General features: G+C 34.6%; 4 protein-coding genes across 5 annotated transcripts in view; 3 read left to right on the top strand and 1 right to left on the bottom strand.

Moving 5' to 3' along the window:
- LOC145634719 (uncharacterized) overlaps positions 1-472 on the bottom strand; it is a 750-nt gene extending 278 nt beyond the window's left edge. The window contains exon 1 of the mRNA XM_081686114.1: positions 1-472. This exon is cut by the window's left edge and continues 278 nt beyond it. Coding sequence (XP_081542240.1) covers positions 1-472 — 472 coding nt within the window.
- Positions 473-9,096: 8,624 nt separating this feature from the next.
- On the top strand, positions 9,097-18,364 carry LOC145598577 (cysteine--tRNA ligase 2, cytoplasmic-like). Its single transcript, XM_081654982.1, has 9 exons — positions 9,097-9,347; positions 10,123-10,186; positions 12,697-12,882; positions 13,732-13,902; positions 13,990-14,271; positions 14,381-14,506; positions 17,148-17,369; positions 17,502-17,615; positions 17,717-18,364. Exons 1-9 carry the CDS (start codon positions 9,157-9,159, stop codon positions 17,933-17,935), a joined length of 1,575 nt encoding a protein of 524 aa, XP_081511108.1. The 5' UTR covers positions 9,097-9,156; the 3' UTR covers positions 17,936-18,364.
- A 26,129-nt stretch (positions 18,365-44,493) lies between these two features.
- Positions 44,494-45,006, top strand: LOC145634728 (uncharacterized). The gene has a single exon (XM_081686123.1). The coding sequence runs from the start codon at positions 44,494-44,496 to the stop codon at positions 45,004-45,006; it is 513 nt and encodes a 170-aa protein (XP_081542249.1).
- Positions 45,007-53,969: 8,963 nt separating this feature from the next.
- On the top strand, positions 53,970-57,397 carry LOC145598673 (zinc finger BED domain-containing protein DAYSLEEPER-like). 2 transcript variants are annotated; one of them, XM_081655088.1, is made up of 4 exons: positions 53,970-54,195; positions 54,820-54,965; positions 56,055-56,788; positions 57,114-57,397. In XM_081655088.1, the coding sequence occupies exons 2-4, from the start codon at positions 54,833-54,835 to the stop codon at positions 57,138-57,140; spliced, it is 894 nt and encodes a 297-aa protein (XP_081511214.1). In that variant the 5' UTR covers positions 53,970-54,195; positions 54,820-54,832; the 3' UTR covers positions 57,141-57,397. The 2 variants fall into 2 exon arrangements, 1 of the variants encoding a protein (XP_081511214.1); XR_014103613.1 differs by lacking the exon at positions 56,055-56,788.
- The last annotated feature ends 14,692 nt before the right edge of the window (positions 57,398-72,089 follow it).

Genomic DNA, 72,089 nt, shown 5'->3' on the forward strand with positions numbered 1-72,089 from the left:
GCAGCCCGTACCTAATTCCTAGTCCGAGAGCCATAACAATGCTCTTAGCTTCTGCAATCATGGGCTGCCACCATGCTCTGGAGCGTCTCACAACAGCGAAGATAACGTCACCATCCTCATTGCGTGCAACAACACCAAGACCCACCACACCTTCTGTATTCAAGCTAGCATCAGAGTTAATTTTAACGTAGCCTGGAGGAGGTGCTGCCCACACTTTCTGCTGCCGTGGAGCTTTAGTAAGCCCAGGTTTCGAGTAGATACATTTCGCATATTTGCCCTGTTCCTCATCTAATCTCTCTACTCTATCAATGATCACCGAGTTTGGAACTTCTTTGCTCTTAAACACCAATTTGTTCCTCTTATGGCACACACACCAAGCCAAAATAGCACCCTTTAGAAGAATTTTTGTGTCAATATTACACCAGTCAGCCACCAGATCACACATAGACTTGCTCCCACCATCCCTCATCATAATCGAGCACTGCACATCATCCCACTTTGGTTACACTCTGCTGCAAGCAAAAATAGCATGCCAGGGACTTTCATCTTCAATCCCACAGCGTGGGCATGTGGCACTATCGTGTAAATGTCGTCGCCTAAGTTCAGATTTTGTAGACAAAGTACCTGTACACAAACGCCAAAGGAAATGTCTAACTTTTGGAGAGACATCTAATTCCCAAATCTTCACCCAAGCATGGTGAAAATTATCAAGATTGCAGCCCTTACCCAACATGTATGCAGACTTCACAGTGTACTCGATCTCCTTCCTTTGAGAACGCCCACCCCAAATCATCCTTTGGAGCTCTCAAACTCAATGGGATTGCAAGAATACATTTCTGATCACGCTCAGAAAAATGCGCATCAATTAAATCCATCCTGCACTCCATTCTTTCATGGTCAATTAAATCACTGACATGTTGCAGCTCATCTGGAATGTCACTTTGAATAAATCGTCCCATCTCATCAGCAAGCCAAGGGTCCGATCGAATACTAACCTGGTTCCCATCTCCAATTCTCCATAACACACCTTCTTTAATGAGGGCTTTTGCACTCCAAATACTCCTCCAAGAGTAGCTACTAGAGTGCCCCAATGCAGCTTCTAGAATTGAGCAGTTCGGGAAATATTTGGCCTTCATGACTTTGCCAAAAAGCGTGTCTTCACCCTTCACTGATCTCCATACTTGTTTCCCTAACAAAGCATCATTAAATACCTTCAAATCTTTAAATCCCATCCCTCCTAAACATTTTGGCTCACACATACTCTTCCAATTCTTCCAGTGTATACCCCTTTTATCCCCACTGCCCCCCAAAAGAAGCGTGCCATAGCAGCCTCTATTGTTTGAATGACTGACATTGGCAATTTGTATACACTCATAAGATAAGTCGGAATGGCTTGAATCACATATTTAAGAAGAATCTCCTTTCCCCGCCCTTGACAACAATTTTTCTTTCCATCCTTGTAGCTTTTTTCAAATTCTATCCATCAAAGCCCCAAAAGTAGCTCGCTTTGAACGACAAAAAATTGATGGAATGCCCAAGTACTTCTCGTGCTTCTCTACTTCTTTCATGCTCAGAATCTCGATCAACTCCTTTCTCTCAGTACTCACCCCTTTACTATATATATATCAAGTCCATAAGCCCAAGTAAGTTAAAAAATAAATAAGCCCAAAAAATTGGACTCCCATTCTAAATGTGTATGTTACATTAACTACAAACAAGTAGTGACTCCTTATTTCTCCTAAATGTTCACATGTTTGGGGAATATAAAAAGCAATATTTAATTTTTTTTTAAATTTTTTTTAAAAAAGGTTCTTGTACAGTCACCCTTTTCACAAAACACTTACCTAATTTTCTCTCTCCAACTCAAATGCCTCAACACTTGCTCAAATGCCCAATTGCCCAGATCTACTGAATACTGACTAGTATTGTTGCCGCCCAACCCAACCCCACCGCAATTGCATTTGCCGACCTGATTTTGCTAATTTGCTACCGGAAAAGTTCGTCACCGCTTCTGAGATCCGACTTCGTTCAACTTCTCCAAGTCTACTGTCTACACTTGAAGAATTTTCCTTATTGTACAAATTTAGATATTTCTTGCCTTTACTTTAGCTGTGTGAATTTTACAACATTATAATTTAATTTATTGTGTGTTTAATCAAGATTCAAGATTTAATTTTTACTTTGTAGAATTAATTTGTGTATTTGATTGATTCAGATTGTAGATTTTAACTTTAGAGTACTAATTAGACTACTAAAGTAACTGTGCGAGTGATTAACTTAGGTAATTGATTGACTTTGGATTAGATTTACATAAAATTGAATGATTTTCTTATTCTAAATTCTAATACTATGCAATTGCCAATTGTGCAAATGTGAGTGATTTTTTTATTCATCAGTTTATTTCTGATACCGTGTAATTTTCGGTGATGTATCTTTGACATTTCTTTACTTTGTTGTTCGTACATTGGTATGATTAAGTTGAAAGTTTATTTTGGACCCCCGTTTATAAATTCCTGATCATCCAATGGTAGTATTAATCACCCAATGGTCCTACTCTTAATTCAGAATATGCATATACGTGTAATTACATTCTTATCCATTGTCTACATGTAACACCCCAATAATTCTCCCATTTCCAAACCACTTACTTTAAATAAAATAGAGGAGAACCATTGGCATGTTACCGCCACGTGTTAAAACGTTAAGCCTTTATCAAAGTATTGCAGCGGAAATCCAACTTAAATATTAAAATAATATAATTTAGAAAACCAATAAGTCAAAGCTTACAAATTGGAACCATAAAGGACCTTATTTAAAACCAAACCAATAATCAAAGTCCCAAAACATAATTAAAGTAGTAAAACATAAATAAGTTCAACACAAAGAACGAATACTCTCAATCACACCAATCCCTTGACAATGCGTATGTCAAATCACCGAACTTCACATCATCAAGCTAACATGTGCAATACTGCTCCCCAATAATACAAGTGTAATAATTGGATCATCACAGGGTCATTGAAAGGCGAAGGCCATGACCAAAAGAAAACACACAAAAGCACGCAATCAGCAAAGCTGAGTACATATATACAAGCTACAACACACAAAACCTAGCATGCTCAACTAATTAAAATAAATAAACATATAACACAAATTAATTAATCAAGACACCACACTTAAACAATTCAGTTGACTTAACATACTTCTGACCATCTGCAAACACTCGACTCTTTATATTTAATTTAATTAATTTAATTTGGAGTAAGCGATAGACGAGGTTGTCCAATCCACCAAATCATTTTGGTCCCAAATGACCATTTAAAATAAAAGTTTAGCGCGATGCAAGAATGGGTGCGACTCCATTCTCACAAAGTTAGTCTAGGATCCCATCTAACTTTCATTATAAAATAAAAATGTAAATACCAAAAGAAAAGAGGACATGTTGATCAAACAAGCCTCAGAAAGCCACGGGCTACCACCGTGTACCCCAACCCATAATTGTCAATACTCTAGAAGTGCACGCTTTCCAGAGTTTTATTGCTCATCCATGTTTCACTTTACGTGATTACAATTTTAATTAATAGCCGACTCATTCAAGAAGACCATACATAACAATCATACATCAATTCACTTTTAATCTTATTTAGGACAATGGTGATCACATCACAAGTTGACCTTTAAATCCATTAAACTTCCAAATTATCCAAATTGTTGAACATAGTCAACCCACCTAGCCATTTCGGCTTAATCCACTTTTACTCAACATACTAACAAGTCATGCTTGATTAATAAATAAAATAAATAACAACCTTGTGGAATAATTAATAAATTCATTCCACTTAAACCATTCAATTCCAATCCTTTAATAATCCAAATGTGGTTAACAAACCAATCCAATAAAATTATGCTTGTATCAACATTCCATACAAACAATTAATCCAATATAATTCAACATACTTGCATCCATAATTCCATACAAACATAATCAATTCACCAAAACATGTCTCATAAATATAAACACATGCATAAATCAAATGTATAACCAAACAATTTCCATCCAAGTGTTCTCTAATCATAAAACTAAGTTCTTTTCTTTGATACCTAAACATGATACTACTTACAACGAAGTAGACATTACGTACCTCGTATAAACAATCCTTTGTGCCACTTTTAATCACTTAAAAGTCTCCTAAGAAATAATCACTTCCTAGAAAACAAGCAACAACAATAAATTAATACTTAACCAAATTTCCAGCAATATAATTTAGATTAAAAGTCCTTAAAACTCCATTAAAAATATGTTTTTATGGTTAATTAATCATTATAAATACAATAGGAACAAAAGCCCCAAATTAATTGCTCATTAGAACCCTAAAATCCCAATTTGATTAAATTAAAACCCTAGGTTTATAAATTATAAAATCTGAAAAATTATACCAACATCAATAATCTGAAAATATCAATTTAAACACCCAAAATATAATTTTTCATACTAATAAAACTAATTTCAAACAATAAAATCAAAACCCAAAACAATTAAATCAATTCTAAGCAAAATTAAAAAAAATAAAACAAAGGAGGAGGAAAGGGGAGTGGGCCACGGTGGGCCGCTTGTTGGGTCGCCACCGGCGGGCGGCGGCAGCAGCCAGTAGGTGGCGGCAGCAGGGGGGAGTAGTGAGCATGGCTCACGTAGGAAGGAGGAATAATGAGCATGGCTCACGTAGGAAGGAGGAATAAGGGGAAAAAAGAAAGGAAAAAAAAAGGAAAAGGAAAGAAAAAGAAAAAAAATAAAAGAAAAGAAAAATAAAATAAAGGAGTAAGTACATAATACTAACCTTTTGTGTAGGAAAATTTTTGGGGATGTATGGGGTATTTATAGGAGAGAAAGTGGTGTAGGGCAAGTTGTAAGATTGAGCCTTATAAAATTAATGGGTCAATCAAGTATGTAAAGTGAGATTGGCTTTGATTGTTTGGACATAAATATAGAATGAAGGTATGTATAAAAATTTGTACCAAAATAATTTTCGACCCAAAATTAAAACTTGAAACTTTTGAAATTAAATTCCGGAAAAATACAAATAAATATTATAAATAAAATATAATTTCATTTATAATATATTTAAAAAAATATGGGGGATTACACTACATTTCTCTATGCATAACGAAGCTCCATTAGGACAAGCTCTAATTTTTATGTGTTCGTACAAAAATTAAAACCAAATTAATAAAACAGCTAATGGTATTAGAGGTTTAATTTTTTTTTTAACTAATCTTAAAGCTCTCACAATTCTTTATCAAAGTATTGCAAATTTTTAATTTTGAAACGGAGGAAGTCACGAGTTCGTGTATGAGTTAGTCGTTACTTAAAAAAAAAAGGCTAACAGGATCGTGTAATATTTAAGGCTCTACAATTTTTTGACCTCATTTCAAACAAAAAAAAAAATGCAACTTTCTATGACAAGGATGAGATAGAATACAATATTAGTAGCACGTTTTGTGTACGGATGACCACATCAGACAATCACTTGTAAAAGAACTAAGAAACCCCCTATAACACTGATTGATCAGTAAGCCAAACACTGATCGAGTAAACCTATAGCACGGACTGATTAGCCCGTATAACACTAACAAAGGTGAACCCCCATGATGTTGGTCACACGGTGTGGCCAACCACACATAAGAATTTATATATAGGTATATCTTTTTACATTTTACATAACCAATATATCAATAATCAATAATAATAACTATTAACTACATATATACTAAAAGACACACTAACAATGACACATATCATCTCCTGGTGTGTCCTTATTTTATTATTATTATTTTTTTGAATAAATTTCTTTTAAAATAACAAATCTTATACAAAATTAATTCTCTAACCTTATACCATACAATTACTTAAAATAAAAAGTTTGACTTATTTTAACGTAAATATTTATATAGCTATAAATAAACATTCTTAACATAATATTGATCATTTTCTATATTAGCTTTATTTAAAATATCTTTTGTAGTCCTTTATTATTTGATCAAAATTTGTTAACTATAGTTTGAGATTTTTTTTTCTCTAATAAAAAACTAATTATAATGTTAAACTCTATTCACTTCTCCTTAAAAAAAAAATATAAGTAAAGATAATTTTAATTCAGTAAAAATAAGTTCAGTCCAGTATAAATAAGTTCAATATAATAAAAATAATTTCAGTTTAATAAAATTAAGTTCAGTTTAGTAAAAATCAGTAATTTTGAAGAAGAAATATAATTAAAAAAAAATCAGTAAAATAATCCAATTCAGCAAATAAAATTCTATTTAAGTAAAATAATTTCAATTCAGCAAAAATAAGGTGAAGTGAACGGGGCCTTAGTTTAATAATGGTTATTATAAATTACCGTGGCATGGCACGAGAACTAACCTAGTTTAGTGTAATTGACTAGTAGAAAAAACGTAATGGGAAGCCCCAAATGGCAAGCGATTTTAAAAACCGCTTGCCATTTACCCAATTTTTTTAAAAAAACCTTTAATATTAAATGGCAAACGGTTTTGGCGCGAACCACTTGACAATATATATAATAACAAGCAGTTTAGGGTTGAACCGCTTGCTAATTATTGGAAAGCGGTTCAACCCCAAACCGCTTGCCATTTTTTTAAAAAAAAACCCTAAACTAATCGTACTTAGGTTGTAGCCACCCACCCCTCCCTTCATTTCCCGATTCTCTCTCCTCTTTCTTTCATTTTATTTGCTCTCTCTCTCTCTTTCTCCTCTTCCATATCCCCCGTTCTCCCTCTTTCTCATCTTCTCTTCCTTTTTCGTCTTCGATCTCCTTCTCTCTTCTCTGTTGTCCTTCGCTCCTCTCTTCTTTCTCTTTGTTCTTTCTCATCTCCACAAATTTGAACCAAAACCGGATACTTTCAAGCAAAATCGACCAAAACCCCAAGTAAAATTTCGAGCAGATTTCGAGGATAATTTCGAGTACAATTTCGAGCAAATTCGTGCATGCGTGTGGGTGTTCAAGTTTTTTAGGTCATATTCGACTATGAAAACTCTGGATCTAGAGTTTTCATGGTCGAATTTGACCTTTAAAACCATAATTTCAAGCCAAAATCGGTGGGTTAGATGGTCGTGGTGGGTTAGATGGTTTTGTTTTATTTTTTCTATTTTTTTTTATTTCGATTTTAGTTTTAATTTTGATTTTAATTTGATTTTTTTTTTGGGGGAGGGGGTCGTGGTGGGTGGGGGTCGTGGTTTGGGTGGGGGGTCTGGTTTTAGTGGGTGGGGATCTGGTTTTGGTGGGTGGGGGTCGTGGTTTCGGTAAGGGTTTTGGTGGGTGGGGGATCTGGTTTTGATGGGTGGGGGTCGTGGTTTGGGGGGGGGGGGTCGTGGTGGGTGAGTGGGTAGGGGTCTGTGGTGCTGGTTGTGTGGGGTGGTGGCTGGTGGTGTGGGATGGTGGCTGGCGGCTGGTGGTGATTAACAATTTTTTTTTTACTATCAATTTTTTTGTTAGTTTTTTTTGTTGAAAATCATAAATTGTAATATTACAACAATTAATTAATAAAAATATTAATGTTTTTACATATGTTTTGATTATGCATCAATTTAAGTGAAAAAACCATTTTTTTTTTTTTTAATTTTTAATACCCCTAATGGATAGCGATTTGGCGCTAAAACCGCTGCCCTTTCACTACAATTGGCAATCGGTTCAAAACCGCTTCCCATTAGGGGGTTTGAACTGCTTGCCATTACGTTTTTTCTACTAGTGATTTTAGACACATATTCTTAATTAATTAAGACGGAGTTTTATTAACTTAGGGCCTGTTCACATTTACTGAGCTGAACTGAACTGAACTGAATTGAACTGATTGGAGCTGAACTGAACTGAACTGAGCTGAAATGAATATTTTATGAGAGAGGGAAATTAGAAGCTGAACTGAACTGAACTGATTGAAGCTGAACTGAACTAAAGTGAAATTAAGTAAATATGAACAGACCCTTATTGTAAGACGTATTAAAGTTATCCTTAAGATATTTAAAGTAACCTTAATATCGTACAAAGTTATTATTTTCCTAATATACATTTCACCTCTAAAAAACACTTTATAATATTCTTAATTAATTAAGACGGAGTTTTATTAACTTATTGTAAGACGGATTAAAGTTATCCTTAAAATATTTAAAGTACCCTTAAAATCGTACAAAGTTATTATTTTCCTAATATACATTTCACCTTTAAAAAAACAGTTTATAATATATTAGATTAATTATAAGTTTTCATATCATGTATCCATTACAAATTACACATTAAATATAATCAAACTTAATATTAATTAACAGTAACCCTTAAAGGGATTAAAGTTACCATAAAAATTATTAAAGTTATCTTCAAATTAACCGTGTTATAATAATATTAATGTAAGCTTATCTTATACCAGATTTATTTAATTATCTATTTTTTTGAATAGAGATTTATTGAATTTTAGCTTAAATCAACAATCCAAAGGTGCGTCGTGTGTGAATGGTTAAAAAAAAAGAAAAAAATCTAAAGGTGTGAATTACTGATTGTCTGATTTAGTAGTTTAGGTCCCATACCACTAGTTTTTCCAATTCATATGAAAGATTTTATTAATAGCAAAATAGATATTTTAGAACATGTATGTACTTAACCTGTAAATCAAAAGATTATTCTAACATGTATTTAACCCGTATTATTCATTCTCACTCATGTAATATTTTTTTTTTTAAAATAATCAACGGGCTTAAAATATTTTTACATATCTTTCTTGACAAATTTTTCATACATAATCAAAGACACAAATTTTTACAAAAAAAATTCCTTGTTATTATTAGTGGTAAAGTACTCCGTAGTACATAACACTATATATGTTCCAAATTACATTAAGAATTTGATTTTTATTTATTTTTTATTTTATTTTATTTATTTTTTTATTTATGGTATTACTATATATTGTGGAAGGATATATTAAATCTTTTTTAATATTTTATTTATGTATAAGATTTTAATTGCGTTAATTTGTTTTAAATTATAAATTAAGTACTCCGTACTAAATTGTCGTTATTTTATTTACTTACAAAGAGAGATACCAACAGAAGTTAAGTAAGTTAAGTTAGGGTTTTGAGCTCTGAATACCGCAACAATGGCGGAAGAAGATGTGAAGTCAAGCAATCGTCCTACCTTCATGCTTTACAACTCCATGACTAAGCAAAAGGAAGTTTTCAAAACCAAGGTTCCCAACAAGGTTTCCATGTATGTTTGTGGTGTTACTGCGTATGATTTCAGCCACATTGGTCATGCTCGGGCTTATGTTGCTTTCGATGTCCTTTACCGGTATAATCTCATTCGAATTTCTCGATTTAATGTTCTTTTCGATTTTCTGCCTTTTCTGATTTGATGTCAATCGGAATTAGGGTTAATGAATTGGGGAATTTTGTTTGTCAGTGTACTATTTTATTGAGAATTTGGATTTATTCGAAAGTCAACCTTTTTCTTAGTTTATTGATTTCCTTATGGTAGTGTTTGGAATTTCAATTTTGGATTTGATAACCCCGAAATTCAATTCTAAATTCCATTTTTTTGAAGCAGTATTTTGAATTCTGGAATTTTTATTTGGTTATAATGTTTGGATCATAAGTGGAGTTTTTTGAGAGATGGAATTTGATGTACATTGTCATTCTAAAACTAAATTAACAGTATTTTTAAAAATTAACTGAGAAAAATGAAACTTGATCAACAATATAATTTAAAGCTTGAATGAACCAAATTGGAATTCTTTCCTTCAAAACTTAAACCAGTCAATCACCGCGTTAGATCTTGGTTATTAACCATTACTCCATTAGATGAAATGAATAGTTGTGTCGGTATTTTGGGTATCGTTCTCTTGGATTTTCATAATCTTACAATATACGATGCAGGAGTGGGATTTTAAATGAATGACCAAATTGGTGAATATGCTTTAATGCGATTGATTCTAGAAAATTGTAAATTCCTTTGTTTTTGGCTTCTTTCTACTTTTGTCGGTGGTGGGATATTTATTTTGTTACTATCTTGAAAACATGCTATTATGCTGAATTTTGATATGATAGGTTTCGATATGTTCATGCAGATACTTGAAGGAATTGGACTATGAGGTTACATATGTTCGAAATTTCACTGATGTTGATGACAAGGTCAGAAATTGCTAGATTTTTAATTTTTTGGAAAAATTTTGCTATAGCTTTGTCAACAAATATGGACTTTACATTGAGACTTTTACATTGGCACATACTTGGATGAATTTGATGTTATGTGGTCTAAAATGCACTAATGAATCATCTTAAGTCTCTTGTATTATTCTACGTAAGATAAAGTGTTGGAGGCAATTACAATTTTATGTTCTCGTTTCCATTATTCTTGGGTGTATAGAAAAGGGCCACAAGGCCTTAATTATAAAGGTTAACATAAGTGAGGTGCAACTGTGACTCTTATTATGCCTTAGAAAGAGCCACTGAGACATGCTAAATGGGTTCCTTGAATTGTTTTTGGGTCTATTGATGTCAGGTGGATTCACAGGTCAATTCAACTTATTACTTCTTTTTGTGAGTGTGTGTGTGTGTGTGTGTGGTGGGGGTGGGGGGGGGGGTGGGGGGTGGGGATGTGTGTGTGTATTTAAAAGAAAAACAATTTTAACCCGATCACCTCTAGGATAAGTTAGAAATTGGTGCACAAGGCTGTAAGATAAGATGTCCATATACTTCTTTTTGTGAGTGCGTTGTGTGTGGTGGGGTTGGGGGGGGGGGTTGGGGGATGTGTGTGTGTATTTAAAAGAAAAACAATTTGAACCCGATTACCTCTAGGATAAGTTAGAAATTGGTGCACAAGGCTGTAAGATAAGATGTCCATATACTTCTGATCTTGCATTAAAACTAAGGCTGTGATAGATGATAAAAATGTAAACATACCTCAAATAGAATCACACTAAGAATGATGCACAGTTTAATTATTTGATTTTTTCAACGTGAATTCCTGGTTCTGGTTTCATGCACTGTATTGATTCAATGTTTCTTGCTCTTGTTGTTACTTCTAAGATCACAGAACTCTTATGGAGTGGCAAAGTTGCTTTATTTTTGGAATTTTATAGTAGAAATGGATAGAGGAGGAGGTAAAGTTAATTATTTTCGAAGGGACTTATTGCACTTTTGAGTTTATCTTTTGGAGTTGGATTGCTCTTGATTGTGACGAAGAGAGTGCCTGGAGCTGTTAGTCTGCTCCATGTGTGAGTATTTACAACATTCTAGCTTTGCTTCATTCTTTGCCAATTGCCATGATCCTAGACCTTCATCACAAACTGGCTGAAATTTGCAAAAGACAACACTTGATGGTAGAAACTACTGAACCAGAGGATTAGCTGTTTAAATTTTGGGAAATACCTAACAGCTGTCTGTGAATATTTGGGGATCTGCTAAGATTGTGATGAAGGTCTTTGAATTGGTTAATTATGCTGAGTAAATTGGAATTGTGTGGGACAGACTTGGGGATTTCTGTACCATAAGCTTGAAAGCAGGCCATGAACTTGGCTAAAAGCTAAAGGCTAATATTTTGCAAAGATAAAAGCAAGTTCACTGTCACCTTTCTGGAGCATGTCTTGCATTGTCCTTTGCATGCCGCTCAGCCACTGGTATCCTGTTGCCATTGCCAGCAGAGCACTATTGCTTGTTCCCTGGCTGATGACCATTGTTTTTATAAGCAGGAATTGTTGGCTACTTCAATGATAGAGTACCTTGGCTTTGCGTTCTGTATGTCAAGTCGTCAGTGACGTTGGCTCTTCCATGGTTTGATTTGAATTTTGCGAGGGAAAGTTGAATTTATTAATAAAATATTTTAGTCATATTTTTTTTTAGGATGGATGTGGCATGTGGGTTGGGGGTGTTCAGGTGTGGACTTTGTTGTTTGAATTGAAATTTCTCTTTGCTTGCCTTATATGATTGGCTGTGCTGGATCCTCCATTTCTGTATTGCTCATATGGAATTGGTTGCTTGAAATAATGTTTTAATTTATATCTGACAGAACTGCTATCAATATGGGGATAGCAGTTCAAATGGTTTTGGCTACTATAAATTAAAATATTAAGTCCATGTGAGTTGTTTCTGTATGATTTGAAGGCTTTCCATATGTTGTTAGCAGCAAGGCAAAAATGGCAATCTGGCTTAGCAGGCATTTGGTATTGGCTTATTGTGAATATGTTTTTGAAATGGGTTAAGGTCGTAGGGATAGATACTCATTTCACGTGGTTGGTTTTTTATTTACACTAATATGGAATGATAACCAATGAGAATGGCCTCAACGAAGGATATTTAAAACTATAGATACATCATTGCAATATATTTTTTGAGGTTTTATGGCAAAGTTTATGATATGCACATGTCTCCAAGATAACAAAACTTGTCTTTTGTATTGGTGTGAAGGGCCTGCTTTGCTCTGGTAATTTAAACGCATATACTCTATGAACTGAGATGGCTTGTTAATTCATTATGAGCTGTGGCACATTGACCTCTTCTAAGATATATAATAAAGTTCATAAGTTGATGCTTTTCATTATTACCTTTATGTTTATCATTTGCTTTCAATATTCTTTCTTGATTCTTTTCAGTTCCAGGTTTTGACCAATGCGTTATTAATTCTCTTGTCTGAAACTTTTCAGATTATACGTAGAGCAAATGAGCGTAAGGAGAAAGATCCAGAAGATCCACTGAGTGACCCTTTAAAGTTAAGCAATCATTTTTGTGAAGAGTTCCTTAAGGATATGGATGATCTACAGTGCCTGCTTCCTACTCATCAGCCACGTGTTTCTGATCACATGGATCAGATTAGAGACATGATAGCTAAGGTGAGAATTATGGTTTTGTGTGTTTTATCTATTGTCTAGTAAATTCAATTATAAAGGCTTTGTCCTTAAAATGAAAGTTTATGGAGAAGTTTCACATTTGTGTTCAATAATGTGTATTGGATATCTGGTCAGACATGGATTGTAAGTCACTCATGTAAACAATCGTCTATGTTGTTCACTGGTGCCTTCCTCTTCATTTTATTTTTATATAATATGAATCTGTATCTGCACGCTCCTGTTATCCTAGCACCCTCTGAATTCAGTAGTTAAATTATTAGTGTGAGTCAAAAGAAGAATGGAGCTTGGAGGATTTTTGATCTGTTTGGTTTAACTTATGTTATCTGAAATTATTTTATTGAACTTGTGAGAAATTATCTGAACTTGTTTTGTTTGCCAAAAAAAAACCCCTTACTGCGTATATTGTCTAAAATTGTCTTTTTTTTTTTGAACTTCTTTTGTCTGAATAAGTCAAATAAGATGGAACAAACAAATCTATCTTTTGACAAGAGAGGATTTACATGGTAATAGCAAGACGAGATACAAAAGTTGGAGGACCAGTTGTCCTTAAACAGAAAAAACTACTCAAATAATAAACCACCAAGTAGCTTTATTTCAATCATGCACTCAAATTGTCCTAAACGTGTGTTAAGAATGGCTTGCATGGAAAGGTCCTCAATGAATCCTCATACCATGAAATTTTCCACTTTAGAAACCAGACATGGCTGAGCATTAGCATTTTCTTTTATTGTATGCCTATGACTTCTGCAAGATCATCATTGTTTGTTAATCTTCCTTTTTTTTTTTTTTTTTTTTTTTTTTTTTTTTTTTTGGGGTGGTTGTTCATTGCAGATAATTGAAAAAGGCTATGCGTATCCTCTTGATGGAGATGTTTATTTTGCTGCTGATAAGTTCCCAAATTATGGGAAATTATCTAGGCGGAAGCTTGAGGACAATAGAGCAGGGGAAAGGGTTGCTGTAGATTCTAGAAAGCGTCATCCTGCTGATTTTGCTTTATGGAAGGTACAGGAAACAAGAGGCATTTTTTACCAACACATTCATTAATGTTATGCTGTTGTTTCCTTGTTGTGACATCTATCAAATTTGCAGGCTGCTAAACCTGGTGAGCCAAGTTGGGACAGTCCTTGGGGTCCAGGAAGGCCAGGATGGCACATAGAATGCAGTGCAATGAGTGCTCATTACCTGACTTTCTCTTTTGATATTCACGGTGGTGGAATGGATTTGATATTTCCACATCATGAAAATGAGCTGGCCCAGAGTTGCGCTGCATGTGAAGAGACTGACATTGCTTACTGGTTGCATAATGGGTTTGTGACTATTAATGAAGAGAAGATGTCAAAGTCAACTGGAAACTTCTTTACTATTCGTGAGGTATGATGAGTGAATGAGTGATGCTACATTTTAAGCTGTTGATTGAGGTGTTTGCATGTTTGGTTGACATGTTATTACTCTTAAAATATTTCTTTTTTCTCAAATCTAGGTTACCAAACAATACCACCCCTTGGCTTTGAGGTACTTCTTGCTGAGCATGAACTACAATTCTCCTGTCAATTATTCATTGTCACAAATAGATATTGCATCCGATGCAGTCTTCTTTGTTTATCAGGCAAGTATTCTGTGTTTATAGTTCTTGATATTCTTAGTTTGCTCTTGCTGTACTCTGATTTTGCTTGCTATATCCTAGTGCATTAGGATTTTTTCTTTCTGTTTTTAGATTTACGAATTTATGCTATGTAGTCATGGTGTGAATTTTCTATGGTGTCTAAGTGTATGTTGTATTGCGGGAAAAAGTTTTTTTTTTTTTTAAAAATATATATATTTTTTAATATATATATATATATATATATATATATATATATATATATATATATATATATATATATCTTTTTTTACAAATTATTATTTATTTATTTTGTTTACCTTTTTTACTCTTCACATACATCATGCATGTAATTTCGATGCTATGAAAGCCAATATCTGGGATAGAGAATAATGAAAATCTTAGATGATGAAGTAGGAAGAAGTTTTCATACATTTTTAGTAAAACCTTATAATGTGAATAAAATCATAGTTTGAGCTTATGCCGGAAAAGAAAGATGGTATATTATTAGTTTTAGAACCACATGAGAATGAGTCATAAATCCTCTGGATGTTAAATAAAGGTAGGTGTCTTATTGAGTTATTGGACATGTATGGTTCTGCTATGCCCATCTGGTTTCCACTCATTTCTCAGTTAAGTTTAGTAAGTTTGGATAGTAATTTTAGGGTATAATAATGGCAACCTAAGTTGGTAAGCCTTGACGTAAGAGTTATTGTTTGATTTTGTATGATGGTTGTGCAAGGAGGGAAGGAACGAAAAAAAAAATATTTAGCTTTATTATCATATATGTCGTAACAAAATGAAATTGCGACTTTGCGAGGGGCTTTTCTTTGTACAGAAAGAGATTGTAAAGAAATTTCGAGCATTGGTACATTTGCGGTAGTAGCCTTTTCCCCTCTCTGATCCCTTCAAATTGCTGGTAACATTAATCTGCAAGAATCATCTTTCTAATTAATTTCTTTTTTTTTGTTTCTCCAAATCTTATCCATTGATTAAGACCAGCCATGGGAAACTGGTAAAGTGAATTTCTTACACCAAACCAACTTTCCCACCAATTGCTTTCAGCACCGTATAGTGGGATATACGGTGTAGCCAAGAAAGTTGAGCTCATAGTCAGACTCCCTGTTAGTTATCTATTGGGTTTCTTGATAAATTCATTACACACTCTTGCCCAACTAGAATGGAATTTTTCCAATTTGATTTATAAGTTCGAGGTTTTCTTTTGAGATTGCCTTATAGTATTTTTTAATAAGATTTTGTTTCCTGTAATTCCCTCATATTCATTTATCTTGTATTTCAGTTCTGATGCAAGTGTTTGTTTTATTTTATATTTTGCATAGATATGCAAGACAGTTTCGGCATACCAATTGACTGATATAGCTACTCTTTTCAAAATTATCATTTTTTAATAAGTTTAAATAATTTTTGATTCATTATGAGACATATATCACATTAAAAAACCAAAAAACAAAAAAACAGAAAACCGCAGCAATGCCAAACGAACCCTAAGTTATTGGAAGTTGTTTATTCTTTTAATATGGAGGAGAGAGAGATGTTGAGTAAGTGACTAAGGTGGGTGGGTGGAGGGATTTTGTTTTTAGTTGACTCGTACTAAATAAGGAAATGGGAAAAATTTTCAGCATCAATGGAAATGGAAAAATGGGAAGACTACTATGGGATGGATTAATGATTTTTTTATTACCTTGTGTAATGTGGAAATGTGCTTTCTCTCCTCTTCTTTTGGGATAGCAGTGGCATTTTGTTTGGGGGAGGTTTATTCAAGGGTGAGTAACATAGGGTGCCTTGTCAAAATTTCCGAAACTAAAACCAGAACGTGCTGCAACCGGCTATTCAAAAACAAAATGGGATTCGGTGCCTATTGCAATAGTTTTGGATATGCGAATGTGAGTTGGAAGTCCAAAACTATCAGGTACAAGTTTAGATTAACCGGGTACTCATAATTGAATGGATTCGGTGCCTGTTGCAATAGGTTTTGGAAATGAGAACTTAAACCAGAACCATCAGGTACAATTCTGGTTAACCAGTTCCTCAAAAACGAAATCAGATTTGCTGCCTATTGCAACAGGTTTTGGAAATGAGAACTGGATCCAGAACCATCGGGTACAACCGTACAAGTTCTGATGGAATTTTATATACTAGAATACATTGCTGCCAATTTATTAGAAAAATGCTATTGTATGACTTGGTCTTCGATTGTTTTATGATTTTTTTTTTTTTTTTTTTCTCTTGCAGTAATGGGCTTAGATTGATTTATGATAAGTAGCATGTTTATGTGGTTTTGGTTCCAGGTTTCGGGTACTTGGTTTTGGAAATTTTTGAGAACCTGAACCGTTTCAGGTTCCGGTTTCCAAATCTGGGTACCCAAATTTTATGCTCTCCATTCAATGCTGTTTCTCTTCTGTTGTAAATTTGCACATCTGAGTAATTCTGGCAAGAAGTTATGTTTTTTGTTTGCTAATATTTGCTTTTCTAAATAATGATGTTTCTTTCATACTAAATCTGTTTGGTCATTTTTAGTGGATTGCTCTGATTAGGTCAATTGATTGATTGATTGATTGTGTTTATGTTTTGTCTAGAATTCTTTGTTCTAATTTGTTGATTGTGATCTTATGCTCTTATTCTTCAGACGTTGCTAGATTGTAGGAATGCTATATTGTCTTTTGATAGTGGAAACTCAAATGACAAGCCTAAGTCAAATAGCAAACAACCTAGTAAACCTTCTGAGGCTAAGAATTTGAAGACAGATTTTGAATGCAAAATGTCTGATGATTTGCACACGGCAGAAATTTTGAAGGGCAGTCTTCAACATGCACTGACGGCTATTAACAATGAAATAAACGGGCTTAAGGTGAGTGAGGGTGATACCTGCATTTAATTCCCTTTCAAAAGGAAAACAAGTTTCAACTCATATTCATGCAAATTATGGTTCTTATAACTTCTTTGATTGATGGATGTGAACTTTTGATCTTCCTTATTCCAGAAGAAGCAGAAGCAACAAAAAATGTTGGCTGTCCAGTCTCTTAAAGAATTGGAGGAGGCAGTCACGAAGGTTTTGGATGTCCTGGGGTTGCTTTCTGCTCTGCCGTATTCCGAGGTAACTATGTTTTTTTATTTTTATTTTTATTTTTATTTTCTTTAGAGTCCTCCCTTTTAGCCTGCTACATACTGTCAATAATATTATTGCTTTTCAAATAGGTTTTGCTGCAGTTGAAGGAGAAGGCATTGATTAGAGCCGAGCTAACTGAAGATGAGGTATCACGTCTAATAGAAGAAAGGGCTGCTGCTAGAAAAATCAAAGATTTTACAAAAACTGACCAGTTGAGGAGTGAATTAACCGCCAAGGGTATCAGCTTGATGGATTTACCCACAGGCGGTACGATTTGGAGGCCATGTGTGCCAAAGTTAAGCAATTAACAAACTGATTAAACTGATTCTTTTTGTTTTAAACTCGAAGATAAACACATATAAACACTTGAGAAATTTTCTGCACAATTTTGTAGTGGGGTTTCATCTTGTTTCCCCATTTCAGTTGACTTCTGTTTGTGTCCACAACTATCATACAGTGAGACTACAATTAGTAAATTATGAACCCTTTTAAATTTTTTTTTTTTTTCCCTTTATTTGTCTGTTTTGTTCTTATCTATTCATGTATTTTCTTTCATTTAATTTTTAATGTGATGGAGGTAGGCTTTAAGTTGAATCGAGTCTATTGTGATTTGGTTTGGCAGCAAATGTATAGAGAAGTAGATTGTTAAGGACCAACTGCTGGTGTTTGTAACCAGATCAATGTAAATGCAGCCTTAGTGGATAATCCTATCTTCTGCATTGTGGATTTTATTTTCATCAATCTGTAGTTCCTTTGGATGCTTGGATTAGTATTTCCTAATAGATGATGATGTTTTTGGATTAATTTCAATAAGCAGTACACTTTTTAATTGAAAGGAGCATTGGATCAATTGCTCTGAAGGAGATGCTGAGTTGCAACTCCGAAAACTCTTGAGAAGCACTCCTTAAACAACAAAATATTAAACATTCGACAATTATTGATTGATTCAGTTACTCCCCTATCATGTGTACCAGGTTCTAATATACAAAAAATTCTCTTTATGGAAAACCCTCGTAGCAAACAACTCTCCCATGAAGAAAGGGATCTGATTTCTCGATCCAACAAAAAACCAAAAAGAAAGATTACACATTTCATATTCAATAATGAGGCTAATCAAGATGGTACACAGCCAATTGATGATCCAACTGCTGAGCAGGGAAAGGAGGCTGTGCAATTTCCACCATTGCCAAACCAGAGTCCTTCCTTTAGAGATATGGTAGCCACTGTTAACCATGGAGGTTTTCAAGGCTCTCATGTCCAAGTTTATGAAGATGACGATATCTCTGATGATGATGAGCCGCTGGAAAACATGGAGGATGATCCGAAATGCCCTATCATTCTGCTCTCTAAAGAGGAAAAACAGAGAATAAGGCAGCCTTGGAAGCACACACTCATTGTCAAGATTGGATATGAAAAACAGAGAATAAGGCAGCCTTGGAAGCACACACTCATTGTCAAGATTGGATATGTCTAACGAAACGCCTTAAACGGAAATGGGAACTTAAGGGAGGACTGGTCCTCACCGATATTGGCCATGAATATTTTATTGCTAGATTCTCTAGTTTTGATGATTATAATCATGTGCTTACACAACAAGGGCCATGGATGTTGGATGACAACTAGCTCACGATTCACAAATGGATCCCTAACTATATCCTTGATGATGCTCCTATGCGTTTCCTCACTGATTAGGAGTTTCTACAGAAGATAGGTGGAAAATTGGTAGTCATTCTCATTCATATTGATTATAATATCTCTATGGCTCAAAGAGGCCAATTCACCAGGCTGAGTATTGAATTGGATCTTTCTAAGCCATTACTGTCTAAATTCTGGCTTAAGGGCAGAATTTGGACCAGAATTTGGAAGATTCAATACGAATGGTTGTGCATGATCTGTTTTAAGTGAGAAAATATTGGCCGTCAAGGGGACAATTGCCCTATGGAAGAGGCTGAAGAGTTCATGAATCCAAATGCTCATACCCCTTCTATTGATATGATAACTCCTACTGTTGAGAAGTAAGACTATGGCTATTGGATGATGGTCAAAAACCCAAAGCTCTTGCAGGTCAAGGAAAGTCAACCCAAAGGGAGTAAAAGGGGCAATTAGTCCAAACAAGGATTCTGATGCTAATAAAGGAGGATTGAGATTTGCAATTTTGAGGAACCAAAATATTGAGACAGTTATGGAAACAGAGGATTTGGCAATTGATAAGTGTAGGGAATATTTCAAGCGTTACCCCAAACTTGAACCCCCACTGTGATCATACACTTAAGCATGGTGGCGTCTAAAGGGAAGGAAGCTAAAGCAAAAGAGTCGCCAACAAGTTTTAGGAACTTATAAACCGTTCATAGGGTGAAGGTTACACCCCTTAACGATCCAAGAGATCGTTAACTCCAATAGGTCTGGAACCATAACTGGAAGTTCGGGGATGAAGGTACAAATCCAATCTAAAAGAGAAAGAACCTGCCCTAATAATATGCCTTTACTTTATTCTACTCGTATTCATGTGCGTTTTCTGACTAACATGTAATCATTAGATTAACCCTAAACCTGTTTAATCTATGTTGGTTGAATATTAATGCACAAATAAAACTATTACTGGCGATCACTTGAACTATAATCATATTAACCTAAACAAGATTATTAATTATCTTATTAAGCGTGATTAACAGTACAAATTCCCTTTAAACATGCATAAAAGGCGTGATCAAGCAATAACAATAAATATATATCAAGCAACATAATAATCATCAATAATAATAACAATTGAAATAACAATCATAATTAAAATAATCATGTTAAAGCATAATAATATTAACAAGATCCTAGGCATGATACTAACAAGATTAATAACAAACCCTAGCATGTCACTAAGTGTGGGGAATAAATTTCAAGTGTTACCCCTAGCTTGAACCCCACTGTGATCATACACTAAAGTACGGTGACATCCAAAGGGAAAGAAGATAGAGTAAAAGAGTCGCCAACAAGTTTTAGGAACTTGTAAACCGTTCACAGGGTGAAGGTTACACCCCTTAACGATCCAAGAGATCGTCAACTCCATAAGGTCTAGAACCAAATAAGGGTTCGGGGATGAAGGTACAAATCCAACCTAAAAGAGATTGAACCTGCCCTAATAATAGGCCTCTACTTTATTCTGATCGTATTCATGTGCGCTTTCTGACTAACATGCAATCAATAGGATTACCCTAAACCTGTTTATCTATGTTGGTTGAACATAATGCACAAACAAATCTATTATTGACGATCACTTGAAATTATAATCACATTAACCCTAAACAAGATTATTAAATATCTTATATAAGCATGATTACAAGTACCAATTCCCTTTAAACATGCATAAAAGGTGTGATCAAGCAATAAAAATAAATATATAATGTATCAAGCAACATAATAAATAATCAAAATAATAATTATAATCATCAAAACAATAATCATCATAATAACGATCATATTAACCATAACAATAATAATTATAGCAATAATAAAATTATAATCATAAATCATGTTAAAACATAATAAAAATAGCGAGATCCTAGGCATGATACTAACAAGATTAATAACAAACCCTAGCATGTCACTAAGCAATAAAAATCAAATCTTTAACCCTAACATGATACTAACAATCATAAATATTAGGAAGAACCAAGGAAGCATCATACTTTTAATCATACTTAATATTAAAATTGCCCTAGACATGATACTAGGAATATCAAAATAATAATCTAGGCATGAACTCTATATCATAACATCAATAAAAACATTAAAGCACTTACTTTGATGCCTCGTACCTCTTTCTAATAACAAAATACACGCGGTAATAACTTCAAGGAAAATAGTAAACAAACAATTAAATCAAATAATTGAAAGAGAGATTTGGGACCAAACCCTCAGAAATTAAAACCTTTCACGTCTAGGGCGAAGGCAACTTCGAATATGGCTAGGTGTTTCTAGATCTAATGAATGCGGAATTTTGTATGTGAAAAGCTAGTTTAGAAAAAGAGAGAGAGAGATGATGAATGATTATAGAAGAGAATGAGAAAATTGATGAATGAAAACTGCTTGTAGGTGAATGTAGATGAGAATTGGTGAATGATTAAAGAGAATGAGAGAATTGATGAATGAAAACGGAGTTTTAGATGATTATAATTGAAAACTGGTTATCGAAAACGGAGTTTTAAGACGTTATTTATAGAAAAATCAGCCAAAAAGATAAAATATCAAAACAGAGCATCTGGCGCACCTAAAACAGAGCTGGCGCCAACGCTGGCTAATTGGCGCTAGGCGCCAACATTAGCGCCAGGCGCCAATGCCAGCGCCAGGCGCCAATACCTGGCGTTAGGCGCTAATCCTGTTTTTGACGCGTTTTCTAAAATTAGATAAATTTTGCCGTACAGGAGGATAAAATCGTATCTTTTCCTCAAAAATGTTCTTTGATTTTAATTAAAACTCTGAAAAGTCAACAAAAGTCAATTTATCAATGCTAATTGAATTAGGAATGAAAAGAACCTTCTAGAAGAATCTAGAAGACTAAAACCATTCCTAATTGAATTAGGAATGATAAATCATATTAGGCCCTCCCCTAGATCATTGGGCCGCATATAAGGCTCAAAACGGGCCCAGTTCAGTAAATTGGCCATAACTTCCTCAATATTTATCGGAATTTGGCTTATAATATATCGTTGGAAAGCTCTTGTCAAGCCCAATCCAACTACACTACTATTGGACCCATATCATGGATCAACTAAACTGGATTGGCTGTTTTCTTAAAATAAGTTTTCAAAAACAGAGAGAAGAGAAAAGAAATTAAAACTATCCGCAACACTAAACTTTCCACACTTTCACTTCATTCGATTATGATTCGACGTGAAAGGTACTCATCACCGGGTTTGGTTTTGGGGAGACACAAATGGGTGTCTACACTAAGCAATAAAGATCAAAGGTTTAACCCTAACATGATACTAACATGATATTAGGAAAGATATAGGAAGCATTCTTTTAATCATACTTAATATTAGACATTTTAGTCATTACCTTAAACATGATACAAGGAAGCAATAAAACATCCTAACATGATACTAGGAATCAAAATAACAATCTAAGCATGATTTCTATATCATAAGATCAATAAAAAAATTAAAGTACTTACTTGGATGCCTCGTATCTCTTTTTAATAACAAAATACACATGTTTGTAACTTCAAGGAAAATATAAAACAAAACAATTAAATTAAATAATTGAAAGAAAGATTTGAGACCAAACCCTCAGAAATATCAAAACTTTCATGTCTAGGGCGAAGGTAACTCCGAGCTTGGCTAGGTGTGTCTAGTGCTATTGAGTTTGTAAAAGGCTAGGCTAGAAAGAGAGAGAGAATAAGCTTTAGCTTAGAGAAAGAGAAATGAATTAGGGAATTCTGGTTATTGAAAAACGGAGGTCGAGGGACACTATTTATATGAAAATAGTTCGGAATCGATAGAAACAAATCAGAGTTCGAAAATCAATAAAATACCTCTCTGTCGCCAACGACAGGGCTCGTCGCCAGGCGATAGGACTCGTCGCCAGGCGACGAACCTGTCGTTTGGCGATGCAAGACAGTTTTTGCGGATTTTGTTTTATCATATATTTTAATCCAAAAGTCCAAATAAGTCATATAATATGTCGTTGTAAAGATCTTGAAGTCTAATTTCCAAAACAATTTGAATCAGATTAAAATATTTTGTAAATAAAAAGATAAGGCCGAAATAGTGGAAGGGAGTCAGTTTTGGATAGAGTTTCATATTCCATTCATATCTTTTTCGTTATAGCTCGAAATTAATATTATAATATATCATTGGAAAGATAATTTAAATATCTATCCAACCATATAAGTTTTGGATAAAAATTATGTGGCACAAAAATAATATATGACTATCTTTAAACATCTTTAAATTCGAATAGAATTAGGATTTAAAAAAAAAGAAAAGTTTTATTCAATTTCAAACTCTTCGATTTATCTTTTCAAAAAGGATAATCAAGATCTTTTAGAAACTAATGGAAGTTTCTAATTAATCTTAATTAGTTTAGGAATAGGATTAAACCTTTGGACCCTCCACATGTTCATTGGGTCGTAGGTAAAATCCAGTTTAGGCTCAGTTTAGTATTTTGGCCATAACTTTCTCATTATTCATCGGAATTGGGCTTATAATATATCGTTGGAAAGGTCTTTTCAAACCCCATCTAACTACACTATTATTGGACCCATATCATGGACCAAAATAAACTAGAATGCACGTTTTACATAAATAGGGTAAGAAAAGATTTTTTTTTTTCAAAAACAGAAAGAAGAGATTTTTTAATAAAAACATCCTCATCACTAGAATTTTCACACTTTCGCTTTGTTTGATAATCAAATGACCTGAAAAGTATTCATCACAGGGTTTGGTTTTGGGGAGACACATTTGGGTGTCTACAAAAACCCCCACTTTGACTGAGTTTGGAGAAACTTATGTTTCGAAAACAAAAGTCAAAATAACGATAGGGACGGAGAATGATTCAGAATATTTCTGCAATCCTAAATCATTCTTGTAACGTCGATACCTGCAAACTAGCATTAGTTAAAACAGATAAGAGAGTTAAGAAACACGTATCTTGCACCGTCGAGCACACATCTCAGAGGGTAATCGATTTGTTGCTGCATTTGTTGTTGTGACAACCTTCCACAAGTTACAGAATACCATCTTGCTGCTTTGCCGCTGCTGATGTTCACTCGTCTCTGAATAATGGAGCTTTTTGTGATATGTCCACGCGTCTCTGAACAAAGAGCTTTGAATGATATGCCCACGCGTCTCTGAGCAAAGAGCTTTGAATGATATGTCCATGCGTCTCTGAACAAAGAGCTTTTCCTTTGTTTGACGATCTTCCTCAAACTAGGGGATATCGCCTGAAGACTGTTACGCCCGTAACTGCCTCCAATTTTCGCTGTGATAATCTTCCGCAATCCAGGGAACATTATCGAAGATTGCTTCACCCGAAACGATCCTCTGCCGCCTTATGACCATCTTCCGCAAGCCAGGGAACATGATCGAAGATTGCTTCGCCTGAAGCCATCCTCAGTCGTTGCGATAATATTCCGAAGAAAATTACCGAAGATCAACGCCCGTCTATCTTTAAATCTCGCTTGAACTTTGCTGCCGATGCTTTGGGTGATGACAATCCTCTTTTCTTTAGGAACAATTGTCAACACAACTCTTGAATAATGTATGACAATCCGATTTAGGGAAAGCTGTCAATGCTACGTAACAATCCGCCCTTGGAAATGTTGCCACAATAAAGCAACAATCCGTATCTCGGAAATTTTGCCAAAATCCATTTTTGGGAAAAGTTGCCAATGCTTCGTAAAAATCTATCATAGAACCTTACTATGATCGACAATCCCCATCTTGGAACATAACTCTTGAAAGCAATCCACCTTGGAAATTTGCCAGTGCTATGCGACAATCCTTTTAGGAAAATATTGCCACAATTGACAATCCACGCCTTGGAACATTTGCAAAAAAGAGTCGATCGACAATCCACTTTGGGAAAATTTGCCACTTACTGAAATGAATGACAATCCACGTTGAGGAACCTTTGCCGAAATATTAAGATGAATAGAGACCTGCGATAATCCTTTGGGAAATTTTGCCATAGGGAACTATGTGTATGACAATCTAATCTCGGAAAACTTGCCAGAGATGACAATTTGAACTTGGAAAAAATTGCCAGATAGAGAAGGAGCACGACAATCCACGCTTGGAAACATTGCCAGAGATGACAATCCAATATTGGAAAAATTGTTGTTGAAGAAGATGCGCGACAATCCACATTTGGAAATATTGTCAGTTGGGGATGACAATCCAATCTTGGAAAAATTGTCGTATAAGCACTTGCTTTTGAACCGATGCCTTGGTGCTTGTAATGAGCCAATGCTTAGGCGCTTAAGTTAAGTGAGACGATCGTTGTCAGGTCAATCATTTATTGCGATTGTAATCGAGCCGCCTACTAATCATGTCAATTTGCTTATAGGGGCTAACTGGCGTACCAAGGAACCCAATCAATTAATATGACCGCCGTCAGGCCGATCGACAATCAAATATGATTGCAATCAAGCCGACTCTAGTTGATTTGCTAAGTTGTTTGCGTCCTTTTGCTTCAAAATTTTTGTAAAGTTTACCTGTCCGTCTGGGACTTAGTGTACTTGCATTTACATTTTGGACTATAGGACTTTGCTCATGTAATTAGGGTTGACCTAAGACTTAGTGTTGCTTGACTCATTGAATTGACATGACTCAAGGTATAAACTTGAATTAATGATGACTCACTTCGTGTGACTCATGTGTGCATAGTGTTGACTCATGAAGCTCGATATGTACATGACTCGAAATGCAAAATAAAAAAAACTTCCGTCCTTTTTGTGGAGGGTACCGACTTTCTCCCGAAAAAGAAAGACGCGAACAAAGAAAGAAGCGAAGTTTTTTGAAGGTGCATGTTGAATGAGCTTAATCCGTTAACGTTGTTTCTCACAATACAAGGATTGTAACATCTTAGACTATCCTAGTTGACTTGGTAATGAAAGTATTTAGGTAACTTAGATGCGGAGGCTAAGTACTTCATACTTTTTGATGCAATGATGATTGATGTTGATATGACAAGGCATGCTTCAGCGTTGTGTTAAGATTTCATGACACAGGGTTCCTAAGGGAAGTATATTTGGTCATGTATCTGTGATGTATGTGATAGTGACACTAAAGTTAGGCCGCAAGGGCTAAGTGTGTGGAAAAATATATTGAAAAGAGTCAAATGGTTGTGACTCTTAGGCTAGGTAAGCTAATGATGTACGGATTAAGCCCCCAAGTCTAGCTCTAAATGGATAGGGATGAGCATAGGAAATTCCTTGATATGATCAATTATGAACGCAAATATGAATGTATTTTTATTACGGTCGCACCCCTTTGTGAGATTGCCTACGTATCCGTCAGGAAGCAGGCCTAACATAGCTCTAGCCGAACCTCGCACAAGTGTGTATACCTTAAAAGGTCTTTTGAAGGGTTGTAACGTAGTTAGGCTAAAGGTTTGAAGAAGAAGGGGATAAAGGCTCAAGACCCTCGATAAGCCCCCAAGATGTGCAACTTTGCATTTGAATCTTTATATTTTTATACTTGAGGCTTTTAACTCATTTTTAGCTCTATGTTCTTTTTTTTCGTTTATATTTTGCTCTCCTTTTTTTTTCTTTTTGCATTTATTTTATTTTTATAAGTGTGGGCAATCCCGATCATGCGGTCTATCACTCACTTGGCATTCATGTTTCTCAGGCACGATACCGATCACTCGATAAGAAACGCAATCCGAGACGTGTTCTTATCAAAAATATTTTCATATCAAAGACATTGGAACACTTGCCCTTTGTTACACTTTTATTATTTTTTTCTTTTTTAATTTTTTGAAATCACTCAAGCTTTTGTTCTTTGAAAATTGCATAAGTTACAAACCATCCCATCACATGGTACTTCTCTACTATATATGCGAGCCCCGACCCCTCCAAGCGCACTGATTTATGGACTGCTCTTGCGGACTTTGCTAACCGTAATAATAAACCTTGGCTCTTGGCCGAGGATTTCAACGAAAATAGATTTGGGTGGGAGTGCAATTCGAGTTGTGCTGAAACATCAAGAAGAAGCAGAGTTTTCAACCAGTGGATACATGAGAATAATCTGGTAGAAGTGGAGTTTTCGGGCCCTACACACACATGTGCAAGGGGTAAATCAGCTGAAACGAGACAAAGTGCTCGTCTTGATAGAGCATTTTGCACAGGAGGGTAGAGTATGAGGTTTGATAAAGCCCAAATGCGCCATCTCTCGGCTTTACAATCCGATCACATCCTTCTTTTCATCTCAACAAATGGATTTGCTCCATTAGATTCTCTAAAAAGGCTCTTCCGCTTCCAGGCAGCCTGGCTCACACATGAAAAATTTTCGGACTTCATTCACAACAAGTGGGATGTAGAAGCCCTTCTAATTCCTCTTCTGACTTACATAATTGGAACAAAGAGGTTTTCCATAAATTTTTTCGTGAAAAACGTACCCTTTGGGCTAGAATTAAGGGTATTAAAAAAAAGCTTGCTCTCAAAAGGAACTTAGGTATGATAAAATTGGAGGCGAAGCTTGGAAGAGACCTTGATACTGTGCTTGACCAGGCGGAATTACTCTGGTACCAGAAAGCTAGGGTGGAGTGGATAAAAAACGGTGATCACAATACTACTTTTTTTCATCTTAGTACACTGGTGAGGCATTGGAAAAATAATATTGTGGCGATTAAAAATGATGAGGAGCAATGGATTTATGAAAAGGAATAGGTGAAAGGCATCGTGGTCAAATACTTTGAAAATCTTTTCAAAGATGATGGAACTGAAGAAGAGTACAACATTCCTTCGGTGGTAAGCACGGATATTACACATGCTGGTTGGTGTAAATTAGTGCGGCTCTTCTCCAAGAGTGACATCTGCCTTGCAATTAATTCCATGGGATCTCTCAAAGCGCCGGGGCCGGATGGTTTCCAACCTTTATTTTATCAAAAGAATTGGGGTTTAGTTGCACCAAACGTTTATGCAATGGCATTAGCAGCCTTGCAGGGAAGAGGATTACCGGAAAACATCAATGAAACTTTCCTAGTTCTCCTCTCGAAAATAGACAATCTAGAAACTCCAGCCTAATTCTGCCCCATTGGACTCTGCAATGTAGCGTACAAGATCATCACAAATGCCATTGTAAATAGAATTAAGCCTCCCCTCCCTAAGATAATGTCTAATTCTCAATCTAGCTTTGTGCAGGGAAGACAAATATATGATAATAATGTGATCGTACAGGAGGTGATCCATACTATGAAGCGCAAGCAAGGTGGGAAAGGGTACATGACCATAAAGATTGACTTCGAGAAGGCGTATGGCCATCTTAAATGGTCGTTCATCCGTGATACCCTTATTGACATGAATTTTCCCATATTATTGGTTGAGGTAATTATGCAATGTGTTACTTCTCCTTCAATGAGAGTCCTATGGAATGGTGAGAAATCTGATTGGAATTTGAGAAAATGAATGATGTGTTTCATATCTCTGAATTGAAAAAGTATGTTCCTGATTCAAAGCACGTGCTACAACCCGAATCGATTCAATTGGACGAGACTTTAAATTATGAGGATAGGCCTTTGAAAAGTTTGGATCATAAGGTGCGTAGTACACGCAATAAGGATGTTTGAATTGTTAAAGTTTTTTGGTCAAACCAAGAGTATGAAGAGGCTACTTTGGAAGCCGAGGATGATATGAGAAAGAAATACCCTGAGTTATTTAATGAGATGAGTTATGTGGGCGTAACTCTTGTTCTTTAAGAGGGGTAGAGTGCTGTAGACACCCATTTGTGTCTCCCCAAAACCAAACCCAATGATGAATACCTTTCACGTCGAACCATAATCGAATGAGGTGAAAGTGTGAAAAGTCTAGTGTTGCGGTTAGTTTTTGTTAAAATTCTTTCTTTCTGTTTTCGAAAACCCACTCTATTTTATGAAAACGTCCATTCCAGTTTATTTTGGTCCATGATAAGGGTCCAATAATGCTGTAGTTGGATGGGGCTTGAAAAAACCTTTCCAACGATATATTATAAGCCCAATTCCGATGGATAATGAGGAAGTTATGGCCAAAATACTAAACTGGGCCCAAACCGGATTTTACCTACGACCCAATGATCATGAGGAGGGTCCAAAGGTTTAATCCTATTCCTAAACTAATTAGGATTGATTAGAATCTTCTATAAGTTTCTAAAATATCTTAATTATCCTTTTTTGAAAAGATAAGATTAAGGAATTTGATTTAAATATAAACTTTCCTTTTTTTATAAAACTTTCCTTTTTTAAAGTCCTAATTCTATTCGGATTTAAACATGTTCAAAGACAGTCAGATATTATTTTCGTGCCTCATATTTTTTATCCAAATTTTATATGGTTGGATAGATCTTGAAATTATCTTTCCAATGATATATTATAATATTAAATCCGAGCTATAACGAAAAAGATATGAATAAGATATCAAACTCTATCCAAAACTGACACCGTCTCACTATTTCGTTCATATCTTTTATTCTACAACATATTTTAATCTGATTCTAATTGGGTTAAAAAGTAGACTTCAAGATCTTTCCAACGACATCGTATTCATCTTATTCCGATTTCTGGATCAAAAGATATGATAAAAACAAAATCCACAAAAACTGCTGTCTACGAGTTTTATTTCGATTCGAATTTGGATTCTTTTCTTAATTCTTCGACTCTCTTTTTTTCCTATAAATAGAGGTCATATCTCCCCTTTTTCGGGAACCAACTCTCATCAAGATTTTCTTAATTATTCTCTCTCTCTCTCTTTTTCTAAACTAGTCTTTTCTCAAATACAAAATTCCGCATTCATTAGATCTTAAAACACCTAGCCATATTCGAAGTTGCCTTCGCCCTAGACGTGAAAGGTTTTAATTTCTGAGGGTTTGGTCCCAAATCTCTCTTTCAATTATTTAATTTAATTGTTTTGTTTATTATTTTCCTTGAAGTTACTAACGTGTGTATTTTGTTATTAGAAAGAGGTACGAGGCATCCAAGTAAGTACTTTAATTGTTTTAATTGATATTATGATGTATACATCATGTTTATATTGTTATTATGATATTCCTAGTATCATGTCTAGGGTATTTTTAATATCAAATATGATTGTTATGATGCCTTTTATTTTCTTCCTAATATTAATTCATGTTAGTATCATGTTAGGGTTAAAGATTTGATTTTTAATGCTTAGTGACATGCTAGGGTTTGTTATTAATCTTGTTAGTATCATGCCTAGGATCTTGCTATGCTTTAATATGATTATGATTATGATTGATATTATTATTATTAATGATGTTGATTATTTATTATGTTGCTTGATACATATTATTTTATATTGTTATTGCTTGATCACCTTTTATGCATGTTTAAAGGGAATTGGTATTTGCAATCACGCTTAATAAGATAATTAATAATCTTGTTTAGGGTTAATATGATTATAATTCAAGTGATCGCCAATAATAGTTTATTTGTGCATTAAATTCAACCAACATAGATTAAACAGGTTTAGGGTTAATCATATTGATTGTATGTTTGTGCATTATGTTCAACCAACATAGATAAACAGGTTTAGGGTAATCCTATTGATTGCATGTTAGTCAGAAAGCGCACATGAATACGATCAGAATAAAGTAGAGGCCTATTATTAGGGCAGGTTCAATCTCTTTTAGGTTGGATTTGTACCTTCATCCCCGAACCCTTATTTGGTTCATGACCTTATGGAGTTGACGATCTCTTGGATCGTTAAGGGGTGTAACCTTCACCTCGTGATGGTTTACAAGTTCCTTAAAAACTTGTTGGCGACTCTTTTGCTCTATCTTCTTCCCTTTTGGACGCCACCGTACTTTAGTGTATGATCACAGTGGGGTTCAAGCTAGTGAGATTTTAAAGGCTTGAAACTATTCCCTACAAGTGCGTATAATTTCGCGCTTTTTTTCCCTATTTTATTTTGTTTTGTGGCGTTTTATGCTTTTCATAATTATTTTATTGTTTACGTATCTAGTGAAGTACGTAAATTGGGATGGTGATAAGGTATTAGTGTCGATATTATGACACAATTGTAATTCTAGCAACATAATATTGAAATTTTTGAAATGGTTTTATGCAAATGTTTTGCAATTTAAGAGATTTTGTGCTAAGTTTCGGGAAAAACTTCTTTTAAGAGGGGTAGATTGTAATCCCCCGTATCTTAAATAATTTAAATGAAATTTTATTTTATTTATAATATTTATTTGTTTTTTTCCTAGAATTTAACTTTAAAAGTTTCAATTATATTAATTTGGGTCAAAAATTATTTTAGCACAAATTATTTTATGAACCTTTCTTCTATAATTTATGTCCATAAAAACAAAGCTAAACCCATTTGTTTACTTAATTGACCCATTATTTTTCATGAGCCCCGATCTTCCTACTCACCTTCAACTCTTTTACTTATAAATACCCTATAAATCCCCAAATTTTTCCCTACACAAAAAAGGTTAATAAATTCTCTTTTCGCTATTTTATTTCTTTATTTTTCCTTTATTTTTCTTTTCTTTTTTCTTTCTTTCTTTCTTCTCTTCCTACGTGAGTTATTACTCACTGCTACTGCCACCTACCTTGTCGAATTCCGGCGCCAACGTCCCCTGCTCGTCGGTGAACCACCAGCTCAGCCACCCGCGTCTATCTCTCCTACCTCCTTCTTTGTTTTCTTTTTTTTTTTTTCTTTTTTGCTTAAAATTGATCAATTTGTTTTGGGTTTGATTTTATTGTTTGAAATTAGTTTATTTAGCATCAAAATCATGTTTTGATGGTTTAAACTATAATTTTCAGATTTATAATTGTGTTTTAATTTTCAGATTTTTTAATTATAAAACCTAGGGTTTTAATTTATTTAAATTGGGATTTTAGGGTTCTTATGATCAATTAATTTGGAGTTTTTGTACCTAAAGTATTTCTAAAGATTAATTTAGCATAAAAAAATATTTTTAAGGAAGTTTAAATGAGTTTTAAATCAAATTATATTGCTGGAAATTTGTTTGGGTATTAATATTGTACTATTGGTTGTTTTCTAGGAGGTGATTATTCCCTAGGAAACTTTTAATTGGTTAAAAGTAGCACAAAGAACTGTTTATACGAGATACGTACATGTATATTTTGTTGTAAGTAGTATCATGTTTAGGTACCAAAAGGAAATAACTTTGTTTCATGATTAGGGAACTTTTGGATGGAAATTGTTTAGTTAAACATTGAATTAGTTCATGTGCTTATGAGACATGTTTTGGTGAATTGATTATATTTTTATGGAATTATGGATGCAAGCATGCATGTTAGGTTATATTGGGTTAATTGTTTGTATGGAATGTTGATATAAGCATATATTTTATTAGATTGGTTTGTTAACTACATTTGGATTATTGAAGGATTAGAATTGAATGGTTTAAGTGGAATGAATTTATTAATTATTCCAAGAGTTTATTATTATTTTATTTATTACTCAATCATGACTTGTTAGTATGTTGAGTAAAGGTGGATTAACCAAAATGGCTAGGTGGGTTGACTATGTTCAACAATTTTGGATACTTTGGGATTAAAATTAGGAAAAATGGAAATTAAAAATCCAACCTTTGCACTTTTTTCTCCTAAAAATCCAACCTTAAGTTTATTCTACAAAAATCCAACCTTTATACCCCATCTTCATCTAAAGATCCATTACCTGTTGGTGACCAGTTTTTATAAGTTATATGCCACGTGTCAGCTTTTTATAGGTCTATTATTATTTTAAATAATTAAAGAAAAAAATTAAAAGAAAAAAAAAATCAAAGCCCCTAACAGCCTAACCCCCCTTTGATGGCCAAATGACCACCCTTACGCCGCCGTCCTGATCGGAACATCCCACCTCTTCCCCTTCCCCTTCCCACCTCTCCTTCCCCGGCAACCCAACCCGACCCCCAAAACCTCAACAGTCCTCCCCGATTAATTTGAATTGGCTAAATTGGAGCTTTAATTTTTGCTGGCTGCTCTGTTTGGTGAGAGAGATAGTGCGGTTGTCGGGGTTGAGCGAGTGAGATGGTGTAGTTGTCGGGGTTGAGTGAGGGAGATGCGAGGGAGATAGTGTGATTGTCGGGGTTGAGTGAGGGAATGCGAGGGAGATGGTTGAGTGAGGGAGATGGTTGAGTGAGGGAGATGCGAGGCAGCAAGGGTCGAGTGAGGGAAATGCGGTTGTCGGGGTTGAGAAGCGGCGTTCTGGTTGCGAGGGAGATACGGCAGAGGTGTATGTTGGGGTTTCAAGGTGTAGGCTGGGGTTTCAGGGCAGCAAGGAGTGTTAGGGGGGCAGGAGGGTTGCAGAAAGGGGTGAGGGGCATTTTTAGGTAGCAAGGTGTTTTTGGGGTGGTGGACCGGTGGTTATGGTGGGCATGGAAGGGGGATGGGGAGGTAGGAGGAGAGTGAATAATAATAATAATTATAAAAAAAATCCATTTTAACCGGTTGTAGACACCCATTTGTGTCTCCCCAAAACCAAACCCAGTGATGAGTACCTTTCACATCGAATCATAATCGAATGAAACGAAAGTGTGGAAAGGTCTAGTGTTGCGGAAAGTTTTATTTCTTTTCTTTTCTTTTCTCTTCTCTCTGTTTTTGAAAACTTTATTTTAAGAAAACAGCCAATCCAGTTTGGTTGGTCCATGATATGGGTCCAATAGTGGTGTAGTTGGATGGGGCTTGCAAAGACCTTTCCAATGATATATTATAAGCCCAATTTCGATGAATATTGAGGAATTTATGGCCAATTTACTAAACTGGGCCTGGTTTGAGCTTTAAGTACGGCCCAATGATCTAGGGGAGGGCCTAATATGATTTATCATTCCTAATGCAATTAGGAATGGTTTTGGTCTTCTAGAACATTCTAGAAGGTTTTATCATTCTTAATTCAATTAGGATTCTTCAGAGTTTTTAATTAGATCAAATAGCATTTTCGACTGAAATTATATTATTTTATCTTCCAGTACAATAAAATTATCAGATTTTCGAAAACGCGTTAAAATCCGGTTTGGCGTCCAACCCCAGGCCTTGGCGCCTGGAACCAGGATTGGCGCCAGACGCCAGCCATTGGCGCCTGGCGCTAGCCACTGGTCCTGGCGCCAATGAGCCAGGGCTGGCGCCAAGGTGGTTTTTCGATCTTCAGACTCTGTTTTAATAAATTATATTTTTTGGATGTTTTTCTCTATAAATATCGTATCAAAAACTCCGTTTTGATTCACGGATTATCAATATTCATTCACCATTCATTCATCTACATCTATTATTCACCAATTTCTTTTATTCTTAAGTTTTAATAAACTCCGTTTTCATTCATCATCTACAATCATTAATCGTCAACAATTAGTTTATGAATCATTGATCTTTTAGCATTCTTTCTAAACTTTACTCTTTAATACAAAATTCCGCATTCACAAGATCTTGATACACCTAGCCATATTCGAAGTTGCCTTCGCCCTAGACGTGAAAGGTTTTAATTTCTGAGGGTTTGGTCCCAAATCTCTCTTTCAATTATTTAATTTAATTATTTTGATTATTATTTTCCTTGAAGTTACTAACGTGTGTATTTTGTTATTAGAAAGAGGTACGAGGCATCAAAGTAAGTACTTTAATTGATTAATTGATATTATGATGTAGAAATCATGTTTATATTGTTATTATGATTCCTAGTATCATGTCTAGGGTATTTTTAATATTAAATATGATTGTTACGATGCTTCCTATGTTCTTCCTAATATTTATTCATGTTAGTATCATGTTAGGGCTAAAGACTTGATTTTTATTGCTTAGTGACATGCTAGGGTTTGTTATTAATCTTGTTAGTATCATGCCTAGGATCTTGCTATTTTTATTATGCTTTAATATTATCATGGATATGATTATGATTATAATTGTTATAATGATTATGAATATTATTATTTTGATGATTATTTTATTTATGATAATTATTTCAATTAATATTAATATGATGATTATTTTCTTTTATGATTATTATCATGATTATTTCAATTATAATTTATTTTTATGATGATGATTATTTATTATGTTGCTTGATGCTTATTATTTATTTCTTGATCACACCTTTTATTGCATGTTTAAAGGGAATTTGGTACTTGTAATCACGCTTAATAAGATATTAATAATCTTGTTAGGGTTAATATGATTATAATTCAAGTGATCGCCAATAATAGATTTATTTGTGCATTATATTCAACCAACATAGATTAAACAGGTTTAGGGTTAATCCTATTGATTGTATGTTAATTAAAAAGCGCACATGAATACGATCAGAATAAAGTAGAGGCCTATTATTAGGGCAGATTCAATCTCTTTTAGGTTGGATTTGTACCTTCATCCCCGGACCCTTATTTGGTTCATGACCTTATGGAGTTGACGATCTCTTGGATCGTTAAGGGGTGTAACCTTCACCTCGTGAACGGTTTACAAGTTCCTTAAAAATTTGTTGGCGACTCTTTTGCTCTATCTTCTTCCCTTTTGGACGCCACCGTACTTTAGTGTATGATCACAGTGGGGTTCAAGTTAGTGGGATTTTAAAGGCTTGAAATTATTCCCCACAGTTTTTGGCGACTCCACTGGGGAGGATTTCTATTTTAATTCCTGAATTTGTTTCGGCAATGATTTAGAATGAGTGGATGAGACTCGAAAAGTTCTAAGTATTTCATGTGCGTAATTTTGATTAACATTATTGTCATATGCATAAAAAGGTTCTCATTGGAAAGACCATCCGTAATGAGTCAAAAACATAGGATTTTACACGTAGGAAATTTGAGAAATGTCTTTCACAACTAGGACTGAAATAACATCGCGCGAAACTGGATGATTTTATTGAGCACAGAAAGCTGCTGAGGCATGTGGGAAGTAGCGTCAGGGGCCAGAGCTTGGCGCCACACTTTTAGCCGTAGCGCCAGACGCCAGTATTGGCGCCAGGCGCTACAGTTAAAAGTTGGCGCCAGTCTCTGATTGCTGGCATGTGGGTCAATTGGTTTCGTTGTTTTACCAAAAACACATGGTATACCCTTCACTCTAGCATAAACCTCCTTTCCACTCAATGGATTAGGCGCAACCCCCTCCTCAACTTTCCCATTGAAGGCCTTTTCTGCTTACGATATGGGTGATCACGCCTAAGAATCTTCAGGTCCTCACGTACACATCTTTGCCATAGTGATTAAGGTGCACGTTCGGTGTGTCATCGATACAATACAAATGGGACATGCTTTTATGCCCTTTGTTCTTGTACCCGGACAGGTTGCCATATGCGGGAAAATCATTGATGGTCCACATAAGGGCAGCACGCAATAGAAACATCTCGTTCTTATGGCCATAAAAAACGGTAACTTCTTCGTCCCACATCTTTCTCAAATCGTCAATAAGGGGCTCAAGGTAAACATCAATGTCGTTTCCAAGTTGCCTTGGCCCCGTTATCAAAAGTAAAAGCATTATGTATTTCCGTTTCATGCACAACCACAAAGGCAAGTTGTAAATCACTAAAAGTACCGGCCATGTGCTATGTTTGGTACTTAGAGTGCCAAATGGATTCATACCGTCCGTGCACAACCCAAGCCTTAAATTTCTAACTTCATCACCAAATTCCCTAAACTTCATATCGATGTTCTTCTATTGTGGAGAGTCAGCAGGATGCTTCAAAACACCATTTTTCTTTCTTCCATCTGCATGCTATCTCAAGTTCTTAGCATCTTTTAGTATTGAAAATAAACGCTTTAACCTTGGAATAATAGGAAGATACCACAACACCTTGGCAGGAGGTCCTTTCATACAAGCATTGCAGCTTGATCGCTTGTAACGCGACTTACCGCAACGTGGACACTCCTCCAACTCTTCATATTCATTTCAATACAGAACACAATCATTAGGACATGCATGTATCTTCTTATACTCCAAACCAAATGGACACATGAGTTTCTTTGAATAATAGTAGGAATTAGGAATTTCATTCCCATCTGGCAACATATCACATTACGCAGTCAATAAAGAAGTGAAACTAGTGTCGCTCTAATTATGCTTAGACTTAATGTTAAAAAGTGTAAGCACGGCTGAGAGTTTTGTGTATTTTTTAGACCTAGGATACAAAGGTTTTTTGGCATCCTCTAATAATGACTCAAATACATCAGATCGGTCACCAAATTCACCTTCAACATCACGCATCATCTCATACAAGTGATCACCACCACCATCCTCGGTCTCATCCCCATATCCACCATCATCACTCCCATTTTCTTTTTCAACATGAATCTCGACACTTTTAACATGCGTCTCATTATCAACAACATTCTCTCTATACGATCCCTTTTCACCATGCCAAACCCAAACATGATTTGAGGCCTAAACCTATGACATTGTACATGAGCCATGATGGTATCAACACTATCGACTGTTGTGAAATTATTACAATTGACACAAGGACAATAAAGGTAATTGACACCCGTTTTGAGCTGATACTGTGAAGCACTCTTGCAAAACTCTTGAACCCCATTAAAAAATTCCAATGTATCACGTCTACCATACATCTAACAGCGATCCATTGACGTTTTAAATTCCTTTAAGCATACCAACATATTTCAAACAATGTATAAATGTAGCATATATTATGTCAACCAAAGTACATAGCATATATATCATCCATATCGCGTAAAAATGAATGCTCCCAAAAGGTCCTTATCACTCCAACCTAACCCATCCTTGAACGTCTAATCTCACTAGTGAATGTATGTCAACTTTTCTATTTTAAGGAAAATCCGGCAGCATTTCCCCCCAGTTCTCCAAGTACACAATGTAGGTAATAACTTACCTACACATGCACCCAGAGAACATGGTGAGAAAAAGATAAGCCGAGATATTCCTTAAAATCGAAAAAGAGACATACATTCACTACCTAAGTGAGATTAAACGTCTAAGAACAGTCCCAACCGGGGACTATTCAAGACTTTCTCCTATTGAGAAAGACTCAAACGGGTATCTAGGCAAATGATGATGCAAGCATTCAATAATTTGCATTTATTTGACATTCAACAATACACAAGTTCATTCATTCATATAGTTCTAATAATTAAATTAACCTACCTACAATCAAATTAAGGTTACTTATCAATCCATTCATACATTATAATTTACTAACCACATTTAACAAACTAAAATGTTAACTAATAAGTATTCTATTAAAAAAATTTCACTTTAAAGCTACTCAAATTCCAACGATATATATATATATATATATATATATATATATATATATATATATATATATATATATATTGTTTGAATTTGAGTAGCTTTAAAGTGAAATTTAAACAATTAAAGTAACAGTTAACATTATCGAATATATAAACAAATAATAAAACAATTAAAATAAAATTGTGTTAACTACATTTGAAACCCTAACTTTAAATTTTGGAATAAACAAATAATTAATACCAATTAATACATATGAAAGTAAAATTTAGCAAGAACTCACCCTAATTTGAGAGTGAGGATGAGAAGGATAGAGGTGGTGGCTCCAAAAAGTTAGGGAGGGAGAGAGAGATGTGTGGTGGTGGGGCAAAAATTAAGAGTGGATGAGCAGCAACAGCCACCCACGAACACCACCAAAAGCAGCCATGAACTCCACCAGCAGCAGCCACGAACACCAACAACCGCAACCCACTGCAACCACCCACGAACAGCCGCAGCCCTACCCACGAACACCCACGCGAACAGCAACATCTTCAGACCAAAATAAAAAAAAATGAAAACGAGAGTGAATGGTGGTGGTGGTGGTGGCCGTTGTTTGGTAAAGAGGAAAGTGAATGGGAGGAGCTTGGACATGTAAGGTATAGAGGAGAGCTGGAGAGTGAATGAAAATTGAGGGCGGGAGTGAAATCACCAAAAATTCGACTAAGTGGAGGAAGCTAAGGTCATCCCACTTTGTTTTTTTTATTATTATTATTATTATTTTTTAAAAATTGGCAAGCGGTTTGGGTTTGAACCGATTGCCATTATAAAAAATGACAAGCGGTTCAACCCCAAACCGCTTGTCATTTGTTACAATGGCAAGCGGTTTGCGCCAAAACTGCTTGCCAATTAATATTGAAAAAATTGTAAAAAATAATACAAACTTTCACTCGTCCGCTAAAAACAAGTCAAACTTTAGTTTTTTTTCTTAGTAATACAAACTTTAACACTAATCTATTTTAAATAGGTAAAAAAACGGGCAACCTACAAAGTGAAGTCAACCGGTATTAAAAAAGTCAATGACCTTTAGTTCCCTCCTAAATTAGTACAGGTGGCATTTACACCCTCCAACTACCCATACTAGCTGAAACTCACCATTAATGAAGCCCCACCAAGAATTGTACTTTCCTTTTAGTGATGAAAGCTTGGAGTCGTGAATTTCAATCGGAAAATTGAAAGAAAAGCTAGTAAATCGCTTAAATTTGCCATTAGTCGCTGTAATTCGGTCTGTTTTTGCGAGAATTAGGTACTAATTTCTGACCCTAACTCTGCTAAATTAATATGGGTAACATTAGATCATCGAATTTTTAATTGATGCTTAAATTATTGATGTTTATGTTGTTGTTTATGTTTATGTTTATTATTGATGTTTATCTTGTTGATTATACAAATATTAGCTGAAATTCAATGTAATTTTGAAACTGGAGAATGGATTTTGTGCGATTAATATGCGTATAGTTGGATTGAATTTAAGGTTTAAAGTTGTCTTTTTTATGATTAATTGTTGCTGAATGTGATGGTATTCTTTGTTATCGTTGTTCAGTTTTGGTGAGAATGAGCCCTACTGTTTTTGATAAGGTCAGTTTGTGGTATTGGCATGGGGGAAAATTTACTCATGTTGCTAATGGAGAGTTAGTGTACATGGGGGGAAAAGGTAGGGCATTTGAGATGGACCCAGATGAATTGTATTATTGGGAGCTACTTCATTCGGGGAAGAAATGTGGGGAATATGGGCATATAGATGGAATTTATTACTCAGAGCCTGGGTTGTCTTTGGAGAATGGTTTAAGAAAAATCTCAAGTGATGTAGAAGTTGTGAATATGAGTGAGTGCTTGAAGAAGGACAGGTGTATTGACTTGTCACTACTAGAATCCGGGCAAATAGCAACAAATTTTCTACGACAGCTAGCAAAACTGTCGCAATTTTTAAATTTTACGACGGTTTTTGTTTTTGTCGTAATATTACGACGGTTTTTTAATCTGTCGTTGATTTACGACAATTTTTATCCAATTAAACTGTCGTAATAGACATTAAAAATAATTACAACTTTTTTTAATTTTTACGACAACTATAAACTGTCGCAAATTACGACGGTTTTAAAAACTGTCGTAATTTGCGACAGATTATGGCTGTCGTAGAATTAAATTTTATTATTTTGATTATGCGTATTTAAAACCCAACAAGCCCACACCAAACCCTCTTCTTGTTTTCATCTACCGTTTCACCTCCTCTCTTAGTTTTCTCTCTCCTCTCTCTCTCTTAGTTCATCTATCCTTCTCCTTTCTCCTTATCTCAATTTCTCTCTCCTCTTCTCAATGTCCTTAGTCACAAATTCATCATCTGCACAACTTTGTTCTATTTCTTTCTCATGCGAAAAAAAAATCGTGGTCGAACTTCTTTGGGCTAATTCTTTCGTGGTTGCGGTCGTGGAGCACGAAACATCATGTTTGGAGGTCTAATTTCGTGATGTTGGAGTTTACTTAGTCACATTCGACCATAAAAATTCCAGATCTGGAGTTTTTATGGTCGAATTTGACCATGAAAACTCAAAGAAGAGATAATTTTCGAAGGTATGTTAATTTTTTTTATTTTTATTTTTCCTTTATATTATTTTTGTGGCTTATGTTTAATTTATGGTTTAAATTCATAATTTTCTATTCAATTACCGGTTTATTTTGTTATTTTCGTTTATTTTCGTGTAACTTAGTTATTTGTGTTATCATTTTTTATATGTTAACTTTCATTTACTTTTGTTCGATTTATTTGATGAATATTTTGTGGGGTTTTTTTTTTTTTTTTGGTATGTTGTGGCTTTTTTGTATGAATTTGCATAGTATTTTTTTTAAGAAATTTCTGGTTTTTAATTAATTTTTTGTTTGATTTTATTGTGGTTTTTTTTATTAGTTGATGTATATTTGTATTTCATGTTTTGTTATTTATATTTTTTTGTTTTATATTTACATATTTCTTTATTTATTGTGTACTGTTGGTTTTTTTGTTTAATTTATGTGTTTGATTGTTAGATCTAAACCTTGTACTTTTGTAATTTTTGGTGCAATGTGTGAGGGTTGTCTGTGGTGGTGGGAAGGGCGAGTTGGGGTGGGTGGGAATGAATGGGGACAGGGAGGTCTGAGTAAAGTGGGCAGGGGTAATGGGGAAAGCGTTGATTTTCTTTTTTTTTTTTTTTTTTTTTTTTTTTTTGCGACGGCTAGCCGTCGGTAAATCCGTAAATTACGACAGTTTTATTTCCTATCGTAATTTTATGACGGTTTTAAACTGTCGTAAAGTTATTGTAGCGAGAAAATACAAAATTGTCGTTGAAATTAATAAAACAGTCGTAATAATTTTTTACGACAGTCAAACTGTCGTAAAAATGAAAATTTGCGACAATGCTGATTACGACAAGCCTATTACGACAGTTGGCTGTCGTAACTAATTTTAGCGACGGTTTTTGGTATTTTTGCGACAGATTTTGGCTGTCGCAAAATCGCTTATTTCTTGTAGTGTGTAAGTATTGCACACTTGTAATGGGCCTGATTTGATACCAAAAGTGGCAGCACCAGTACAAAAAATCTCAGAACTCACCTCACCTATATCACAAAATATATTAACTTTAAAAACAAGCAAGCCAAACAAATTAACACAAAAAAGGGCCCCGCTAAAAAAAGCAGTGTCTGTAGTTATTAGGATAAGCCCTAGATAACACCTTGAATCTACTTTTGCCACAAAATTAATTAACACCCTCCCAACTGCCAGCACATCCAAAGTAGATGCTCAGACAACATCTACTTTAGTGGGCCCTACTGCATGTTAGTTCTTCAAAATATGCTGATTCCTATCTTTTGACTCATCCAACCACAAATAATAGCCCTAGTTCTTTACCAGAAAATGGAAAAAAAAAACCCTACAACCAACTGCTTTCACAGATCTAAATAGTAATGCTGAACTAGATGCTTATGAATGGGAAGATAACAGGCTAGAGAGCCCATTGAGATTAAGTGAATTGTGTAGTGATGTGAGTAATAGTGATGAGGATGACCCTATGTTTCAGCTTGATTTTTCTGATAAGGAGGGTGACTATGTTGATGTTGATTTAGAGGTGGAGTTGGAAGATGAGGTTAGTGAGGAACTAGAAACCATAGAGTTCATTCATGGTGAGTCAGACATAAGTGATGATGATGATGTGTTGACAACTAGGGATAGAGTGAAAAGGTGAAATAACAAACTTGTTCAAATTGCAAGTCAACTTTAGCAAGAGGCATGTGAAGGAAGGCTAGGTGAGCATCACCAATCCATTCATAAACTAGGGAGTACAGGGGCAGGCACATTTGAAGGTGGTTATGCCACTAAATATGATGATAGTGAAGATGACATCCACACACCTCTAGGCAGTAAGGATGAACTTGAAGGTACTAGAAGAAAGCGAAGCAGGGGCATGTTAGTGAGTGGTGATACTGATTTTGCAAAGTTCACTTGGAGGGTGGGGCAGAGATTTCCAAATAGGGCAGATTTCAAACAAGCTGATGCAAATTATGCAATACTATAAGGCATAAATCTAAGCTTTGTTATGAGCAACAAGAACAGGCAGCAACATCTTGGAGTTAGATGTGTTGAGGGATGTCCATTTTATTTATATTGTTCTTGGCATTCTAGGCATGCAACATTCCTAGTGAGGAGGGTGGAAGGGAATCACACCTACCATTGGAACATGAGTAAGAACCGACAGCTTAAATCCACTTGGGTTGCAAGGGAGATGCTAGAGGTGTTCAAGGCAAGGCCCCACTGGCAGCCAAGGACATAATTAAAGCTGTGAAGAGCACATACAAGGTGATAGTGAAGAGAGACTTTCCATATAAAGTGAAATACCATGCACATAGAATGCTCCATGGGTCAATAAAGGAGCATTATCAGAAGGTGGGAAGGTACATTGAAGCATTAAAGGCCTCAAGTCCCGAGAGTACAATTGAATTGGTGCTTGATACTAGTAAGCAAAACAACCCTCCAGTATTTCAGAGATTGTATACTTGCTTTGATGGGGTTAAACAAGGCTGGAAGGATGGTTGTAGAAGGGTTTTATGTGTGGATGCAGCTTTCCTGAAAACATTCTTGGGAGGCCAGATCCTAAGCGTTGTTGTAAGGGATTCAAACGATAAGATGTTTCTAGTCGCGTGGGCAGCAGCAGAAGGAGAGAATAACTCATCTTGGACAGGGTTCTTCACTATGTTACGTACTGATCTAGAGCTTGGTGATGGATCTGGGATTGCAATAATTTATGATGAACATTAGGTACACTATATTTGTAACTAGATTTGATAAGCATGATTTTAATTTACTTGGACATGTGCAATATTTGATGAAAGGCATGACTTATTTTATGAGATATAATGTGATGTAAGCTGACTAATTTAGTGAAATAATGCCATTTTGTTGCTGTGATGAAACATGTTCTAATAATATGTTCTCTACATTTATGTGTGCATGTTTTGTGTAATTATAATATTATGAAATCTGAGTAACTCATTTTTTTTTTTTTTTTTCTGAAAGTAAGATATATACTCTGATGAAAACTGATTGGAATGTCCATAAATCATTGATATGTGTGTCATATTTATTTCTAGTCAATCATTCATGCTGTTGCTGCTGTTCTACCCAAAGCCGAGCATAGACATTGCGCTCGACACATCTTTGCACACTGGCATAAGTCATTTAGGGGAGATGAAATGAAATTACTGTTATGGAAAATAGCCAAGTCCTACAGTTTGGTTGATTATAATGAATCATTGGAGTAATTAAAACAGTTGAATCCAGAAGCAACCACTGCATTCACATCATACAACCCCAAATTTTTTTGTAGAGCTTACTTGGATTGTTCAATGAAAACTGATGCGATTACAAGTAACATGGCCGAGACGTTTAACGAGTACATTATAAATGCGAGAAAAAAAACATCTGATTTATATGCAAGAGGACATTAGAGTGGCTTTGATGCAAAGATCGGTTAACAAGAGACAAGAAATAGAGAAATCAACTTCCATTTTGTGTCCTAGAATCCAAGCAAAATTGGAAAAGGAGAAGAGCAAGGCAGTATATTGTGATGTTCACCCATCTTCAACCACCCAAATTAATGTCACCCACAACCTTGACTTACTCATTGTTGACTTAGAGGCAAGCAAGTGCACATGTAAGAAGTGGGACATGTTAGGGGTCTCCTGCTGCCATGCTATAGCCTACTTGGTTTTCCAGAATAAGGATGCAGAGAGTTTTGTGAATGAGTGTTATAAAAAACAGATGTATATGAAGGCTTATGGTGGGTCAATCCCTCCATGCGAGGGAGAGAGGAATTGGCCAAGAATTTCCCTTACTGTAGACCCTCCCCTTATAAAGATAGGTCCCGGACGGCCAAGGAAAAACAGGATCAAAGTGAAGGAATTGTGTCTTCGATAAGTGCAATTACTAGATATATCAAGGATCACTATTATGGAGATAATAAGTTCATTCTATTGGGGCGTCATCCTTTGTTTCTAGACTATGAGAGATGATCTTTGGGCTAGTCAAATAGTCCAAAGCCCTTTAGAATGGATCCTATAAGGTCACACACAAGGGTAATGGGTTAACCAAGTTAGAGGCCCATTAATGGGCCTCATGAGCATTTAATTAGTCATAAGTATGATTGGGCAAAGTGTAGTTTGAGTGGGATTAGGAATTGGGTTTTGACTTGGACTATTATTTAGAGATATGATCTATAAATAATAGTCATGCCTAGGGTTGATTAATTAAGTCACAATTAACATACAATGAATTGTGAATCTAAGCAACCAACATCAAAAGCCCTCTCCCCTCTCAAACTCACGACCCTCTCTCTCCCCTCTCACCCACGGCCGGCCACCCTAGTGGTCCTCGTGGTGTTGCGCGGTGGTTCTTGGCTAGTTCGTTGTTCGTTCATCTCCGTAGAAGGTCGATTGAAGAGTTCTCTCACGACTAACTAGCATTAGTGGAGGTCTTAATCTGTGCCCGTGGACCAAGTAGAGGATTCACACTTGAGGTTCTTTATCTCCCTAGTTCTTGCTCGATCACCGGTGGAATCACGCTTCAAAGGTATAATTCTTACTTCTTTATGTGTTATGCATGAGATCCTTGGTTTGGTGCTATATGAATATGATTCATGTTAATTCCGCAATTAGTACCTATAATCTCCTACAGTGGTATCAGTTAGCCTCTTGCAATTACATATATTGAGTAATAGTTCTTTGATAATCCACAATTTTAATTCAATTAGGAGGGAGAATAATTTAATTATGGGTCAATTGTTATTTTAAATTTGATTTAACAATATAGAATCATTAAAGGTGTTTAATTTGCTCCATATTAACCTTGAATTAATCCGAATTTTTGCCCTAATAGCTTCGAAAATTTCGAACCCCAAGAACCCTAATTTTCGAAAATTTAGACCCTAATTTGTGAAATTTTGTGTTTAATTTTGATTTATTTCGATTGTAATATGTTTAAAGAATTTAATCTATTTGATTACATGTTAAAATTATGAATTTTCATGATCAAATTATTTAATTTAAGTGTTAAATTAAATTGGGGATTAATTTCATCAAGAACCCTAATTTCAAAATTGAATATGATTTAGTTTTGGAATTAATTGGACCACATAAAGTTTAATTTAATTTTACAAAATTTGTTTTGTTTTATTTAATTGAAAATTAAAAAAAAAATTTCAGCAGCAGCAACCGCGGCTGGGTGGCGCTGCCACGGCGGCTACCGCTGCTGGTGGTCCGGAGGGAGGGGCGGGGAGGGGCAGCAGCACGGGTCAGAACAGCAGCAACAGCAGCACCGTGCACCTGCAGCGCGACACTGCTGCTGCTGCCCTGCGCCGCTGCACAGCAGCGTACACCTTGCGGTGTACGACCACCGTGGCTGGCTTCGGCTGGCCACACCACGGTGGCTGGCGACAGCTTTTTCAAAAAAAAAATTATTTTATTTTATTTTGGATAAAATCAGATTTTCAAATTTTAAAAAGATAAGTTTTAATTTTGAAAAGATAATTAACAAGATTAAAGTTGTTAATTTTGTTAAGTTTGGATAATTATGGAGCAAAAGATTCTATTTGGATAATTATTGATTAAATAATGTGATTATCCCCTAATTATTTATGGATAATAATTGATTTAAAATATATGATTGGTTAGTAATTAGGATAGAATTTCCTAAATTAATTAGGATAATCATGGAAAATAAATATGATTTATCTTCCATAATTCAAATAAGATTTGATTCTATCTCATACCTAAATTAAAATATATGATATTTTATGATTGGTCATGAATAATATATGATATTATCTAATTACAGTAATTAATTATAATATGAGATATTTAGAAGCCATGTTTCCTTTATTGTGAACATTCGATGTTGTAGTTTAGGAAAGCATGATGAGTGATTTATTATATGGCACTTTATAATATATGATATTGTTTATTGCTATATATAGACTAGTATGGCCCATAGATTTCAAATACGATCTGCGCATCGTGATGTATTTTTGTAATCTAAATACGGTCTGCGTGCCGTTAAGTATTTTTGTAATTTATTTTATTTTATTTAAGTAGTAGATAGAATAGAATAGTATTACAGGTTGCAGTTGATCCAAAAGCCAATGAAGTGAAGGCCCAAAGGAGCAAGATGGATGAGATCCATGAAGGTTCAAGTGGGAGCATTTTTGCTTTATTAGTTTTCTTAGGATTAAGGGGCCATACTATGTGATGTTTTATTTATGCATTAGTAGATTATGCATGTTTAGGTTTATTTATGTTGCTTGATGATGCGCTAGAGTTCACTAAATAATCACAACATAATAAATCTAGATCCCAGTAATATTGATGCAGCTTTTCCAATTAAAAACCCGACGAAACATTCGATCGTTTATGATAGGTCGGCCCTCAGCAGAGTGTCATAATATATCTTGAGGAAGTGGGGGTAGGACCTCATTCTACATTTTTAATTGGTTATATTCAACAAGGTTACCTAAAGCGTTTAGAACCTTGAAGCTAAGGGTAATAATTAAACATGTGATGGTTAATTATTCAACCAAGAATTACAAGAGTTGTAATCAGTAAAGAGTTTACTCACCTTGAAAATGTAATAGTTGATGGCAGGGCCTCACTCTGGTTAATTATTGCACAAATAAAGGATCTTGGAATCATTTTATTCAATGGGGATCATTTAAAATTGAATAAAATGCTTTAAAGCTACCAATAAATTTTAAATTGATTATGGTACTTTAAATTTATTAAACATAATTATTGAATTTTGCCTCGTTTTGTTTTTGTTTGTAGATGAATAACTTATATGACAACACAGATTTACCAATGAAACTCAATTTAAGGCTAAATCTCAGAAACTACAGGGAATGGGAGGACGAATTGAGAAATGTTCTCACAAGCCACAAGCTTGAAGCTCGTCTGTATGTACCCATTGGGAACAAGTATGCTCTAGGTCAAGATCCTGAAAGGCATGCGAAATTAGTTTCGGATGCACAGAGGGTCAGGAACCTAATACTGGAATCTATTCCAAACTGTTGGTATAATAGATTCAATCGGTATGAAGTGACCAACTTGTATCAATGTCTTCGTGCTATCTGTAGAGGTGGCATGGGGGCATTGGGTAGTGGAGGTGTCAACGATCCTAATGTAAGAGAGATCGTTAACTCGATCCCTCAGATTTACTATTCCTGGGCTGACAGTTTAAGGTATGAGACTTACAAGATTCATGGTAAGATAATGGCAAAGAAACTCTTACCTGGTCAGTCAGTGAGGAACCACGTCAATGAATTGATTGATTTAATCAATCAAATGGATATCCTTGGGAAACCGATCGACGATGACTCCGCGCGTGACATTATCTTGTTCTCGCTCCATGATGGTTTTGATATAGTAAGACTTTCTCATAATGATGAGGGATCATCAGCAAATTTGATCAACATCTTACTTAAACATGCTGAAGAGTTCCTGATAAGGAGAGAATGCCAATGCTTCTTTTGTGGTGGATGGCAAGTCCATACACTAGGGTGTCCCCATTACACACCAGTGAAAACAGAAGGTAAGGAGTTACTTGATGTTTTTGTTGTAGAGATTAATCTTACTTCATCTTCCACTTGGGTATTCGATACCGGATGTGGTGCTCATATCGTTAATGACGTGCAGGGCTTGAAAGGAAGTAGGAAGCTAGATCCAGGGGAAGTAACACTTCGAGTAGGAAATGGAGCAAAAGTTGCTGCACTTGCTATTGGGAGTTACCATTTGAGACTTCCTTCTGGAATTATTTTAGTACTTAATAACTGTTATTACGTACCTAACATTACTAAAAACATTATTTCAGTTCCAGTTTTAGATACTGAAGGTTTTTCATTTGAAATAAGAGACAAGCGTTGTTTTATTTCGAAAGAAAATATGTTATATGCTAATGCTAAGTTAATCAATGGCTTGTATATCTTAGAATATGCAACTCATGTCTACAATATAGATCGTAAAAAGCAGAAAACAGATGGTTGAAACCCAACTTACCTATGGCATTTTAGGCTTGGTCATATTAACCAAAAGCGCTTCCAGAAATTACATAAGGATGGACTTCTCTCTTCTTTTGATTATGAATCATTTGAAAATTGTGAGTCATGCTTGCTTGGGAAAATGACTAAGTCACCCTTTACGGGTATAGGTGAAAGAGCTAGTGACCTTTTGGGACTCATACATACAGATGTGTGTGGACCAATGAGTTCAAAAGCTAGGGGTGGGTTTAGCTACTTCATTACTTTCACTGATGATTTAAGTAGATTTGGTTACATTTACTTAATGAAGAACAAGTCGGAAGCCTTTGAAAAGTTCAAAGAATTCCAGAATGAAGTACAAAACCAACTTGGGAAAACAATTAAGGCATTACGATCTGATCGTGGTGGCGAATATTTGACCCAAGAATTTGATGGACATATGATTAATTGTGGAATACTTTCAAAATTAACCCCTCAAGGGACACCTCAGTTAAATGGTGTGTCAGAAAGGAGAAATAGGACTCTACTAGATATGGTTCGGTCCATGATGAGCTTTACTGATCTTCACATATCATTTTGGGGATATGCATTAGAGGCAGCTTCCAGAGTACTAAACAGAAGCCCGTCCAAAGCAGTTGAGAAGACACCATATGAGTTATGGAATGGAAGAGTTCCAAATTTGTCTTATCTCAAGATTTGGGGATGTGAAGCCTATGTAAAACGTTTACAAAGCGATAAACTACACCCTAAATTAGACAAATGTTTCTTCGTGGGTTATCCTAAAGAAACAAGAGGGTTTTACTTCTACAATCGCGAAGATAACAAAGTGTTTGTTGCTCGCGATGGTGTCTTTCTTGAAAAGGAATTCCTCTCTAGAAAGCCAAGTGGGAGTAAAGTGGTTCTCGAAGAAATTCGAGACGAGAAACAAATGGATGTGGATAACACCACGTCATAGGCGAGGGCACATGAGACGATTAATCATGCGTCGGAGCAAGCTAATTCCACTAGCGAGACTCCTATCGTCCCACTTGAATCTAATTCATGCGAAAATCTTCAAAGAGTTGGAGAGAAAATTTCTACTGTTGCTCCTACCCCACGTAGGTCTGCCAGAATCAGAAACAAACAGTTTGTTGAGGTTCTGTTAACTGAGGATTCTGAAATCTTCTTATTGGAGAATGAGGAACCCACAACCTACAAGCAAGCTTTGGTGAGCCCCAACTCAGATAAATGGCTTGAGGCCATGAAATCCGAAATGGAATCGATGTCTGAAAATAAAGTGTGGACCCTAGTAGACTTGCCTAATGGGGTAAAACCCATTGGTTGCAAATGGGTCTACAAGATTAAAACAGACAAGGATGGAAATTCCTACATCCATAAAGCAAGACTGGTTGCAAAAGGGTACAGACAGATTCATAGTATTGACTATGATGAGACCTTTTCCCCAGTAGCAATGCTTAAGTCCATTCGGATTCTTCTAGCGATTGCTGCATTTTTCGATTACGAAATTTGGCAGATAGATGTCAAAACCGCCTTCTTGAATGGGTTCTTGACGGAGGAAGTGTACATGACACAACCTGAGGGTTTTGAAGATCCAGAAAATCCTAGAAAGGTATGCAAGCTTGAGAAATCCATTTATGGATTGAAGCAGGCATCCAGGAGTTGGAATCTTCGTTTTGATGAAGCGATCAAAAGGTTTGATTTTATCAAAAGTGAAGAGGAACCTTGTGTATACAAGAAGTCTAGTGGGAGCAGCGTAGTTTTCTTAGTCTTGTATGTGGATGACATACTACTCATGGGAAATGACATACCAATGCTTGAGTCAGTCAAGGAATGGTTAAAGAGTTGTTTTTCCATGAAAGACTTGGGTGACGCCGAGTACATTTTGGGAATCAAGATCCATAGAGACAGGTCTCGAAGGATGATTGGACTAAGTCAAGAGACTTATATTGATAAGGTTCTTGACAGGTTTGAGATGACAAACTCCAAGAGAGGTTTTCTCCCCATGTCCCATGGCATTACGCTCAGTAAATCTCAATGCCCGATTATGCCAGATGAGATGAGACGTATGGCTATCATTCCTTATGCTTCTGCAATAGGTCGATTATGTATGCCATGATTTGTACAAGGCCAGATGTTGCATATGCTCTAAGCATGTGCAGCAGGTTTCAAGCAAATCCAGGTGAAGCACACTGGACAGCTGCCAAGAACATCCTTAAGTACTTGAGAAGGACGAAAGGAATGTTTCTAGTGTATGGTGGCGAAGATGAGTTGGTTGTCAAAGGTTATACGGATGCGAGTTTCCAAACAAACAGGGATGACTTCAGATCTCAATCTGGATACATTTTCTGTCTGAATGGAGGAGCAGTGAGCTGGAAGAGTTCGAAGCAAAGCACTGTCGCAGACTCTACGACAGAATCAGAGTATTTGGCTGTTGTTGAAGCAGCTAAGGAAGCAGTTTGGATAAAGAAGTTCCTAACTGAGCTGGAGATCGTACCAAGTGCTCAAAAGGGAATCGAGGTATACTGTGACAATAATGGCGCCATTGCTCAATAAAAGGAAGCTAGGTCACATTTCAAATCCAAACATGTAGAGAGGAAGTTTCACCTCATTCGAGAGATCGTTGACAGAGGAGATGTCAAGATGAGCAAAATTCATACGGATGAGAACATTGCTGATCCGCTTACTAAACCCCTTCCATCGCCTAAGCATGAGAAGCATACTAGTGCAACTGGATTGAAGCGAATGATGTAATTAGAAGTTGTTATTTGTTTTGAGAAAAATAAGTTACATATGTAATACATTCATTTGCAGAATTATGTTTAATCAGAAATTCTATTATATTAAATAAAATGTCCAAAATAATTATGAATTGATGGGCTCACTAGGTTGATGACCTTTTGAATGAAACCCCACAGGTGAACAAAATTCATACATTATTTAAGTTCCAAGTTCGAAGTCATTAAACTGGACATAAATGATTTCGATTTGGACTAGCATGTTAAGATTGATTGGATAGCGCAGTTTCATGGGCTATAGGAGCGTAGTGATGCTCGGTCAATCACATGGATATGCATGAATGATGCATGATCGAACTATAGACCTACTTTGAAGTTCAAGTATAGAGCTTCCGGATATATTAGTGGATTCCTTTGACATGAGTGGAACATTGATCTCATTCAATGGATGATATAACTGTGGTACATTCAAACGTCTGCCCGTAACTGGAGATTATAAAGGGTGTTTCCTGGTTATTTCAGAAGTTGAGTGGGAGCTTTGGTTGCCACAAGATTGGATAGAGTCTTCCTATTTAATTAGGAGAGTGTCTTATTTTGGCCTCTTGAAGAGGGAGAATTCAGAAAATGCATGGCCGTGCTCAATTGTGTTACATAGTAACCATTTGTTTTGTAATTCTAACTCATATTTCAGGAAATGATTTGTAGATTAATAATGATTACATAAGATGCAATCATATTATCAAATCGACACAAAATGACTTAAGGAATTTGAATATTGCGCACTTGTCTCAAACAAGTGGGAGATTGAAGGAATTGTGTCTTCGATAAGTGCAATTACTAGATATATCAAGGATCACTATTATGGAGATAATAATTTCATTCTATTGGGGCGTCATCCTCTGTTTCTAGACTATGAGAGATGATCTTTGGGCTAGTCAAATAGTCCAAAGCCCTTTAGAATGGATCCTATAAGGTCACACACAAGGGTAATGGGTTAACCAAGTTAGAGGCCCATTAATGGGCCTCATGAGCATTTAATTAGTCATAAGTATGATTGGGCTAAGTGTATTTTGAGTGGGATTAGGAATTGGGTTTTGACTTGGAATATTATTTAGAGATATGATCTATAAATAATAGTCATGCCTAGGGTTGATTAATTAAGTCACAATTAACATACAGTGAATTGTGAATCTAAGAAACCAACATCAAAATCCCTCTCCCCTCTATAACTCACGGCCCTCTCTCTCCCCTCTCACCCACGGCCGGCCACCCTAGTGGTCCTCGTAGTGTTGCGCGGTGGTTCTTGGCTAGTTCGTTGTTCGTTCATCTCCGTAGAAGGTCGATTGAAGAGTTCTCTCGCGACTAACTAGCATTAGTGGAGGTCTTAATCTGTGCCCGTGGACCAAGTAGAGGAATCACACTTGAGGTTCTTTATCTCCCTAGTTCTTGCTCGATAACCGGTGGAATCACGCTTCAAAGGTATAATTCTTACTTCTTTATGTGTTATGCATGAGATCCTTGGTTTGGTGCTATATGAATATGATTCATGTTAATTCCGCAATTAGTACCTATAATCTCCTACACAAAGATCCTTTTGAGAACCCATAAAAACATGGGACTTTGAGCAGGACAGGCAGTGAGATGACTTGTAGCATTTGCAAAGTTAAAGGATACAACAAACGAAGATGCTCCAATAAGGATACCCATCAACAACATGAACCAGCTCCAAAAAAACCAAGGGGTCGACCTAGGCTAGATGGGACAACACCTCACTCTCAGTCAGTTTCTGCACAAATGGGACCATCTGTTACAGCTACCACACCATCCAGTGATCATCATACAACCACTACACAACCAACTCAGTTGGGGAGGGGTGGAAGGGTGATCTTAGGTGGCAGAGGTGCAAGGGGTGGGAGTAGCCCTGGTTATTGGACAGGGTAGTCCAATGGGCACCAGGGTCGGGCCAAATTAAAAGGGTTATGACCCTCTAATTATCTAATTGGACAGGGCTCATATAGAGCCTCTCCTAAAAGGGTCATTTATGGGCTCTTGTGAACAACCCAATAAAATGAAAATAGATATAGGGTCATTAAAAAGACCACCTAAATACATAAAAAGTTGAACACTCTCTCTCCTCCTTTCCTTCTCCTCTCTTTAAAAAAACCAGAACCTCCTTTCATTCTTTCCCCTCTTTTCGATCTTGCTTCAATCTCCATTAAACCCTAAGTTCTTCAATGCAAAATTATTGTGATTTCGAGTTTTCAAGCTTCACTATTAGGCGACGTTTACAATTGCGATTTTGAGCCTTCAAGCTTCACAATTGATTTCGAGATTTCGATTAATACTGAGGTTAGTTAATTGAAATTCGAGCAGAATTTGTTGTAAATCAGTGAGAAATTTTTGCTTTATACTTTGTAAATTTAGTTGCACACCATGTGTTTGTCAAAATTCCTCAATCTACTTACCGTATTTTTAATTTAATTGCTTTAATTTATCTGTTCTTGCTATTCAATTCTGAAAGGTGCTAACTTTATCTATCTCATTGTATAACATGCTGGGTTTTTATCAGATTGATAAGAGATAACTTAGAATATTTTGTTGATTATGTTAATTATGATTTTAGCTTGTAATATTTTGCTTAATATTTTGCTTAACTTAGAATTTCGTATATACAATTTTTGCAAATTCCTCAGAATTTCGTATATACAATTTTTGCATATGTTGTTAAGCCTGCTGATACATTGCCTGATATCGCGGCGAGGTATAGGAATACCATTACTGATTTGATGAATGTTAATGCTATGGGAATACCATTAAGGATTCTGCTTGTGGGTCTTATGTTTTGGTTTTGTTTTTTGTTATTAATGTGGTGGCATTGGAAACATTATAGGTTTAATTTATTCATGAGTTTTTGCAATTGTTAATTAAATCCCATTAATTGTTGGTAATCTGTTTAAGCTTGCAATTGTGCAGTGTGTTCCTTAATATGGACAACGATACTACTACTACTACTTCTACGGCACATGATGATGGATATAATGAATACATCACTCCGCAACGAAAGAGAAAGAAGAGGTCTAAAGTTTGGAGAGAGCTTATTGAAGGAAAGAATGTTCAAGGTGAGAGAATTGCTACATGTGTACATTGTAATTCTATTTTATCTGCACATCGTGATAGTGGTACATCTCATTTGAAGCGTCATTTAGAGAGGTGTGCAAATAGGCCTCAAGGACTCACATTTGAAGATAGTGATGAAGAAAATTTTGTTTTTGACATGAATGAACTTCGAAAAGAGATTCTTAATTTCATTGTTGAGGGAGGTCATTCATTCACTATAGTTGAAGAGCAAGGATTTAGGAGAATGATGAAAAGAGCTAACCCTAAGTTTATACCATTTAGCTGTGCAACTACAAAGAGAGATTTATTGAAAGCTTATGTATTGGAGAGGGATAAATTGAAAGATTTGTTGTCTAATGTTTCGGGTAGAATTTGTTTAACAACCGATAATTGGAAATCAAATCATACTAGACAACATTTCATTTGTGTCACTTCTCATTTTGTTGATGATTCTTGGAAACTCCGTAAAAAAATTCTTAGGTTTAGGGCCTTGGCTCCTCCATATGATGGGGTAAGTATTGCTAATGAGATTTTTATGTTTCTTTGTCAATGGAAATTAGAGGATAGGATACTCTCTATTACCGTTGATAATGCAACTTATAATGATGCAATGATAACTTGTTTGAAGAGACGTCTTGTTCCTAGAGGAGGGTTAAGTTGTGGTGAGACATTGTTTCATGTGCGATGTTGTGCCCATATAATTAATCTTATTGTGCAAAAAGGATTGACTTGTATTAGTGAAATTTTGGATAAAATTCGTTCATTAATAAAGTTGATAATCAAATCTTCTCATAGAAGTGAAGAATTCTATGATTGTGCGGAGAAGATATTTCACCTTGATGTAAAAAGGAAATTGAACCTTGATATGCTTGTTCGTTGGAATTCCACGTATAAAATGCTTGGCACTTCTCTTTACTTCAAAGATGTTTTTCTTCACTTGAGATCTAGTCATGCTTCATTTCAATCATATATTCCTTTAGAGGATGAGTGGGGAAAAGTAAGTGTGATTCATAATTTTTTAGAGTTGTTTTATGAGGTTACTTGTATGTTTTCGGCGGTGAATTATCCTACTTCTAATGTGTATTTTAAAGGTGCATGGATGGTGCATCGCCATTTGCTTGAGGCGGAGAAAGGTCCTTATGATTATTTACAGGAAATGGTGAAACCAATGCTTGAAAAGTTTGACAAGTATTGGTTGGATTACAATTTATACTTGTCATGTGCTGCCATTTTTTATCCGAGGTACAAAGTGAAATTTGTGGAATATTGTTTTAGTAAGTTATATGAAAGTGTAGAGGCCTCAAGACGAATTAACTTGGTGTTGGGAACTATGAAGTCAATGTTTGAGGATTATAAGTTGCAATATGCTAGTAGTTCACCTATTGTAGTTGCTCCTTCTCCTCCTAGTACTTCCGGAGCTAGAAACTACTTTGATGATTATGACCATTTTGTTGGTACTAGTACAAGGTCACAGGTAGGAAAATCTCAACTTGAGATGTATCTTGATGATGATCCTCTAGATCTAAATTCACAACTTGATATTTTGGAGTTTTGGCATCAAAGTTATGTAAGGTATCCAGTGGTATCTAAAATGGCACGGGATTTGTTGACTATTCCTGTGAGTACTGTAGCTTCGGAGTCTGCTTTTAGTATTGGAGGAAAGACTGTTTCGGCATCGCAAAGCTCATTAAAGTCAAAAACAATTCAAGCTTTAGTATGTATGCAAGATTGGCATCGTGAAAGCAATCAAGTAGAGGTTGATAGTGAGCTTGAAGATGAAATCATTGAAGAAGAAGAGGATGATGATGCAGACCCTTTCTACTCGGTAATTTCTACAAAGCTTTGATCATAATTCTCAATTTATTCTTAATTTATTCTGCATTATGTTCTGCATTAGGTTCTGCATCAGGGTCTGGACACTAATTTGTGGAGTTTCTGGAAACTAATTTGTGGAGTTTCTGGAAGATACATGTGGATCATTATTGTGATTTGATTGTGTTTAGTGTCTGGACTTTTGGAGTTCTATTTTCTGAATTTTTACTGATTCTCTTCCTGCGTTGTATTCATAAAGTAATCTTCTGTATCAGCATTGTAGTGATGTTTCAGGAAGTAACCATACTTGTGGCATCCATATCTTGTTTCCAGATCAGTCCCGAAGGTATAATCAAGAGAGATGAGAAGGTGTTTGCTTTTGCTCGTGAGTTCTCGAATGTCCGTGAAGCCTGATATTCTGATATGGCTTTGAAGCCTGATGTTTCCAAATATTTGCTGACACCAAGTCTCTGATATGGCTTTGAAGCCTAATGTTTTCAAATATTTTCATGACATTGCAAGACAGGACATGTTCTAGTTGGTTGCTCAAAATGTATTCTGAACTTTGTGGACTTAAAATTTTTTCCAATTTTGATATTGAGTATTATGTTTTCCACTTAAATGTATTAATTTTCAAGGAGTATTTATGTTCAAGGGAGTATTTTTGTTTCCAGTTTACATGAGTAGTTAAATAGAAGTATGTGGGTAAAGGCCCGTTTCATTTTTATCCCGACCCTGACCCGACCCTGACCCGCATTGGCCCTGACCCGACCCTGACCCGCTAAATGTTCATTATGACCCGCAACTGACCCGACCCGCTAATGACCCGCACCGACCCGCCCAATAACCACCCCTAGGTGGGAGTGGTAGTCAGAGTGCTGGTAGAGGAAGGGGTCGAAGGGCTGCTGTTGGTCAACCTAGTGGAAGTAGGGGAGGAAGAGTAAGAGGTGGCAGAGGAGGGAGAAGGGGAAGGTTACCAGCTGGAGTGGGAATGATTTTTGCATCTGATGGTTCAGCACTATTTCAAGTAAGTGTGTTTGTTTTGTGAATTCATTCAAAGTTATATTGTGATTGTGTGGTAACATGTTTGCACCTACTTTCAGGGAAGTTCATCTACTCATACAACAAGGAATGAGGACACATACATACCCACACAGTCAAGTCAAGCTCCAACAGCTCATGTGTCTTTAGAAGCTCCAACACTTCATGGGTCTTAAGAAGCTCCAACAGCTCTTAGCATTAGTATTAGCTTAACTTTTTGTTATTTTGGATAAATTTTTGTAAATCAAATGGAACCAAATAGTCTTAAGTATTGGTGGTAACTCTCATTAGTTGTGTTAATGAGATTTTGTAGCCATGGTGCTCTGAATATATATATTCAAATGTAATGGCTCACACATTACAAATTTATCAAAACATGCAGCTCCTTAATTTCATTTCTTGCAAACGAGTATACATTACAGTACCAATAATATCAAGAACCTAAACAACAACTACTTTTAATTAAGATCATAAAAATCAACTACTTGACATAAACTACTTCACATAAAACAACACTATAGAAAAAAAAAATCCAAGAAAATAGCAATGCGATGGACAAATTTTTCTCGTTCCTCGAACACTTCATCATCTCTATATGCATCTCGCATAATTCGTTTTTCATTTCCTGAACATCCTCTTCCATATTGCCCTTCTTAATTTGTAATTTTTTTATTTTGTCATCTCTGAATTTTTGCTCCATCTCCAACTCACAGATTATTGTTTCCTTCTCCAAAACTTGATAGTGAAGATCTTCCATTGGCTTACTCTCATTCACCCACCTAAACATCTCACAACGTGTGTCCTATATCCAAGAACATTTTCAATTACATACCAAAATAATCAAACATCACAAATTTAGGTTAAAAAAAAATGTAATTTTAATAGAAATTCAAAAAAAAAAAATTAAGGAACAAATTGGAGAATTACAGGCCATAAAGGACACCCATAGAACTGCATTCCAACATTTAGACCCCTTTTCACAAATCTAACAACCGCATCTTTACCACAAGTGCAACGAATTTTTTGATTTACCTCCCTAGTAAAGCTTGAAGAAGACCCAGACCCCATTGATGATTGCCTCCTTCCAGCCATTTCAACCGACCAAAGATTTAATTTAGTAAGATGAATTTTTTGAAAAAAAAAGGAACAAAAAAATTGAAATTTAAGGAGGAAGAAAGAAACAGAATTTATTAAGGGGAGGGGGGGAGTAGTAGCTAACGTTTAAGAAGAACAGGGAGGAAGGGAGGTTTTTTTTGGGGTTAATTTCAAATTTGGCTAACGTTTATAAAGAAACACAGGTAATATCTAACGGTCAATGCCACGTCATCAGCTTTACCTACTGTAACCGGTTACAATTTAATGATACATGTTTAAAATAGATTAGTGTTAAAGATTGTATTATTAAGAAAAAAACAAAAGTTCTACTTGTTTTTAGCGGACGAGTGAAAGTTTGTATTATTTTTGACAATTTTTCCATTAATATTAGTGGGTTTTTTTTTTAAAAAAAAAAAAAAACTTGGCTAAATGGCAAGCGGATTTTTAAAACCGCTTGCCATTTGGGGCTTCCCATCACTTATTTTCTACTAGTGACATAATTCGTTTACGACCCGAGTCTTCCCACTTAATATGAACCAAGTCTGATTTATCCCATTTCTAATCCAATCCGTTTCAACCAAAACTTATTATAATACACTTCATTTGTTTACATCCATCCTCGTTTATACTAAAAAGTATTTGAAATTGTGTATACAATAATTGAAATGAATTGAGCTACTTATTTTCATAATTGACCCAAACCAATGCGTCAGCCTAACTCACGTAAACTATAAACCATTCAAAAAAAATTTTAAATCAAACCAAACTAACAATACTCCTCCTTCCGACCCAAACCAATGCGTCAGCCTAACTCACTTAAACTAACAATATATATAAGTTTACGTAATTTGTTAATTCATAAATGATTTTAATATAATCTGTTTTATATTGATTTTAATAACTCATAAAGGTAGATTTTTTGTTTTTGATATATTTCAGTATTTAACGAAATTATTTGAAGGTATTACAAAGTTGTGCTCATAACTAATCGGGTGAAATTGGCTAAATGAGATACGCACATGTCAAAATTGGATATGCTCATATCTCACTGGAATTGAAGAACAAATTATTCGAAGTTTGAGAACGGACATGTCCTGTGCGACATGCCTATGCCTGGTCGATTTTAGGTCGATTTAGTCCAAATACTTTTCTTCATTCATACTATCTTCTGGTCTTATTATAAACACTCATTGACATTATAATTTCACTTTCAATCATCTTGGAACCTTAGTTTTCTCCCTAGACTTTATTTTCATTGCAATTGAATAATATCTCTCGTAATTCAAGATTTGGTATTTTCTTATTTTCTTTAATTCCCTTGACCGTTAAGTATATTTTCTTATATTTTCTTATTGTTTTCATTTATATGTGTGAGTAGTTTTCTTATTCCAAGATGTAGCGGATCCCGAATATGGTTATTGCACGATTTAATTCTTTAAATTCTTTAATGATAATTGCAATTGATATTGCTTATTTAATTGTGCTTATGCCAACACTAGATAAGAGATAATTAGTATTGCTATTAATCCATTGTTTTAATCGCAGCGAGAGTTAGGTTTTAACGGGTTTGAATAAATCAATTAAGGGTTTGAAATTCATCTTGAGAATAGTTGAATGGATGATTAGGAATCTAGATAATGTGCTCAATGTCTCAAATTTACATGATTCCACGAGAGTAGGATTGATTGTGATTAGAGAAGCCATTAACAACTCGAGAGAGACCTTTGGTATTTCTAGGGATTACTTTTCCTCGTTAATCAGTTAAATTATATGTTAGGGGTGGAACGACTATTGCATTAATTGTATTCGTGGTGATGCTTGATCTTGGATGTTTTTAGCATTTGATTTATTATATTACTTAGATTTAATTGCTTTATTTAGCTCTTTAGTTATTATTTTTCTCACTATTATATTTGTTAATTGCTTAGTATTTATTTGATTCTATTTAATTAGTCAAACCGTAGTCTCCTGGGATTCGATCCTTACTTGCCTATTGTAGACACCCATTTGTGTCTCCCTAAAACCAAACCCAGTGATGAGTACCTTTCGCGTCGAATCATAATCGAATGAAGTGAAAGTGTGGAAAGTTTAGTGTTGCGGATAGTTTTAATTTCTTTTCTTTCTCTCTGTTTTTGAAAACTTATTTTAAGAAAAACAGTCAATCCAATTTGATTTTTCCATGATATGGGTCCAATAGTAGTGTATTTGGATGCGGCTTGAAAAGAGCTTTCCAACGATATATTATAAGCCCAATTCCGATGAATATTGAGGAAGTTATGGCCAATTTACTAAACTGGGCCTGGTTTGAGCCTTATATGCGGCCCAATGATCTAGTGGAGGGCCTAATATAGATTTATCATTCCTAATGCAATTAGGAATGATTTTAGTCTTCTAGATTCTTCTAGAAGGTTCTTTTCATTCCTAATTCAATTAGCATTGATAAATTGACTTTTGTTGACTTTTCAGAGTTTTAATTAAAATCAAAGAGCATTTTTGAGGAAAAATACAATTTTATCCTCCTGTATGACAATTTTTATCTGATTTTAAGAAAACGCGTGAATTTCCAGATCAGCGCCAAACGCCAGCTGTAGCGCATGGCGCTAGCATTGGCGCCTGGCGCTAATGTTGGCGTCTGGCGCCAATAGCCAACGTTGGCGCTAATCAGGTTTTATGTGCGCCAAAACTCTGTTTTGATATTTTATCTTTTTGGTTGATTTTCTCTATAAATAACGTGCTAAAAACTCCGTTTTCGATAACCATTTTTTATCAACAATCAATTTTCATTCACCTACAATTAATCAATTCTCATCAATTCTTATTCTCTCTTTCACGAATTCTCATCAACAATCACCGATTCTCTCTATTTTCTACCAACTCTTATCAAGATTTTCTTTATTACTCTCTCTCTCTTTTTATAAACTAGCTTCTCACAAATATAAAAATTCCGCATTCATTAGATCTAGATACACCTAGCCATATTCGAAGTTGCCTTCGCCCTAGACGTGAAAGGTTAAATTTCTGAGGGTTTGGTCCCAAATCTCTCTTTCCATTATTAAATTGTTTTAATTATTATTTTCCTTGAAGTTACTAACGTGTGTATTTTGTTATTAGAAAGAGGTATGAGGCATCAAAGTAAGTATTTTAATGGTTTTTTATTGATATTATGATATAGAAATCATGTCTAGGTTGTTATTATGATTCCTAGTATCATGTCTAGGGCAACTTTAATATTAAATATGATCGTTATGATGCCTTTTATGTTCTTCCTAATATTTATGATTGTTAGTATCATGTTAGGGTTAAAGCTTTGATTTTTATTGTTTAGTGACATGCTAGGGTTTGTTATTAATCTTGTTAGTATCATACCTAGGATCTTGCTATAATTATGCTTTAACATGATTCATGATTATTATTATAATGATGATTTTATGATTATTATTGTTATAATTATTATGATTATTAATGATTGTTATTATGTTGCTTGATTATATATTGTTATTGCTTGATCACACCTTTTATGCATGTTTAAAGGGAATTGGTACTTGTAATCACGCTTACTAAGATAATTAATAATCTTGTTACGATTAATTTGATTATAATTCAAGTGATCGCCAATAATAGATTTATTTGTGCATTAATATTCAACCAACACAGATAAACATGTTTAGGGTTAATCCTATTGATTGCATGTTAGTCAGAAAGCGCACATGAATACGATCAGAATAAAGTAGAGGCTTATTATTAGGGCAGGTTCAATCTCTTTTAGGTTGGGTTTGTACCTTCATCCCCGAACCCTATTTGGTTCAAGACCTTATGGAGTTGACGATCTCTTGGATCGTTAAGGGGTGTAACCTTCACCCTGTGAACGGTTTACAAGTTCCTAAAAAACTTGTTGGCGACTCTTTTTCTCTATCTTCTTTCCCTTTGGACGCCACCGTACTTTAGTGTATGATCACAGTGGGGTTCAAGCTAGGGGGTTAACGCTTGAAATATTCCCTACACCTATCTACATAGTAGTGGTCTTGTTAGGTTATTTTTGTTAGGTACGTGACATGCCTACCAAATTTTGGCGCCGTTTCCAGGGACTAACAGTTTCATTCTAGTTATTCGTGATTTGTTTTTACTAAGCATATATTTTGTTGCTTCAGCTATTGTCTCTTGTGTCTTTGATCTCTCGTTTTAGTTTCTTTGTTGCATGAAAACTCGAAGTTTGAATTCAGATGATTTAACACTTTTTTATTCTGAGATCAAAGCTAGGGTAGAAGGATGACCTTGTTGGTACACTTAAATCTCAAAATATTATTTTCATAATACTTATGAAAAGCACACAATATTACTTTACAAATGTTAAAATTTAGAAATTCCAACCCTTTATTACCATAACTGAACACTCTTAAGAGTTAAGAGCATATAGATTAATATCCCTTTTGAAATTGTAAAATCTTGATTAATTAGGTTCTAATCAAGTAAATTCCTTAAGAAATAAATGACAAAAAAATAACTAAATTACCTTCGACTGATATCCACTTATAAATCGATCACATTGAGCTTTGAAGAATGGATATATTTTTTCCGTTGTTTGGGAAAAGGGGCCCAACATTTGTCATTCATGACATTAATGGCCTTACAACATAGTAGGAATGGAAACGGGTCGGACTTGGAGCGGATTATGCTAAATCTGACTCCAACCCTACAGGAAGTCGGAGGCTAAATTCGAACTCCGAGACTCCGACTCCAATATTTGACCTCCGACTCCGATCCGACCCAACTTCGAGTCCTTTTTCGTTATTCAATATACTTTGAAAAATTGGGATATTTGGGCCTTTATAACCCACACCCAATGCCACCATGACCCACACCAAAATCGACGATCTATCGAAGACGGAGACGAAGTGGGATAATCCGTCACAGTCGGACATTTGTCGGAGTCGGATTTTTTGTAGGATCTGACTCCGACCCTCCTCCGACTCGGAGTCGGATTATTTTAACGAAGTCAAACTCGTATTACTTTTTCTCGAACTCGAAGCAGATTTTTTACCTCGGATCGAAGCGGAGTAGGGTCGGATCCGGACTGGATTGTCATCCCTACAGCATAGTGGGCCAAGGCTAAAATGGGCTTTAATGATAAGCTTAAAAAAAAACCCTAATAAACATCCGGGGGCTTGTCATAATAGGGAATTAAACAATCTTGAGGATCTCCGATCCTTGAGCCTAATCAATTGGGTGTTGTGGTTGTGGAAATGGGACACTTGCACTTGATTTGGGTCAAGGGACGTTAGACGTAGGTTCGAGGACACTAGATCCAGGATCTTGGGCACATCTAATTTGTAAATAAATCATAAATATGGTATCTCATCCGTCAAATAATTTATATACCAAATTATATTAATAAAATTTATAATAACAAAAAAAGTTGTTTAAATCTGAATCTTAATTTAGTTTGAACTCTGTTTCCCCTAATAAACACATGAACACATGTAACAAAAATTGTTTTTTACACATACATTAGTATTATAATTTAAAAATAATCAAAAAGCATATATACCATGAGATTTAATCAACTCGTCACTTAAGCAAAAGTGACGGATGAGTTTTAAGAATTTTTCCACCTAGGTAAAAATGATGAATAGTGTTTAATTAGATTTTTCATTATTTAAGAAAACTAAAAATTATCTATTTTTTTTAAAGAACTTTAAATTATCTTTAGATATTTGGATTTAAATTATTGAAAAAGCTAAAAATTATATATTGATATTATGATTTTAATTATTTAATAGATATAAATTATCTTTTGATATAATTGTTTTATTTATTTAAATGAGATTATATATTCATAAAAAATAATTAAAACTTATAATTCAGAAAAAAAATTTACCTTCTTTGAACATTTATGTTAAAAAATTTTAAAAGAAAAAAATAAATCTGTTAGAGATTAAGAAATCATAAGAAATATACAAAATATATATATAAAAAAAAAAAATCGTGCATCGCACGTCACATAAACAAAAATTATTTTTACGACCAATTAAAAATTAAAGGTAAAAAGGAATAAATTATAATTTATGAATTATATTATTAAATAAAACAAAAAATATATTAGTATCTTAATTATTTTAAAGCTAATTATTAAATTAAAATATCATTAGATTTTAATGATTTTATCTAATTATCTAATGAATGAGATAATATTTTCATAATTTATTTCAATTTCATAAATTCAAGTTCTATTTAAGTAACTAATGAATAAAAATATTTTAAGTACTTAGAAATTTTTTTATATTACCTTAAACTATGTTAACAAATTAGAACAAAAAAAAATGCACACAAAAAATTTTTAGATATTAAGAAATTACAAAAAATATACAAAATGAAATATATAAAAAAAAAAACCATGCATCGCACATGCTTATATCTAGTAATAATAATATTAATAATGATAGTAATATGAATATTAAAATTAATAATAATAATAATAAATAATAATATTAATATTAAATTTAATGATAATAATATTAATATTAATATTAATATTAATATTAATATTAATGATAATAATTATGATAATAATATTAATATTAAAAATAATAATAATAATAATAATAATAATAATAATAATATAATAATAATAATAATAATAATATAATAATAATAATAATAATAATAATAATAATAATAATAATAATAATAATAATAATAATAATAATAATAATAATAATAATATAGTAGTAGTAGGTAGTAGTAGTAGTAGTAATAATAATAATAACAATAATAAAATATGCTCTGCTCTACTCAACTGAAATCTGCTTTGCTCTGCTCTGTTTTGCCCTGCTCTACTCTGCCCATAAGTTCAAAAGAACAGGACCTAAATCAAATTGAGTCATTTAGGGGGTGTTTGTTTAATGAATTTGGAATGGATTGGTATAGAATCTCATACTAGAGAGGTATGTATTCTAAAACCCATCTTAGTCCAAAATTGTTTGGTTTTATGTATAGTTGGAATGGATTCTATCCTTCTTTAATAAAATGGATTGTGAATCTTAAGGGAAGGAGTGGGCCGGGTATGGGATTCCATGGGTATGGAGAGAGTTAGAACCCCTTGGTTATGAAATGCCATTACTAAAACCCTCAACCAAACAAAAAACTAAATAGAATAAATTCTAACTCCATTCCAACTCATTTCAAATGATCCAACCAAACAACCCCTTAGTCAATTCACTATTGGATTATGTTTAAAAGTTTGTTATATTCCTTTTGTCTTCTTGGTCAACTAGACTATTAAAAATTTATGAGTCATTATTCGGGTTATTGTTATTGGCTCATTCTTGAGCCAATTTAGAGATTGTATCATTATTTACAGCAATCAACATTGTTGTTTGGGACGAGGGGGTTGGATCGGAGGTTCATGCATGAAATCCCTAACCCAAAGTGTTTGAATGTTTAATTCCACAATCTTATGGTAGTGAGATGTAAAACATTTCACAAACTCAATGAGGATTCTTTCGCTTAAAAGTCTATCGACCCAGCGGCCACCACTTTCCACAGCCAACTAAAAACCCTGCTAGCTGTCGGCGCCGATGACCACCTCCCTACCCGGCACTGCCGATCTTGCTCCCTTCCCTTTCCCCCAACCCACAAATTCTTTCTCCTCATCTTCCACCTAACCACCATCACTTCCTTCACTCTCACCACCCGAACCCCGAGATCCACCACCACCCACTTTCCTAAAGCGCTGCCCACAAATTCTCTCTCCTCCTCTTCCACCTATAGTGCCGTCGTTCGATTTATTGAACCAGACCCAAACTTTGTTGTTCGTCAACCGTCATGGGTGCTGCGCTTCACGAAGGTACGAGAATGGGTTTGGGAATTGGGTTTAGGGCTTGAGGGTTGGGTTTAAGGACGGGAATGAGGAAAGGGAGGGGATACGATCGCCGTCGATGAAGGAGGAAGGTGGTCGTTGGCCACTAGAAGGGGGAGGGGGCTAGCAGTGGGTGGTTGGGGGAAAAGTGAGGATTAGTGGTTTTAGGGTGTCACGAGGGAGGCTCGTGGTCGGGTCAACCCTGGAATACAAAGTCAAAGTCTATTTTTCGGGCAAAGGTGTGACCTTGAAAACAAAAATAAGATTAAGGTGTGTTTTTGCAAAAAAAAAAAATTTATAAGGTGGTTTACTGAAAAAAAAAATGGTTATAAAAGGTGGTTTAATGCAAAATTTCCAAATATATTTGACACTAATAAGTAAAATCGAAATTATCAATGGATAATCAGTGAATAAATACTCCCTCTATCTCTTATTATTTGCCCCAATTTTATTGTGATTTGTCCCTTTATGTTTGTCCCATTCTATGTTTGGGTATAGGGATCACTCTTTTATTCTCACAATCACTACATGGTCTCACCACTTTTTTTTTTTTTTTTTCGCATCAATTCCTTCCAACCAAAAATTAAATAAGTAGCATTCATTATCTCTATGGAGCAAAAATAAAGGGACAGGGAGTGTAATGTATAACTATACAGATATATCATACGTACACTATACCAATATACTATAGAACTAACATTTGTAGAAAATGATGGTTGAAAACGACTAATAGCAAACAAATGAAATAGAATTACATGTCATATACAGTATTTGACTACTCAAGCTCTTCGTCGGTTGAGTCAATAGAATAAACTTGTTTTGACCGTAGTCTCAAAATTTAATTAATTTAATTATATTCTTAATACAAGACAAATATTATAACCCTCATGCAGTCATCATGCTCTAAAACGTACTAATCCAATAGCTTATATTATTAATTAAATGTTAATTAACATGTAAGTGGATATCTTTGCGTATCTTGTGGATGAGGTAAACATTGAGCTTTCAACTATTTTTTTATGACACAAATTGTCCTTTTTTATAGCTTCCTATTGATATTTGATGATTTCTGACTAGATGTTCAACTACTATAATACAATTTATAATACTAACTGAATAATTATTTTATACTTATATTAGGCTCCTAAGCTATGCTTCTAATAAACAAAATTAATATTTTTCTGTCATTAATTTGATACTAATGAGTTGAACTTGAATGGGTTAGCATGTGTAGACATAGAAAAGGACACTACAAGATGTTTACTAAGATGGTGACAACTAATGAAATACAAGAGCCAATGTAGTAGTCTTATACTCTTGATTGTAATTTAATAGATTATGTTTAGGAGATATATTATTATAGTATCACAATAATTTAACAATGTTAGTAATTTATGATGGTAAATTTTCTTACGAGATTCTATACATGAATCAATATGTTTAAACCCGACTTATTTTTTTTATGCTAAACTATTATACCAAGTTATAAAAAGAACATAGTATCAATATGTTCTTTTTATTGGTGATTAATTTTGGCACTAATTTTTCTAACATTAAAACTTGTTACGTATAATACTACTTTGTATTATATAACAGTAAGTTCTACTCCGTAGTTTATTTATAACCGCCTACCAAAATTGGCCGCTAGAACTCTTGAATGAAGCATTTAATATGCCAATTAAGTCGATTATTGTTATAATTATCTCTTCCATTTGGCCATTTAAGGTTTCAACTCTGATAGAATATAGGTAAGATCTGTCATATATGCAGATACATTGGTCTCTTAAATCAAACGAATAATATTAAAGAAAAGGTTATGTTTTATAATAGTACTAAGAGACAATAACTTTAATCAACCACCGGATCTAATGAAGCAAGTTTTATATTGAAAAAAAATAATTAAGGAATCATTAAGCGGCAAGTAACGTGCTAAAACTTATGTTTATAGTAAAATTTCTTACTAAACAGACAAGAAAAGAAACATCTTAGGTTATCTATTAACGGAATAAATGAGCTTAATTTATGTAGGAACGATTTTGTATTTAGACAAGGAATATTAAATTATGTAACATTAGCATATTTAATGTAGCAAATCAAACAAAAACAAGTGTAGTTAACAACGTCAATGACGTGGAAGTATTAGAGTAAGTTCTAACTTGAGTTACGTTTCTTTTCTACTTGGTGAATCAAATAAACCATCATTTTCTTGACTTGTTCTGCTCGACTATTGAGAGAACTACACGTATTTGATTAGGGGTGGGGGTGGTGGTGGTGACCGGTGAGGGGGAAATCGGATCATTCGAATTCTATTCAGGTTGGGTTAATTCGGTAAAAAATGTGTTTAGGTTGATTTCATGTTTAGGTAGATTTGATATTCGAGTTCATTGCCAATCGCCTATTATGATAGTTTATGAGACATATTAATTATTAAGTCAATTTAAGTTAACTTGATTGGATGAGATTTATATCATGTAATTTAGGGTAAATTTAGGTTTTTGTTGAAACACAACGAATAATCAAATACAAATCATTTTGTCAAGGCTAATACATGTGATGAAATAGACTTACAAGTGTTACAATAAATTATTTATATTATGTGATTAATTAATTTAAGATTGCATCGTATAAATAGACATATTTGATTAATTTACATTTACTTTTCAGACAATTCGTCTCCCCCATTTTTTGGTTACTTGCTATTTGGATTTATGCAAGTTGCATATACTTCCAAGTCATAAGATAAATAGATAATAATATATGATGTTAAATCATCAATAAGCTATTGCACCAAAAATAATAAATTATCAATAAGCTAGCTCCATCATTGTATATTTGTATGTATGGGTGATTAAATCTTAATCCGCTATTAGAGGCCGACATAAAACCCACATGCTATTCACTATGGCTATTGGCTAACCTAGATTCCTTAACTTTGAGACAAGTAAATGGTCAAATGGATAGATTTCTGGAGTATAATTTATTGAGATGAAATTATTAATGGTTTTGATATTAATTTCTTTTGTTTTGGTGTTATTTTGATATTAAGTTTATTACTGTAGTGTATATTAAGGGCATGTTCTCATACGTTGAAATTCAGTTCAGTTCAGCTAAGTTCAGTTCACTTCAGCTCAGTTCAATTCAATTCAATTCATTTCACTTCAATTCAGCTCCTAATTTCCTTCTCTTATAAAATATTCATTTCAATTCAGTTCAATTCATCTCCTAATTTCCTTCTCTTATAAAATATTCATTTCAGTTCAGTTCAGCTCAGCTCAGTTCAGTTCAGTTCAGCTCAGCTGAGTTCAGTCAATGAGAACAGACCCTAATTTGGTCTATAGGGAGTATAATTCTCTTAGAAGATCGATATAATATCTCTTCATCTCATCGAGTGAAATCAAGGAAATGAATTAATGAGTTAGGGCCTATTCTGATTGACTAAATTGAGCTGAACTGAACTGAACTTATTAGAGCTGAACTGAACTGAATATTTTATGAGTGAAGGAAATTAAGAACTGAATTGAACTGAACTGAATTGAAAATAATCTGAAGAGAACAGGCCCTTAGTGACCTAACACCCAAGTGGAAAGATATGAGATTTTCTTTGTCAAAATTTGATTAAAACCAAAAGATGAATTTTTTTTTGTCAAAATTTGATTAAAACCAAAATATACTCTGTCAAAAAAAAAAAAAAAAAAAAAAAGTTGAGATTATGCAAAAGCTATATATATATATATATATATATATATATATATATATATATATATATATATATATATATATACATATATATATATATATATACATATATATATATATATATATATACATATATATATATATATATATATATACATATATATATATATATATACATATATATATATATATATACATATATATATATATATACATATATATATATATATATATATATATGTATGTATGTATTGACCTAAAAGTTAAGAAGGCAAGGCCCTTGGGGGAGTCGGAAACTATTAATTTTGTTTTTGGCTAAATTAGGTTGAAAAACAATTTCTTGACCACGTCAATAGCTTACTGCTCTAAATTAGGGACTATTATGTTCAGCTTAATTTCAGTTCAGTTCAATTCAGCTTCAATCAGTTCAGTTCAGTTCAATTCCTAATTTTCTTCTACCATAAATAAATTATTTCAGCTCTATTCAATTCAGTAAATCGGAACAAGCCCTTAATAACATGAATTTCCCTAAATATAAAAGTAAAGCCACTCTGAATAAATTAAAAACATTATTCTAAATACAACTTATATCTGAGAGTGAGAGACAGCTCAGAGCCCCTCTCCCGAATTCTGGTAATCTTGAAAAGTTGAAATCGATTCTCATCACTTTCCTTTGTACCTCTCTAAATACCAAAAGAACTACTAGGACAACTTAAATCTCAAAAATATATAACAAGATACCCAAGATCATTAACAGGTTTAAACTAGAGGATTGATGCAGTAATAACTTGATATGCCAAATGAGTTATGTGGTGTTTAAATCGACCTACCGAATTTACGGTTCAACATGGCTTGCACCCAAATTAGTTTTATTTTTTTATTTATTTTGTTTTCTCTAACTTGGTTTGTTATTAAACTTATTATTTATTAGGCAACTTATTTTATGTTTTGCTTGTTGTTTTTGAGCTTGTGCATTTTGTGATCAAGCCCAAGGCCAGGCCCATATGAACACAACCAAATTTGATTGAAAAGCTTTGTGACTCTCAATTTCTTTTAATTATGAACATACAACATGTTCAGTATTCTATCTGACCCTAGATAGACATATAGTAGGATGGATCTCTAAATTAGGAATGATAAAGCTCTATTGACGAGGTAGGTCAGTATACATTAGATAAATCACCTTACTTTATACTCATCTTTGCAATAAATTTGAATAGAAAATTATAAGTATTAATCGTGTTATTGATCAAGCTTTATTGACGAGGTAAGTCAATATTCAAATTAGGACACTTACAAAAAACGAAGGGAGTAATATAAGTGTTGATTGATTAACTTTGTGTAGTACAAGTATGATGGGACTTAATTACTTTATATCCATGTACTCTAAATAACCAAATCCAATTTTTATACTTGAGTGGCTCCAAAATAACCACACAAGTGTCTTAGTCAATTCGTATTATTTTCAATATTCGAATTTCTTACTACTATTTGGCCAATTTTTTGACGTCATTACTACAATAGAGCGTGCAAGCTCTTAATATATCATAAATCAAGTGGAAGAATGCAAATTTTAGCAAATGCCCTCAAGAAGTGTTATAAGGTTACACTTAATTGACATTTTATT

Source organism: Chenopodium album, chromosome 1 (assembly GCF_948465745.1).
Source record: "Chenopodium album chromosome 1, dcCheAlbu1.1, whole genome shotgun sequence".
Classification (NCBI taxonomy): domain Eukaryota; kingdom Viridiplantae; phylum Streptophyta; class Magnoliopsida; order Caryophyllales; family Amaranthaceae; genus Chenopodium; species Chenopodium album.

Coding starts and splice junctions, on each gene's coding strand:
- LOC145598673 (XM_081655088.1), top strand. CDS start 54,833: ATGGACAACGATACTACTACTACTACTTCTACGGCACATGATGATGGA. Junction 54,966..56,054: donor TGAAGGAAAGAATGTTCAAG/GTGAGAGAATTG, acceptor TGTATTTTAAAG/GTGCATGGATGGTGCATCGC. Junction 56,789..57,113: donor ATGCAGACCCTTTCTACTCG/GTAATTTCTACA, acceptor TTTCCAGATCAG/TCCCGAAGGTATAATCAAGA.
- LOC145634728 (XM_081686123.1), top strand. CDS start 44,494: ATGCGAGAAAAAAAACATCTGATTTATATGCAAGAGGACATTAGAGTG.
- LOC145598577 (XM_081654982.1), top strand. CDS start 9,157: ATGGCGGAAGAAGATGTGAAGTCAAGCAATCGTCCTACCTTCATGCTT. Junction 12,883..13,731: donor TTAGAGACATGATAGCTAAG/GTGAGAATTATG, acceptor TGTTCATTGCAG/ATAATTGAAAAAGGCTATGC. Junction 14,507..17,147: donor CAGTCTTCTTTGTTTATCAG/GCAAGTATTCTG, acceptor CTTATTCTTCAG/ACGTTGCTAGATTGTAGGAA.